Genomic DNA, 72089 nt, shown 5'->3' with positions numbered 1-72089 from the left:
TTGCATCATGAGGCGGAGGCGGGCGACGGCTAGGGCAGCGGCGACCCTCGGTGGATGCTGTCGGCGGTGGCCTCTGGTTGCTGCCGACGGAGGTGCGGACAGGGCCCGATGTAGGCCCAGATGGGCTTGGCGGGTCAAGGTTCCGCGGCTGTCAAGGGCTGCTGTGTAGCCTGCTGGCTCTCGCCCACATCCCAGGGTTGTTTGTTCTGCCGGTTTCGGTGTGACGATGGCGAGGATGGACGGTTGCGTGGGACTTTTTATTTCTTAGTTTTTTTTTGGTTGTGTGTATCTGTACTACTATTAAAGTATTGCATTGTTGCAGAGGCTATGTGTAATTGGTATCTCTCAATATTAATATATTTCCTTTATTAGAAAAAACATGTGGAGAGACTTGGAAGTTGGAACTAACTAATCCTACTGCTAATCTACACTGTCAGGGTGGATCGTGCCAAGTGGCTAGAACCGAAGCAGGTGCGACGACGAGTGGTGCCCGACGGCAGTCAAAACAGGATCTGTGTTCCAGGCTTTGGCCAAAGTGTCCCCACCCTCCCTCTGTCTTCTTTATCTTTTCAGCTTTGCAGCCGCCACCCCCGGCCGGCCGGCCTCTATCTAACGGCAAGCAAAGAACAGGCAAAACTCAGGTCGATGCAGAGCTAGAAATGTCGAGCGAAATGTTGGAAAAGATCATAATTCTGAAGAAAAGCCATGCCAGCTAAATTACCGTATATCTTCTGTCTCCCTAGTTCATCCATAGGGAGGACATGTCCAAAGCCTATTTCGTGTTCTCGATCGATCTACCAAGTAGGCAAGTACGTTATCGGAACACCAGTACGCGTATGTCTTTGTTCGATCGGCACTGTGGATCACGCGTCCCTCTCTGCCATTCCACCCTTTTGTCCCATCCAATCACCTCCCTCTTCTCTCTCTCTGCGTCCCTGCCGGCGGTCTGCATCCACCATTTTTGTTGCTGCAAAAAGCTCCGGCCGGACCCCCAGCCTTGATAAACGCATCGAGTGACCATCATTGACATTACATTGGAATCTGGCCCACTGCGAGTGCCCGTGTCGATCCAGCACGCCCACCAAAGCCCAGAGGGCACTCCTCTGCGTCGCTCTCCTTCGTTCGTACCCATGCCTGTCTCCAGCTTTAGGGTTCTCTCACCGCCTCGCATCCTAGCAGCAAACAAGACGCGGCGAGAGGGCGCCATGCCAATCCGTCGACCTTCTCGAGGCAACAACTTGCACTGGACTTGATTTGACAACATAGCAATTGAACATGGTGATCAACTACTGAAATCTACACAACACACATACGATCGTTGCAATCTGTAAATTATCAGGTTGCAGCAATGCAGGTAGAACAGGAACACCTTTGTTGAATGCAAAGTCGATCGTCAGGCAGAGCAGAGCGCGAGTGCCAACAATAAGTAGCGACACGACGGCAGTGTTTCGTCGCCTACAGTATCCGCTGCGGCGCGCGTACGGACGGACGTACACTCTAGCAGGCCACGCGAGGGCTCGCTCGCATGCGCCATTGCCATGCCCATCTCTGAACCTTTCGAGGAGAAAAACGGCTGTCTGAATCTGAACTGCCGATGCCGAGTGGTCCGTCTGCGATTCCGCATGCAGCATGCACGCAGCGGCAGCACAGACCAGAGACGACCTGCAGCTAGCTGCTGCGATTCATTCGATCATGCACGCAAGGACTATGTCTCTAGCGCGTGGCCAAGATCGCAGGGCGCCGACGCGCCGTGTACAGCTGCACAGTGGCGTCGCAACAAACTCTGCCGGGTTATGCCGTGGCATGGACAGGCTGACCGGTGAACGGTGATCGTGCATGCGTCTGGAAATGCAGTAGGCGGCAATAACCACAGTATAGTGGTGACGGCAGGCATTGAGTGAGGTGAGAGGCAAGGCAATGTTTCGTTTTCCATATGTGGCTGTGTACGTTGGCATGACTGGCGGTTTATTCATGGCGTTAGCTCGAGCCGGTTTATTCATGGCGGCGGAGCACCACTTATTTTTTCAAAGTTTCGTACGAGGCTTTTACACGGGGTTACAAGAGAGGAGAAGAAAAATAAAAACACACACCCCAACAAAAACACAAGAACAGGGAGAAGGAAAGGCCACCCCCCGTAAAACCTAGGGAGACGGTTGATCGATGAGAAGACTCATCACGACCCAAGCGCAGCGATTACAAGGAAGAGCCTGCCAGACACGGCGGAAGGACCAAACGGCGACACTGCACCATCGACGCAATCGAAAGGCAACGCGCATCCGAGACCACATTATGCACCGACAACCCTGTGTCAAGAGTGTGTCCGAAAGGTCACGCGTGTCCGAGACAACACCATGATGCATGTGTGCCACCGGATGGACCCGAAGGGCATGGAGCACCCACACCTTACGCAGGGGTCGTCGCCGGAGTCGAAAGACATAGCACCACCAAGGGAAACCCAAACCCCACTAGGCCTGATATACCCGGAGGATAGGCCTGACAAGAGCACGCACATAGACCACCCGCGCTGAACATGCCACGGAGCTCTGGCAAGAACACGACACCGGAGCCTAGCAACCAGCAAGAAGAAGACACCACCACTGCCACGGTTCACCTCACATTGGAGAAGAGACCGCACCCGTGGTCGCGATCTGCAAAGCCACGTCACCCACTAGCCCCAGAGGCAGAACCGCTTTAGGACAGCCACACCACCGACCAGCGATGGCACGCACTTTGCACACAGGCACACCGCCGTGTTCGCGATCTGCAAAGCCACGTCACCCACTAGCCCCAGAGGCAGAACCGCTTTAGGACAGCCACACCACCGACCAGCGATGGCACGCACTTTGCACACAGGCACACCGCCGCCCAACGGCACGCTGGCCGACGTGAGTGACTAGCACACGCTCACTGCCGCCAAGACGGCCGCGTGCCAAGGACAGGGGGCGCCACCCTGCTACCGAGGCAGGAGACAGAAGCCACCCCAACAAATATGGGGGCGAACCAGCTCGAGGCAGCACCGGCCGCCGCCGACCACTGGTTGCAGCAGCCCGTCGAAGCCCACCACACCCACTACTAGGAAAAGGCCGATAGCCGAAAATCTTATTGCCAGCGCACCAAAAACCGTGCCCGCCGGTGCTAAATACTACCGGCGCGCCATGTTTCGGCCGCGCCGGTGATGACCCAATACCGCCGGCGCAGGAAAACTTTAGTGCGCCGGGGATAAGGGTGAACCAAAACTGAAAATCGAGGTCGCCTTACTGCCGGCGCACCACCATGTAGGTGCGCCGGTGGTAATTTGTAAGGGGGATGTAATTTTCCCTCCCTACCCCCCTCACCGCCTTTTCAGTTTTCGAAAAAATAAAAGAAAATGATAGAAAATTCAAAAAATAAAATCCTTTGAAATATCCTATACTTATGTAATCTATTTTTAGCGAAAAATTGAAAAAATGAATTTCGATATACTATGCAAAACGGCCTCATCTTTCGGTAAAACGGGATTTCTGGTTGCATACGACCTCCAATGAAAAACTTTTTTATATCAAAATCTATCTACGCGAAATTTCCTATCCGAATTCAACCACCTACGATCGTTTGGGCAAAAAATGGATTCGGCAAATTCAAAACAGAAATTGGAGTTTTTTCAGGTTGTAGATTTTGATGAAAAAAATAAAAAAAATAAGCCCCGACGCACCACCATATTGGTGCGCCGACGGCAATCTAGGCTATATATGCCCAAACCAGCCGACGCACTTTCTCTCTCTTCCACTTCCCCCATCTTCTCTTTCACTTCTCCTCCTCCTCTCTTCCTCCTCCGGCCACCTTCTCTTCTCCTCCACTCTTCCTCCTCTTCTACCTTCTTCCCCTCTAATCCATCCCTCCGACAAGCACCTCCTCAAGCTACTCACTGGAGCACCTCCTCAAGTATCTCACTGGCGAGCACCTCCTCAAGCATCTCGCTGGCTAGCACCTCCTCTCACCCCGGGTCCGGCGAGCTTCTCGACGACCACCTCCTCTCACCCCGGCGACCACCTTCTCCCATACCTTCTCCCTCCTCTCTGTAAGAAGATGACCACGGTGGTGGCGATGGCACATCTCCCAAGGCACGACCTAGAACTTGACCGACGACCTAGAACCCGACCGACCTAGATCTAGATCTGCTTTTTTTTTGAATCCTGGAAAACATACCGCCGGCGCACCAGGCTGGTTCGCCGGAGATAAATCGAGTTACCGCCGGCGCACCAAATGGTGCGCCGGCAGTAGTCCTTTTTGGTGCGTCGGCAGTAAGCGTTTTCCTAGTAGTAACCGTCGCCCAGCTCCTGCAGCTCCGCCACGAGTGCCCGCACCGCGCCACTGCGACCCTCGCCATCACAATGCGGCCGACCGGCACCACCGGCCCGTGCCGTCACCACCGAGCGCAGGGAGAGAGCCCCGCCGCTGCAGTCGCTGGCCAGGCTTCGCCCGCCAGCACGCCCTGGCGGCGGCGAGGAGAGGGGAGGGAGGAGGGGGAGCGCGAGCCCAATGGCTAGGTTTCCCCCCGGCTTGCTCGCGGGAGCGACGCGGGAGGACAGCGAGTCACACCACTTTTTTAAAAGCTTTGTCTATGACTATGAATCGAGAAGAATGCTGTCATTTCTGGTTGTCAGTGAGTGTGGATCCTTAAGACAAATGAGGGATAATGGACCAGCTTCTTTCCCAAAGTAAAATGTTTTCCAAGTTCCAACCAAGATCAGACAGATGTTGGGGTGCGGAGTGGAAGCATGAGAACAAGATTGTCCAAAAGGGATCATCATTCTGACACTTCTCTCGTAATTGATGAGGTGATTTAGAAGAAGATGCCCGTAGCAGAGTAGCAAGCGTGAGCTTAATGGTAATTGTGGCGTGTACTTTTTGAAACTGTAGAAGGATAGAAATATGCGGAATATGATGGATATTATATTGAGCCTCTTATAGGGGGTACTAGTCTTGGGAGCCAAGAAAGCTATCCTAGAGATAAGGCACGAGATGATTACAAATCATATACTACCAAATACACTTATACCAAATATATCTCTAACACTCCCCCACAGTCGTAGCGGTAGTGACGTGAACAATGGAAGTGTCACGGACGGTCAGACTGGACCGAAGGTATGAACCAACGGGCTGACAGTCCCCCGCAGTCGTAGCGGGAGCGTCGTGGACGATGTCGCGTCGCGGATGCTTGGACTGTAGAGGAAGCCGAGGTGCTCGTGCGAGGTGGTAGCCATTGTGCCGATGTCGAGGTAGCCGAGAGCGTGGGTGCTACAACCTTGGTCGAGGGAGCCGCGCGAGGAATAGCCGTGGTCGATGTCGTGGCCGAGTGCCGGTGTCGATGTGCCGCAGGCGAGGTGGTGTGCGAGGAGGGTGACGGAGACGCGCCGAGGCAGTCGTGGAGATGGTCGATGCCGAAGTCGATGCAGTCTGAGCCGTCGAGGACGAGGTGCTGCCCTAGTTTTGCCAGAACTAGGCGCACATCGGGGACGAAGGCATACTCCGGTTTTGCCAGAACCGAGTACGCAAGACGAATTCGAGGAAGGCGAGGCGCCGATCCGAGCTTGCCAGGCCCGGGGACGCATCGGGGACGAAGGCACGCGGCGGTGTTGCCAGCACCGTGCATGCCTAGGACGGGACCAGTACAAATGGCGCGCCATGTCGGAGTAGACTTAGCAGAGGAAGACTCAACGACGGTTGTCGGAGTAGAGTAGCAGATGTCGTAGTCGGGGAAGATGCGAGGACGCTGGCGGCGGAGATGTAGTGGACGGAGACGTAGAAGACGGGCGTTGCGGTGGTCGGCGAGCCCAGCGCGACCTGGAGTGGTTGGCGAGCCCAGCGGCGCCTGGGGTGGAGGCGCGGCGACGGTACACGAGGTTGGCGAGGAAGACGTGGCGGCGTGACGAAGACCATGCGCAGACGGAGGCGACCCGCGCCGAAGGGGCGGCGCTGTGGTGGCCTCGGACGTCGATGCGCGGGGGACGGCGAAGGTGACCAGCGACGCCACGACCCAAGGGGCTGGCGTAGCTGCAGGGCGCGAGTCGGTGCAGCGGCGGGAGACCACCAGCGACGTACACGCCTCGGAAGGAGTGTCGGAGGCCGGGAGCGTGGATCAAAGGCGGCGGTGATGCGGCCCGAAGGGGTGACACAGCGGCAACCCGATGCTCGATCGGTGGTAGGCGCGTGCTCGGGGACGTGCTTGGCGTAGACCTGTGCGGGGTCGGTTGATCAGACCGACGGTGACGCTACACGTGCCATGGCATGGACGACGCGCCGCAGATCGGAGTCGTTGGCGACGTTGTCGGTGATGTCCTGGGCGATGACGGTGAAGACGAACCGGCGATGGAGACCGTGCAGGCGAAACAGCCTGCTGCGTCGCACGTAGGGACTCCCCGTGTGCGGCACGTCCGGTTGTGCCGTGCGGTTGATAGCCGGTGCAGGTCGATGCCGTTGTCGGAGTAGAGACGCAAGTGGACGACGGCGATGGGCGACTCAAGCCGATCTATGATCGGTAAACCAAAAAAGAAAACGCCGGTCGAGCGACCGGCGGGCAAAAAAGAAAACCGATCTAAAGATCGGAAAAAAAAAGACACGAGGGCAGCTGATCAACCGATCGGTGAACGAACCCTCATACGGGTTGCGCGACCCCCGGAGTAGATCATGGAGATCGACCTCCCGGGGGCGGCGCGGCGCAGAAATTTTGCGGCGGCTAGGTCAAGGAGCGTGCCGCTCTGATACCATGTAGAAGGATAGAAATATGCGGAATATGATGGATGTTGTGAGCCTCTCGGACGAGTATATATAGGGGTACAAATCTTGGGAGCCAAGAAGGCTATCCTAGAGATAAGGCAGGAGATGATTACAAATCATATACTACCAAATATACATATATACCAAATATATCTCTAACAGAAACGAATATTAGGTTACGCATAGTGGTTACGGATACATGTGGCATAGAGCCTTTGATGTTCATGCTCTAGTGGCCGGCGCCGCGCACCCACCAGATGAGCATTGCGACCGTCGCGGCGTTCGCTCGTCGATCAGAATCCCTTGCCATCGCCGGCGAGGAAAGAAGAAAGCCGCCTGAGTTTACGATGGCGGGCCTTTTGCTCTCTCGAAGATGACGGGCTAGAGTTTTGGGAGGTTTGTTCGGCCAGATTCACGTGGGCCACTTCGGAGCACTGACGGTAATCCCTATATATCGCCCATGCGTGCACTATTAGTGAACGCCCACACGGATGGGCCGGCCCATTTATCGGCGTACAGCCACGGTTTTCTCTTGTCTTTTTTTTTCGTTTTCTTTTGCTGGTTTCGCTGGTTCTTCGGTTCAGTTTATTTTGCTGTTTTCTTTTGGGTTTTCTTCTTCGCTTTCTTTTCTTTTCTATTTTCTTTTTTGCCTGAAAAATGTAAAGATTTTCAAAAATTTAAACATTTTAAAATCCGAATAATTATCAAATGTAAACAAATTTCAATGTTGAATATTTTCAAAATTTGTACGCCTCTATTCATAAAAAGATGCCAAAAATCTATGTAATTCAGATGTATTTAGACATTTCTTATTGTGTACATATATCAAAATTTTAAAAGATCTCCGTCATCCTTTTATAGATGGAGGGTGTACCTTTTTAGGTATGGAAACTTTTTAAAATCTGAACATTTTTAAATTTTATTAATTTTCCAATATGAATATTTTTTTAGTTTAAACATTTTTAAATTTTAACCATGTTTAAAATATGATTTTTTTCTAAAAAATAGAACAATTTGAAATATAAATATTATTTCTAAATTTGATTTTAAAAAAAACATGACCAGAAAAAATATGAAAATAGTACCTGTAATCTGGGTCGCATTGGCGCGACCCATGAAGCCACTCCTTGTGGGCGTGCATCCCTAGCGCATGCGGTTGAGCGCGATATAGGAGCTCCCGGCATTGACGGAAAGTCGAAAGTCTCGGCCTGTCCTGAGCGGGTCCTCCTATATATCACCGCTTGCGGCGTCCCACGCTTGTGTCGCCTGAAGGAGGCAAGCTGTTGCGTCGGCTCATGTGCGCGTCGCCTAGTTCCCTTCTTCCTTCTTCTTTGCTATTTCCTCACATCGCCATACACATAGGTTCTTGACATGCTCGTCAATCCCCCCACTCGACGCCGACGTAACCGCTATCTCACCCTCGACCGGCGTCGCTACCGGGTCGCCTCGCCACCCCACCCTGCCCAAGCCTCCTCCGCCGCCGGTCCACCACCCCTTGGCCAACCATACCTATGAGCCCCCTATTTTGATGCCTGCGAGATGTGGGGTCCCCCGAGATCGGGGCTAGACAAATCCAGGTTAACCTAGAGCTCGAGACTATACAGTGAGAGAATCAATCAACGAAAGTATTAACAGAGCAAAGAACCAAAGTATTATAAGCAGAGGTCACTTATCTGCCATTAGATCAATCAACGAAAGTGAAACTATGTTATTCTAAATAGCAAGATAGAAAAAAGGCATAAAAGGCTAGGAACCTAGGAACCCTAGCCCATAGATTCCAGACTGCCACCTAGGAACCCCAAGTTACTCGTCGATGTCGACCTAGAAATCACCATATGTAACACATGATCTATTGGAGTGACGTCGTCTGAAACAAAAGCATGACAAGCTGAGTACATGGACCCAACAAAAAATCAATACAACATGTTAGCAAAATTGGTATACGAGGCTTTATGTAGAGCTTCTTTTGCGTAAAGCCAGTTTTATTTGTAAAACAAGAGGGAGCATAAGCTCATCTACTTATATCTTTTTAAAAAGGAGATAAGTGAGCGATAGCTCTAGCTCTAGCTCTATAGATAATCATATTAAAATCCACCGAATCTTCATCATCTACCGAATCCCAGGAGGCGCGCGTCGACGTGGAGTGGTAGGGCGACGAGGCGGAGCTTCCAGGCATCACATCAAGGGGGGAGGCAAGGAACGTCAGAGCGATGTGATGGACGAACCTAGGGTTAGGGTTTTTGAGCAGGAGAGAGCCAGATAGAGGAAGGGAGATCAGGAGTGGCGTTCTAGGGTTCGTTGGGGCGGCAGAGGGGGTCTTGTAGGCAACCTGGGGTGACGATGCGAATCGCAACGCGTGGCATTGGTTGGAACTCTGCCACCGAGTTGCTTCCTCATCGTGAGGTTTAGGATGACCGGTTGGAGTTGGTCCAGGCTAAAACATGGAGATGGGTTGGGTTGCTATTGGGCCTTGGCTGGGCTGTGCGAAGAGAGGAGGCAGGAAGAGAGGAGGGAATTCCAACCCAAAACCGAGGAGAGGGCTTTCCTTTTCCTCTCTATTTTTTTTGTGTTTTCAAAAACTACCTTGCTCTTTTGAAATTATTTGAGGTTTCAAACTTTTTAGTACTTCAAATAATATCCATTGCCTTATTAACATTTATAGAAGTGCCATGTAGGTTTAGTTTGAAATCTTGAAACATTTAGAGTATTTGTGTAAGATCGAGATGTCGCCTAGAGGGGGGTGAATAGTCAATTAAAAACTCTTGCGGATTTGTCTTGTAAGAATGCGGAATTAAACTAGCGTTTAGTTTACAAGCACAAACCCTAAATATGCTAAGCTCAACTAAGTGTAACAATAACAACTAGAGCTAAGCAAGATAGGCACAAGATATATGTAGCACAAGTGATAGCAAGATATATGTACTTCAAGCACGATGGCTATCACAAGGAAAGAGAGCTCGGGTATAGAAATAACCGAGGCACGCGGAGACGAGGATGTATTCCCGTGTTCCCTTCCTTTGCAAGAAGGTACGTCACGTTTGGAGGAGTGGAGGTCCACGAAGGATTCCCCGCGCCACGAAGGCTCACCCTATTCTCCGAACCACACCCACGAAGGATAATGGCCATTTCCTTATGGTTAGCTTTTCCTCCGCTCCGGAGATGGCAAGCTCCACACCACTTCACAAGCTCCATGAAGGAGAAGCCCGGGCCTCTTCACAATCTTCTTGAAGAGATCACCGGAGCACCAACCGCCAAGCCAACTAGGAGGTCTCCCTCCAAGAGTAACAAGCTCACGGTCTCTCACTCGAACTAATCGTGGTGGAGAGCTCAACACTATGCAATGATGCAAAGCAAGAACACTAGAGGTGTTCAAATCCTTCACACTCAAATCCCACCCAAACAACAAATGTTAGGATGAGATTGGAGAGGAAGAATAATGGGGAAAGTCAACAAAAGACTCCAAGATCTAGACTCCAAGAACAATGGAATTATTTGCAAATTGAGTGGACGCAACGGGACACAATTGAGGAGATGTTTATTGCAGCCAGGAAGTTGTTCTCCAAGCCTTTTTTCACAGAAGTTATCATTTTAGCCTGCTGGCACATTTGGAAGCAGAGAAATGGAGAAATTTTTGAGAATATAAGACCCTCCTTTGCTTCCTGGAAGAGACAGTTTGTGCATGAAGCCTCTTTGCATGTGCATAGAGTGAGAGACAAGCATACTGACCTTTTTAAATCATGGATTGACAATCTCTTGTAATTTTTTGCTTTTTCTTTTGTAAATAGCCTTTTTGTACAGTTGGCTGAGGTTTAATAAAATGTTGTGGGGGTTTTGCCTCACAGTCTCATGGTCAAAAAAAAAATCTAGATACCAAGAGTTCTCCTCTCTTAGATCCCTCAAGAATAAGCAAGAATCATGGGGGGAGACAAGAGAGAGAGCAAGTTCTTCAAAAGCAACAATGGAGGAGAGAGAATGAAAGATCTAGCCCAGCCCAAGGTGGAAGAAGGGCTATTTATAGCCCAAGAGCAAATATTACCGTTGGGGAAAAAGACATGTGAAAATCGCAGGAAAAATGGGCTAGAAAAGTGGCCCAGCCAGCTGCCAGGCCGGCCGACCGGATTGGGCGCCGAGGAGGCTGGTGGCCCGTCCGGTCGGGCCGGCCCAGCACCCGGGCGGGGTGGCGCACGCGATGTGCGGCAGATAGGGGGGTGCTGTACGCCGACCTGGTCGGCGCGGACCAGGCGCCGCACACCCCCCAGGCGGGTTGTTGGGCCGGCCCAACATATTCCCACTCCTGTTATTTTTGTTTTTTTTGCTTTTTCGTTTTTTCTGGTTAATTTTTCTTTTTACGTTTTTTAAAAGATGATTCTTTTTAGACCCGATTTTTTAAAATTATTTTAGTTTTTTTAGAATTTTAAATATTTTCAAAATTTGAACATTTTTCAGGTTGGAACAATTTTCAAATTAGAACAAATTTTAAATTGGAACAAATTTTAAATTAGAACAAATTTTAAATTGGAAAAAATATTTTTCAAAAAAATTATTATTTTTTATATGTGAACAATTTTCGAATTTGAACAATTTTTATACTTGAACAATTTTTGAATTTGAACAATTTTTATACTTGAACAATTTTCGCATTTGAACAATTTTATACTTGAACAATTTTCGAATTTGAAATTTTCTCGAATTTTTTTAGTTAGAACATTTTACATTCAAAAATATATGTAAATTTAAAATATTAAATATTAAAAACGAAAAAAGAAACAGAAATGAAAAAAACAGAAATGAAAAAGAAACGAAATGGAAAAAAAAAAAAACAACGAGAAAAATGATTCGAGAAAAAAGCGGCCAACCTGCCCAACACCCGAATCGGGCCCGTATCGTCATGTGAGGTGTGCGGCGCGCGTACGCGCCCGACCTGGTCGGTGTATAGGAAATCCGGCGGCGATAGGCGTGGCGGCGCATAGCGCGCGGCTTTTGAAGAGAAACGCGGCCCATCGAGGCGGTGCCCGATCGGGCCGGGGTAGGCAGGCGGCCCGGTTGGGCTTGCACGACTGGCGGATCGTGGTTGGCCCACGGGACCCCGCCCGGCTGACACGAGCGCCCGGGCCGGTCTCCGCCGGGTGGACCGGCGTGTGGGCCGGCAGTCCGGTCGGCCGGCCGGCTGCCCCTCCCCCATTTTTTCTTTTTATTCTTTTCTCCTTTTTCCTTTTTCTTTAATAACAAATGCTCCCGAACTCCGATTCGAATGAAACCAATTTTGTTTGGAAGATAACAACAAATGCTATCCAATAGAAAGTGAAAACACAAGAATCTGTAGGAGGGGATTTTATCATGAATATAAAAGGTAGAACCTTATATCATGAATAACCGATAAAATCACCCAACCTCGAAAAACGCAATAGAAGATGCATGCAGATTCCGTTTTCGATGAACTTGGGCTTGTTGTAAAGCTAGCAACAAGCTCAAGAACCTCACACAGAGAAACACCAAGAAGCAATAGGGATATGCAAAGTATGGAAAGGATTGAGCTCCCTAAGACGATGTGATCAAGTTACCCAACCGAAAGCCCCTCTTAATAGTGCGGCTATCTATCCTATAATCCGGTCTCCCATCAACCACCTTGAGACCGGTAAAAAGGAAAACCTAGCAAGACCATACCTTTGCCTTGCGCATCCCGCTTGATCTTGATGATAGCTCTTCAAACTCCACTCAAGCCGGAATGCCTCAACTTGATCATCGTTGCTTCGTGAAGACTCACAAATGCTCCCCCATACACCATGATGGGAAAGCTCCATTGATGCACATCTTCACATGTGATAGAGTATGGCTAATATTGAGTTCCACATAAGAACTCCATCTTCATTTCTTCTTCTTGATCATATCACATATGTATCTTTAAATCGATGATCTTGATTCCAATACACAAGGTGTATCTTTATCTTCATGACATCCATACTTGAATCCAACACATGGAATATAAGAAGTACCTATGGAATATTCCTTCATATAAACTCAATGAAAACATTAGTCCATAGGGGTTATCATTAATTACCAAAACCACACATAGGGGCAATATACCCTTACAATCTCCCCCATTTTGGTAATTGATGACAACCACAATAAGAGGGTTTATATAATGAATATTAGAGACAAGTACGCAACTTATCCGAGAATAAGTTGTATACAAGAGGTTGTATTTGATATGGTCAAGTAACACAAAGCTACTATCCCATATCAAAACCACCTCTACTCACACAACTACAACTAATGCAAGGGATGTGAGTAGAACCAATATATATAGAGCAAACTCCCCCACAATGTATGCACGTGTGATGAACATGAATTCATTGCATACATTGTCAAGATTAACCTTTGGGACAATTTCCACTATATATATATACAACCATGCAAGACATATAAATATGGAATGCATGAGGCAAAACACTTAAGCACAAACCAAACTTAAGTATAAAACCATTCCCTTAAACCCTCTAAACTTCTCCCCCATTGGCATCGAGTGCCAAAATGGGTGAAAAATTTAGAAAGCCAATATAATGTGAGTTCCTCCCCAAGGTGTGCACTTCTCATAATTTGAGTGGAATCAAATGCACATATCCAATGATGAATACTTGAAGGAAGTCAAACTATATTGAGGATCAAAGATTGCACAAGGATAACATGATGACAGAAGCTTTAACAAATAAAGCAAGCAATCAAAGATCCAATTGGACAACCAAAGATATCATGATAAGAGAGATATAGTGCTCTAAATAAAATAAGGAAGCTCCCCAAGGTTCGTGCATAACTTATAATGTTTGCATTTGAATACAATATGCACAAACATGGAATCCTTACTCCCTCTATATCATTTAGAACATGATCAAGATAAAGAGAATATGCTTATCAAGAACAACTTGAGTCCAACAATACGAGATATGAGTGCATGAAGAAAAACAAGTAAACCAAGCACTCATAAATCTTCTTTACCAACACCACTAAGAAACAAAAGGATAAAAGATGGTCGGCAAAGAACAAGGATATCAAGGTGATGGATTAACGCTCTTATGTATATAAGTTTCTAAAGTGGACAAAATGATCCATAAAGAAACATGCACACACAAGAGGTTAACAAAATAAATAAGACAAGATATCCAAGATGATGTCATAAAATATACCAAAGGATGTTTGCTTAAGAAGCATATATAGCCTATGGCTCAAATTTTCACTTATGGTATATGAATGAGCTTTGAAAGATCGAGATGTCGCCTAGAGGGGGGGGGGGGTGAATAGGCAATTACAAACTCTTGCGGATTTGTCTTGTAAGAATTTCGGAATTAAACTAATGTTTAGTTTACAAGCACAAACCCTAAATATGCTAAGCTCAACTAAGTGTAACAATGGCAACTAGAGCTAAGCAAGATAGGCACAAGATATATGTAGCACAAGTGATAGCAAGATATATGTACTTCAAGCACGATGGCTATCACAAGGAAAGAGAGCTCGGGTATAGAAATAACCGAGGCACGCGGAGACGAGGATGTATTCCCGTGTTCCCTTGCTTTGCAACAAGGTACGTCACGTTTGGAGGAGTGGAGGTTCCACGAAGGATTCCCCGCGCCACGAAGGCTCACCCTATTCTCCGAACCACACCCACGAAGGATAATGGCCCTTTCCTTATGGTTAGCTTTTCCTCCGCTCCGGAGATGGCAAGCTCCACAACCACTTCACAAGCTCCACGAAGGAGAAGCCCGGGCCTCTTCACAATCTTCTTGAAGAGATCACCGGAGCACCAACCGCCAAGCCAACTAGGAGGTTTCCCTCCAAGAGTAACAAGCTCACGGTCTCTCACTCGAACTAATCGTGGTGGAGAGCTCAACACTATGCAATGATGCAAAGCAAGAACACTAGAGGTGTTCAAATCCTTCACTCTCAAATCCCACCCAAACAACAAATGCTAGGATGAGATTGGAGAGGAAGAACAATGGGGAAAGTCAACAAAAGACTCCAAGATCTAGATCCCAAGAGTTCCCCTCACTTAGAGAAGAAATGGATTGGTGGAAGTGTAGATCTAGATCTCCTCTCTTAGATCCCTCAAGAATTAGCAAGAACTATGGGAGGAATCAAAGGGGAGAACAAGTTCTTCCAAGAGCAACAATGGAGGTGAAGAAAGGGGAAGAACTAACTCAGCCCAAGGTGGAAGAAGGGCTATTTATAGCCCAAGAGCAAATATAACCGTTGGGGAAAAGTTGGGCTGAGTCAACCGTCGAGGAAGCCGGTCAACCGGGCCTGGAGCCGGGCCGTCCGGTCCAGGGCCCGGTCAGACCGGGCCACAGACCGGACCAGCCGGTCCAAACCGAGCGGCAGGCCAGATCCCGACTGGGGGTCACTGTGCGTCTTCCAGGAGCTCATCCGGTTGGCGCCGGTTAGCGGCATCGGTCGACCGGACGGCACGCCGAGCCCCGCCGGTCGATCGCTTGACCGGCACAGATCGATTCCGCGCACGGTTGGCGCCGGTTGGCGACCGGTTGACCGGTCGGCACGCCGGCCAGGCCGGTTGGTAGGCCGGCTGACCGGGCGGCAGGCCGGAGCCAGTCCGGCGCACGGGCCGGTCCGACCGGGTCCCAGACCGGGTGAGCAAGAAAACATGTTATACAAAACTGTGATAACTTTTGTGTCCGGACCCCGATTGACATGAAACCAATTTTGTTGGAAAGATAACGACGAATAGAACCCCAACAAATATGAAGACTCCTCACAGAACATTTTAGATGATTTTAGAGAGGGAGTCTCCCACCGTCAAGAAACGGTGAAGACGTCCAAACTCGAAAACGCAATAAAAGATGCATGCGGATTCCGTTTTCGATGAACTTGGGCTTGTTGTAAAGCTAGCAACAAGCTCAAGAACCTCACACAGAGAAACACCAAGAAGCAATAGGGATATGCAAAGTATGCAAAGGATTGAGCTCCCTAAGACGATGTGATCAAGTTACCCAACCGAAAGCCCCTCTTGATAGTGCGGCTATCTATCCTATAATCCGGTCTCCCAACAACCACCTTGAGACCGGTAAAAGGAAAACCTAGCAAGGCCATACCTTTGCCTTGCGCATCCCGCTTGATCTTGATGATAGCTCTTCAAGCTCTTCTCAAACCGGAATGCCTCAACTTGATCATCGTCGCTTCGTGAAGACTCACAAATGCTCCCCCATACACCATGATGGGAAAGCTCTATTGATGCACATCTTCACATGTCCATTATCACCAAATGGATGGCAAGCTTCAAGCATGTGATCCACTTGAGATGCTCATCTTGAACTTGCCCGACTTAACCTTGTATCTTCTCATACTCTCATAAGATAGAGCATGGCTAATATTGAGTTCCACATAAGAACTCCATCTTCATTTCTTCTTCTTAATCATATCACATATATATCTTCAAACCGATGATCTTGATGCCAATACACAAGGTATATCTTTATCTTCATGGCATCCATACTTGAATCCAACATATGGAGTACAAGTAGTACCTATGGAATATTCCTTCATATAAACTCAATGAAAACATTAGTCCATAGGGGTTGTCATTAATTACCAAAACCACACATAGGGGCAATATACCCTTACAAGCTTCAATCAAGAAAATCTCAAAAACATCACAACTAACGATAAGGGAAGTAAAGCTAGTTGGAATGTTTTGAGAGAGGCAACAAGTATCACAAATAGAGATTTATTTCGCAATTTTTTTTAATCAAAATTGCACATAAGAGTTCTTTTGAGGAATTGATATGCAATAAATTGCTAGAGGGCATATTTGGGTAGGTGAATCATAAACATGATTTATATATATTCCCAACATATGCATCTTCTCAAATTGCTCAAATGTACAATAAGAAGTTTTACTTTAAAAAGGATTTTTCAAGAACCGCAATATTTTCGAAATAAATAATTTCATGCCAAGATACAACCTATAAGAGGTTGGATGCTATATGAGAATGCATGAATAAGATACTTGTTACCGAGATAGCAATGTCATGATGTAGTAGATAAGATCTCATCGATCATCCTAGCTTGACTCCAAATATCATATGGTGACAACACCTTCCTTATAGATGAGACAAGCCTCCATTGCATCTCCAATGTACCTAAAACAACATTCAAGTACATCTTGGTCCCCAAACTCATTGGGTCCAACATGGTTAGACTAACCACAATATATAGGACACACTCCATATAAATATGTGCATATTTAGATGAAATTTGAATTTCATGCACATCTTAGCCATTTAGGATTTGATGGAGTATACCCTATATAATGGATCAAAGAAAGAAAGCATGCTATAAATATAAGCACGCATAAAGATTTTAAAGATCCAACAAAGATATACTTTGGTCAAAACACCAAATGAATTGAAGAAGGCATAAAGATGTGACCAAACAAATTTGTTGTCCAAATTATATCAAAGACGCAAATCACAAAAGATTTGTTCAACAAAGTTGAACAAATGAACTAAGAAGAAACCATTGAGCATAAAGGATGAAATAAAGCAAACATGCTCAAAGATTTATCTCATTGAAGCAAATAAAACATGTAAGAAGGAATGAGATAGCAAACTCCCAAAAGGGCAAGGTTCGAACAAATAAACCAAATCCTCTACACTTTTCACAATGGCACAATGTACCGTAAGGAAAAGATTTGTCTTCCAAAACAAACACTTGATATGAATTAAGAGAATTTATCAAAAGATTTTTCAAAGGGACAAGGAAGACACATGGGAGCAACAAAGATTTCTTGGAAATAAAATAAGGCAATAAGAAGCAATCTAAGGTGAAGATGATCCATAAATTCAACCACATACAAGGTTATCAATTGTCAAAGACAATGAGAATATTGGAATTAACTTCCGGTGGTATATTTCAACAAGGATAGAAATGATCAACTTCACAATAAAAGGCATAGGGTAAGTATATAGAATTAAGCACTATGCCCGGATGAAGATTCTTGATAGCTTCAACTAGTCAAACAATCACACACGGCAATGATTGGGATAACTTGAAGCAAACGGTGTCTCAAATAAGATATAGAGATATGTATTTGAGGAAAACCGTACCAAGAATTTCTTACTCAAACAAGAACCATAAGGTGAGCAATAAAAGCTTTTTAATACAAGTAGAGCTTGTTTGAGCAAACATGCCACCTAGGATCAAGGTAATTAAGAGTATCAACTCTATGTGGCATAACCTCAAATGTTCACATTATCTAGGCTTGTGATATATACAAAACATATTACTCCCCCATAATGTGATAAAACATTTCTTCTAGTTAAGAGGCAATTAAAATTCGATTAGAGATGATTAAATGAACATTAGAATTTGAATTTCTCATGAGTATGACACACCACATAGTGACTAGACAATCTTGCAATATCAATACTAAGTGGTGGTACACATGTACACACATTTTAAAGAAAGAGAGATGCACAATGCATATCACTCCGCCAAAATGGGATGTTCCATTAATCACTCAAAGAGAGCCAAATAAGATATCATCAAGATGCATTAGGCTCAAAACAATACACAAGTATATGATGAGTCAAACAAACATACTTGAATACACAAGATAGGTAAGTAAGACTCAACACATACAAACACATATTTGATACAAAACCAAAACATGCAAAGGGGGCAAGTAACTTACAATAAATATGAAGAGTTGAAGTATAAGTTACCGCAAGGAGGAACATTGGATATAAGATATAGATGATGATATATACGACTTGGCTTGGTAAAAATATAATATATGAAGATCCCTTAATTCTTCATGAAGTAGCCAAGTCTCCAATGACCTCCAAATGCACCTATTGATCAAGTTTGAGCTTGTTGGTCCCCAACCAAGTTGGGTCCTAAGAGGTTAGTCACAATAGGTTTGGCAACCCAAATGGTTCTTTTCTTGAGACCACTTTGAGTTCCAACAAACTTGGCAAACACATTACCATCCTTATCCTTACCAAGAGAATAATCATCATCAACAATGATAGGGTTGGATAAGGTACCACTTAAACATGAAGAAGCAAAGTGCCCCTTCTCACGGCGTAAGTAGCAAGTGTTCCCCTTTCTCTTCTTTATTGATTTCTTCTCTTGGGGAACAATATCTTGATTCTTCTTGAGAAGTGGCCTATCTTCAACTTGAGGTCGAGCATGAGCTTGACCTTGACCTTGTGCCCGTTTCCCTTGTTGTTTCTCACTCAAGTGCTTCTTCTTCAATGGGCATGATCTAACATGATGCCCTTCAACCTTGCAATTGAAGCAAACCAACTTGGCCGGATCCTTGACTTTGTCTTGGCCCTTCTTCTTGTTGTCTTGTTCTTGGACTTGTTCTTGTTATTGGAGTTGAATCCAAGTCCACTCTTGTCATTGGGGGATTGTTGCACACTTAGCATTTTGTCAAGTGCGGATTTCCCTTGATGACGCTTTTCCAAGTCTTTCTTCAAAGAAAGGACTTGGGCCTAGAGCTCTTTGATTTCCTCTACATGGTTAGTAGAAATACAAGTGCTGGAGGAAGTAGAAGCTTCATTGTTAGAGCAACAAGGCAAAGCAAGTAATCCAACACAAGATGTGTCACTAGTTTGACTAGATGGATTACAAGGACTAGCACATGGCAATATAGCATTTTGAGTAGAGGTTGTGCTAATGTCCACATGAGGCTCACAAGATGTTACCTTAGTGATACTAGCCTCATGAGCTAACTTTAGCTCATCGTAGGAAGTTAGGAGATCCTCAAGAGAGTGTGAGAGCGTTTTATTGCTTCCTTCCAATTCCCTACAATTGCTAGTTAGCCATTCAAGTTGAGCCCTTAGCTCAACATTCTCCTTTAAGATAGATGCTTCACAAGAAGTAGAGTTAGTAGCACAAGCATCAACAATAGTTTTCTCATTTTCATGCATATAGGATTCAATTTTCTGTGTAAGCATAAAATTAGTATGCTTCTCATCTTTTAGCTCATGCTTGAGGAGAGTGAATCTCATTTTCCCATTTTTAACATGGGACTCCAACACCACTATGGTTTCCCTGTATTTATTCAAGGTTTCCATAGAGTGTTCGAGATTAGCACGAGCTTCTTTATTACCATGAAGAGAAGCATATACCATTGCCATATCATGCAACAAGGTATTATATTCTTCATCATTATCATCATCATCACTCTCATCGTTAGAGGATGTGTTAGGAGTCAAAGTAGGAGATATCTTTGATCCTTTTGCCATAAGGCACATGTGCATACCGGAGAATGAAGATGAATATATTCTTGAATCCTCATTTGAAATCGTGTCTTGATCCGTAGAGTGTTCGGTTTCCTCTACATTGTTAGTCAACAACCAACTAGAGGGAATATAAGCATTTTGATTATGGGAACAAGACAAGGTAAGCATATCATCATGAGATCTATGTAAGCAATTTACACATGATATGCAAGGACTATCAACACAAGCATGTAGATTATTTTCAATGCTAGATGTGTTTAAGTCCAAAGAGGAAGCATTGCAATGGGATAAAGATGAAGAATCATCACTATTGAGCACAATATCAACATTACAATTTTCCTCACCACTCACCATATCATTACCTCGTGTCTTGCTACACGTTGGTGAAGTGGAAGAAGATGAGAACTCATCACGGCCGGAGGTGGAAGCAACTTGGAGCTCTTCATGATGTGAAGGGGAAGAGAGCTCCTCGGAGTCACCACCGACCAAATGAGAAGTGGATCCACCAAACATTTCCTTAAGCTTGATCCACATCTCATGAGACGATTTTCGCTTTATATATATCAAGAACCTATGAAAATCTGGTCTCAAGGAGAATACAAACTCATTAGATACTTGAGTTTCAAGATGTAAGTTTTTCTCATCCTCTAAAGATAGATTTTGAGGATCCATCGGAGGAGAAAAACCTACATCTAGAAGTTGCTCTATATTTGGACACGAGGTCCGAAGGTTATAAAGCAAGCAATTTCTCCACAAAAGATAATTTGTGCCATTAAAGATAATTGTGTCACTGTGCACTAAATTACTAGCCGATATCTTTACTCTCAAGGAAGTGAAGCCTTAAACAAGGAGAGAACTTGCTCTGATACCAATTGTAAGATCGAGATGTCGCCTAGAGAGGGGGGGGGGGTGAATAGGCAATTAAAAACTCTTGCGGATTTGTCTTGTAAGAATGTGGAATTAAACTAGCGTTTAGTTTACAAGCACAAACCCTCAATATGCTAAGCTCAACTAAGTGTAACAATAACAACTAGAGCTAAGCAAGATAGGCACACGATGTATGTAGCACAAGTGATAGCAAGATATATGTACTTCAAGCACGATGGCTATCACAAGGAAAGAGAGCTCGGGTATAGAAATAACCGAGGCACGCGGAGACGAGGATGTATTCCCGTGTTCCCTTCCTTTGCAAGAAGGTACGTCACGTTTGGAGGAGTGGAGGTCCACGAAGGATTCCCCGCGCCACGAAGGCTCACCCTATGCTTCGAACCACACCCACGAAGGATAATGGTCCTTTCCTTATGGTTAGCTTTTCCTCCGCTCCGGAGATGGCAAGCTCCACAACCACTTCACAAGCTCCACGAAGGAGAAACTCGGGCCTCTTCACAATCTTTTTGAAGAGATCACCGGAGCACCAACCGCCAAGCCAACTAGGAGGTCTCCCTCCAAGAGTAACAAGCTCACGGTCTCTCACTCGAACTAATCGTGGTGGAGAGCTCAACACTATGCAATGATGCAAATTAAGAACACTAGAGGTGTTCAAATCCTTCACACTCAAATCCCATCTAAATAACAAATGTTAGGATGAAATTGGAGAGGAAGAACAATGGAGGAAGTCAACAAAAGACTCCAAAATCTAGCCCATATATACTAAACTTAAGTTACGAGGGCTAGCCGAGGCGGACCTATGGTGCCGCAACGGGCGGCGTATATGATTTGTCTTTTGAGCCGGCCACAATGGGATGCCGATATCCCAAGGCCCAACTGACGTTACCGTGCATGAAAGAAGGCCCATTCGTTAAGGTCGCCAACCCTAGCGAAATGTTTCGTCCCCACGGAAATCTCATCGGCGGCGGCGCTCGTGAAGCCCGGGGGGTACGCCGACGAGGACGAGCGGGCTGGAAGAAGCTCGTTCTCCGCAGCAGCAGAGGCACGCGCCACACCGCCACACACACAGGGGGAGGCTGTAGCGTCGGCGAGGGATGCACGCAATAATGCTGGTGCTGCAGCAGCAAGCAGGTGGCGGACGCAGATTGCAGATCCGCCCAGTCTACCCTACCTCCCGCCATGTGAGGCGAGGCGTGGGCGCCACGAGGGTGGCACGTGAGCGAGCGCAGATGCTGTCCGTCCGCTTCTCCGGCCCTTGATGATGGTAGCCAATGCCATGAAGATTCTGGTACCCGCCCCGCCCGATGGTGAACCATTTTTCCTCTCAGCTCACATGGAACCCCTCGGCAAATTGGTGCTAGATCGTACGCAAGTACTACTTCGGTTGATTGCGTTGCCGTAGATCGTAGCTCATGTCTCAAGTACCGCTGCTACCTGCACTGCAACCGCAATGGTGGTTGCTGTCAATAATGTTCCTTTGAAGCCTTGTTACGGAAGCGATAGGGGTGCTTGATCTACACGGAGGGTTTTTTCCACCAGCCAGGTTCAGATCAGTTGTTCTGCTTCCTCCAAGAGTTTGTTAGCCTTTCCAACGAGATCGGACAGAGGGAATAGGACCAGACCACATGGTTATGCTCAATGAACATTACTAGCAGCGTCGTACGGCAGATCTCGTTCGTAGGGAAATGCCAAATTAACATTATTCTATGTGCCACTTATGCGAGGCCAAGTGTGTGTGTGTCACATGGACATGGGGATCGGATTCATCATTTTGCCTTTCCTCGGTCTCTGGATTAGTCCAATGTTAAGCCAACAAGTGGTTGCCTTGCTGCAGTAACATGTTTTCGGTTTCTCTAGAAGCTACAGACAGCCCAGGTAAACATTGGAAGTACAAACTGCAGACGCTGGTCAGAGAAGATAGAAATGCCATCTGGTTACTGAGAGTAAACAAAAATATTTAAGGCCTCCATTAGTCCTGACGACTGTTTTCTCTTGTCCTGGTCAACATTCAAGCCCCTTGATGACCCCAGATTTATTGCCAATAGAACGGCACTGTTTCTAGATTTACTTTTCGGAAAGCACAGTTACATGCAATTTATTGGTCTCAAGGACTGCTTTTATCGCCATATTAAGACCGAAATCTCAAAAACTCTTCTCAGTTTCTCCTGCGCTGCTTGTGCTTGGCTTGTGTACCGTCTCTCCGCTTTTCCTTTGTGCTTTTTTTTCACAGCCTTTCTCGGCATGTACTGGTACTGTACGCACTTAACGCTGCAAAGACTCCGGTGAGTGCTGACCAGCTGACCCATAGCCCATAGGTGGAGGTGGCGAGACCGTGAGATGGGATCTTGCTGCTTGCGTCGCCACCAGTCACTGTCGTCTCCGACAGCCTCCACTGCGGTATGCTACTCTTCTCCCCTAGTTCCCTTCCCTTCCTCCCCCACTCCAAGATTGGATCTTCACCTAGCAGTTAGCACAGCTCTTGCTTCTCCTGGCCACAACCTGGCTGCTCCTCTCGATCTCTTCTCCGTTTCTTTGATTCCAAGATTCTACATTCTCGTGTATGTTGGTTGCCCGCTGCCTCCTACTAGTGGGTGTTCTGTGGGTTCATTGGTAGTTGGATGTGCAAGAACAAAGGGTGGTAAATCTCGTCGGTTCTTGCTCTGGTTCAGAGACCATTGCTTGGTCTGCTAGTAGTGCTTGTGAAGGGGACACCTTTCCTAGTCTGATGTACTAGCATTTGCTCCAAGTATACTAGGTGTGTGTGAAGTATTCTTTTTATTCTTTTTCCTGATTTTATCCTCTTCCATATTTGGGTATTTCCACATATTTTCATAGCTATGCCACTTATACCTACAGTAACATTTTTTTCTTCATTTTCTGCAGCTTAGTTCGCTTTCCTCACTCTCTTTCTTAACATTGTCTTCTTTTTTGTGTAATGCAGGGGCACTAGTAACCTGTCTCTGTGTGCTCTGAAACTGGTTCAGGATTTCATCCATTCTGCTGCGCTTAGCAGGAAACTTTTGGATGGGAGGTGAATATTTCTAGTACTACCAATCTTGACCCATCTTTTCCTTTCATAGATTCCATTCATGCAGTTTCTGAAAAAAAAAGACGTGAATCCTATTTTCAACTGCTGATCGATCTACCATCGTGCACTACTATAGGTGAGCTGCTTACAAATTGGGAAATTATGTGTGCTCTTCGGGCTCCTAGCTCTTCGCTTTGCCCGGAAGCATGATGTACTTCACAGCTGCTTTAATGCATACGTCTCTGAATCAGTGGAATCATCTTGTGCCGTCAAGCATGCTATACCGCAGGTCTGCTGGTCAACTCTGAGCGCCGAAGAAGTTGAGACATATCGTGCTATCTCTGGTGATTTACCTTGCTCCTCTCTGCAAATGGCGACTCTAGTCCGTCATGATTCCAATTCCACACGCTACTCATGGTTGTGGGTTAGCCATATCAGCCCAAAAAACTCTAAGTGGCTTCAGGAGAATCTTACTGGTATGCATTTTCAGCACGGATTCTTTTTTTAATGCTTGTTAATTTAATACGAAAAATGTGTGGTAGTATCAAAATTAGTATATATGAGATTTTTGTTGAGCCTTGCAGTAAACTTTATAACAAATTCCTTAAATATAGTATGATCTCATATGTGGCAAATGGAAGTCCAGCAATACAAATTACACATTTTCCTGTCTTTATTGGGATAGAAAGGTGATCGCAAGGCCACAGAGCTGACAAATTTTGATGCTCCGACTTGAAGCAATTTCTTAATCCAACAAAGAAGCTGAGCTCAAACTATTGTTTTTGTCTGTAATAGCACATTGTAAATCACACACTTTACCATATTGCTTGTAGTATGATTATTCAACACTACATATAGCTGCAACATCTGTTTAATACTAGCATGAACCTATAGCTGTTCCACTTCACCTCATTGTCAGCATTTTCCACATTCTTAATTTGCTTCTCCCTTGGCCCCGTAATATAAGATGCTATTACAACCAACTACAACTTATGTTGGTTGTAATAACATCTTATATTATGGGATAGAGGTAGTGCTGTCTAATTTAGGAACAAAAGAATTTACAGGTACTTATTGCCATTATTTATTTTAAAATGGACTTAATGTGTTGTTTGGTTAGGTTTTTGGGGTTTAGTATGGGTTATTATGTATAAGATATTTGCTTCCCTCCTTTGCATTTTCTTGTACTCCCTCCGATCCAGAATAAGTGTCGGGGATTTAGTACAAAGTTCATATTTTCAATACTTTCTTTACGAACTTAATTCATCACTAATCATTTTGTATCTACATTGTTGACACATCATGTGTAAGCTTACTGGTTACAATATTGGTAGAATTAACAAAAATAAAATTGTAATATTGCATGGCATGTCGCTAATTTAATTTCTTCTCGTGAAACAGACATGGATATGATGGTCAAAGCGATGATCAAACTTATCAATGAAGATGCTGATTCTTTTGCAAGGAGAGCGGAAATGTACTATAAGAAACGCCCTGAGCTCATGAAACATGTGGAGGAGTTTTACAGGGCATATCGTGCTTTAGCAGAAAGGTATGATCAAGCTACTGGCGCACTCCGGCAGGCCCATAGGACAATTTCAGAAGAGTTTCCAAATCAGATGCCATCAATGTCTGACGAGTCGCCTTCCTCAAGCCAAGAAGTGGAGCCACGAACACCAGAAATGCAGATACCCTTACGGGCACCATTCGATCCTGATGATCTGCACAAGGATGCACTTGGTGTGTCTCCACAGCTATATACCCTCAAGAGGCATGGTACACACACTGATGAGATAAGTTCTTTGTCAAGTCGCAAAGGTCTCAAAGAGTTCAATGATTTGTTTTCTAGCTCTGACAGTAGCCATCGTGTCAGTTTTTCTGATGGGAAGGTACGAAAAGGCCTCACTTTTGAAAGCCCAGATGCTAAAGGGAAACAAGATGCAAGTGATGATATCATGAATTTGCAAGATGAAATTTCCAAATTATTAGCAGAGAGCCAGAGTCTGAAGCAACAAATTTCATCAGAGTCTCAGCGGGCAGACAATGCTGAGAGTGAAAGCCAAAGCCTTAAGGACATCATCTCATGTTTGACTTCTGAGAAAGATGCAGCCCTTCTACAGTACAGTGAATCGACCAAAAGATTGTCTGGTTTAGAGATCGAGCTCTCTAAGGCACACAACGAACTGAAGAAACTCTCCGATTATATGGCCATGGAAGTTGAAAATTTAAACAGCGCTGAATCACGTAACAGCACAATGCAATTTGAGCTTGAGACTCTGGGCCAGAAGATCATGGTGCAGGAGCAAGAACTTACACAAAATAGGCAGAAGATGGAAACATTCCACTTTAGTCTACAGGATGAAAGCGCCAGGCGAAAACAGGCTGAAGATGCTCTATGCACAACAGTGAAGGACTGCACTAGATCTCAGGAAGAGGCAAGTAGGTTGACTCTAGAAATGGAGGCAGCAAATGATAGGTTGAGCGAGTTCAAGCAGATGAAACTTAATCTGGAGGACACAGTCAGCGAGCTGAAGAATGAAGTTGTGAGACTGTCTGAACAAAATCGTGTTTCTGAGCTTTTGATAGAAGAACTTCGTAGTGACAAAGATTGTATGGTGGATTCGAAGAGCAAATTTGAGAGTGAGATCCATGCTCTTAGGAGCACTGTCTCACAAATAAATACTGAAAAAGATGTGGCTCTGCTTCAGCATCAGCAATGTGTCGAGCAGGTGTCTGATCTGGAATCCAGGCTCTTGAAGGCAGAATCAGAGCGGGAGAAGATTGAACTGAAGGTACAAATTCTGGTGCAAGAACTTGAGCAGAAGAAAGAAGAAGTTGGTGCCATACATGCTCGGCTGCAGGATGAACACTTCAATTACATGCAAAAGGAAGCAGCTCTTCTTGCAATGGAAGACCTGCATTCTCAGTCTCAAGAAGAAGTTAAAAGGCTGGCACAAGACCTTGAACACTCGAACATGAGATTGAGTGACCTAGAAAATAAGAACTTTAAATTGCAGGACATGTCGCAAGATTTCGAGAGGGTGATTTTGGAGCTAAATTTTAAGAACAACGCAGCCTTTCTTGAACAGCAGAAGTCCTTGGAGAGAATATCATGTTTGGAAGCTCAACTTTTGGCAACACATTCGGCAATGGAGAAGATTGTAAATAAATCTCAGATGCTGGATCAAGAACTTGTACAGACGAAGAAACAAGTAGATGTCCTTCAAAGTAGTTTGCACCAGGAAGAACAGAAATACATGCTTTCTGAAAAGACTCTTCTCACAGTGGAGCACCTACATTTGCAGTCCCAGGAAGAAGCAAAGACACTAGCACAAGATCTTGGAAGCTTAAGCAAGAAACTTAGAGAGGCTGAAAATGATAAGTTGGATCTGCAGAACATTTCGCGGGAACTCAAGAACACCATTTCAGATATGAATTCTGAGAAAAATGCAATGCTACTCCAACAGCAGCAGTCCTTGCAGAGAGTTTCTGATTTAGAAGCATATATTTTTGATGTACAGTCAGATCTGGAGAAAAATAAGGAGAAAGTCCAGTTGCTAGAGCAAGAACTGGAAAACATGAAAGAAGTGGTGAATGGTCTCCATAAAAAATTGGAGGAGGAAGGTCATATACGGATGCATGCTGAAGCAGAACTTACCGTGGCGAAAAACCTGCATTCCCAATCTGAGGAAGAAGTGGGTCATCTTGTCATGGATCTTCAGAAGTTAAATGATGAGTTAAGTGAAGTGCAGGACAGCAATCTTATTGTGGAAGATTTATTATGTGAACTTATGAACACCATCTCTGTTTTGAATACCGAAAAAGATGCAGCACTTGTTCAACTACAGCTGTCCTTAGAAAGAGTAACCGATTTGAAGTCAGAAGTCTCAGAGACACGGTTGGAGGTGGAGAAGACTGAGCAGAAGTTGCAGATGCTGGAGCAAGAATTTGCTCAGAAGAATTTCATGGTGGATATTCTGCAGTCAAGTTTGCAAGATGAGAGCAAGAAACGTGTGGAGGCTGAGACATTGCTCATATCAAATGAGAATCAGTATGTCCAGTCACAGGAAGAAGTAAATAGATTGTCCCTGGAGATTGAGACGCTGGAGAGGAAGCTGAATGAAGTGGAGAACCTATCTTTCGAGCTTAAGAACACCATCTTGCTTCTGGATTCCGAGAAAGCCACAACTCTTCTTCAGTACAAGCAGTCATTAGTAAAAACATCCGATCTGGAATCTAAGCTTTCAGGGGTGCAGATTGAACTAGAGAACGCTGAACAACAAGTGCAAATGCTTGATAAAGAACTCGAGCAGAAGAGAGAAGAGGTTGATAACTTGGCGACTAGCCTGAAAGAGGAAGCCCAAAAGCATACAGAGGCTGAAACAGCTCTTCTGACAATAACTAATCTATACTCTAATTCTCAGGAAGAAACGAACAGGTTAGTCCTTGAGATTAACATGCTGAACAGAAAGTTGAATGAAGTGGAAAACGTGTCTTCGGATCTTAAGAACACCATCCTGCTTCTGGATTCCGAGAAAGCCACAACTCTTCTTCAGCACAACCAGTCCTTGGTGAGAGTATCTGATCTGGAATCTGAACTCTCTGGGGTGCAGACTGAACTAGAGAATTCTGAGAAAAAAGTGCAAATGCTTGATAAAGAACTCGAGCAGAAGAGAGAAGAGGTTGATAGCTTGGCGACTAGCCTGAAAGATGAAGCCCAAAAGCATACGGAGGGTGAAACTGCTCTTCTGACGATAACTAATCTATACTCTAACTCTCAGGAAGAAGTGAACAGGTTAGGCCTTGAGATTAACATGCTGAATAGGAAGTTGAATGAAGTTGAAAATGTGTCTTCAGAGCTTAAGAACACCGTCTTGCTGCTTAGTTCTGAGAAGGACACATGTCTTCTTGAGCACAAGCAGTCCTTGGTAAGAGCATCTGATCTGGAATCTAAACTCTGTGGAGTGCAGACTGAACTAGAGAATTCTGAACGAAAAGTGCAAATGCTTGATAAAGAACTCAAACAGAAGAAAGAAGAGGTGGATAACTTGCTGACTAACCTAAAAGATGAAGCACAGAAGCACATTAAAGGTGAAGCCTCTCTTCTCGAGATGACAAATCTGCATTCTCGGTCTCAGGAAGAAGTCAATAGGTTGGTTTTGAAGATCGAGAGGCTGAATGGAAAATTGAATGAGATGGAGAACACTAAGGTGGACCTTGAGAACACGATATCCAAGCATGCAGAGGGCAACCGTATCCTTGGTGAACAAAATCTTTCTTCTGAATTAAATATCAGAGGCCTTAACGATGAATTGGATATGTTAAAGGAAATGAAAAGGAATCTTGAGAACGAAGTGGGCCTCCACATTGGTGAGAAGGAAATGCTTCAAAGTCAATTGGCCCATCAGAAAGAAGACACAGAAATTCTGGTGAAGCAGTACTGTTCACTGGAACATGAGATGGATGCAGTAAACAGAAGAGCAGCAACACTCCAGCAGTTACTTGATAAAAAAGTATTTGACATGGAGAAGCTGTCAGTCGAGTATTTGACCTTGAAGAAATCATTTTCAAATGCAATTGTTGAGACGGAAGCCCTCAAGGAGATCGTAAAAGAACTGGAAGCTTCAGAAAGCTCTCTGAAATATGATATTTCCTTGTGCAGTTCTGAGAAGGATACTCTGGCACTAGAACTGCATACCTTTAATAAAAAGTATGCTGATATTTCGGAGCAAAAGTCCATGTTGGAGACTTCATTGTCTAACAGGAATTCTGAGCTTGATGAATTGGTAATGAAGTTAAAAGATTCAGAAGAATTGTCTCAGTCTTATCTTGCCAATAACTCTGCTATTCTTGTTGAACAGGGCAATATTCTTTCCCAGGTATTACTTAATTATATACCATCACTTTCACTATGTGACTCAAACCTTCATGAGTCATAAGCTCCCTTGTTAATACATAGTATATATATTCGAGTGCTAGCTCAGTGGCAAGGCTTGCGAGTGTGCAGCCAGCCACCCGGGTTTGAGTCCCAAGGGGGACCGAATTAAACGGGGTGTTTTCTAACGCGTATAAATCCACTGCTAGAGAGGTCTCATCTATCTAACAACGTTTTTTCGAAATGTCTATCTAACAACGTATAGCCAAGGGAGGGAATCTTCCCCCATTGGTCAGCGTTACATAGTATATATATTTCTGCTCATGTCTGTTTGAACAGTCCCATACATAATTGACTCAAATCTTCTTTGCTGTCAGCTGGAGGGCACAACACTGGCTTTGAAATCTCTAGAGCATGAGCATGCTGAACTGGGCGGCAAGCACTCATCCCTGGTATCGGAGAAAGATCTCTTATATAGTCAACTTAGGAATCTACAAGATCAGGTGGAAATTAAAAATGAACAGCATGAAGCTTTCCTCAGGTTACACCAAATGCAGATAAATGACTTTGAAGCGACAGTTTCTTCTATGCATGAGAAAATCTGTCATATGGATCACATGCTTGACCAAGAGCAGCAAGAATGTACATATGCTTCTATCAGTGCATTGGTCCTTCATAAAAGTTTGGCCGATACAAAAGATAAAAACGTTGCCCTTTTTGATGAATGCCAGAAGTTCATAAAGTCTACTCATTCTGCAGATATACTAATAGCACAGCTTGAGGAGGAAGCAAAAAATGAAGAAGAAGAGAAGAAAGCATTGTTGGAACACAGTAAGAAATTAATGCATGGGATCTCACAGCAAATTAAGATCCTTGATATTTGCAAGGACTTGGGACGCCCTGGTGTGGTTCATGATGAAGTTATGCTGCAGGCTTTGTCTCGTGAAACTTTAAACCATGTAAAGCATACAGAGGAGAGCGAACATAGAAATGTCTGCATGGAGGCTGAGCTATCTGTTCTTGAAACAATCCTTGCACAAATAGTAAGTGATTTCAGAGATTTGCACCTGCAGAAGTGTAAACTTGAGAAAGAAGTGGAGACAGGAGCTGCCGAATTGCTCTTTTTGCGAAACAAAAATCACAACCTTATTGAGTTGAATGAACATCTGGGGCAAAGGTTGCAGCAAAGCAGTGAAATTGAGGAGACATTGAAGATTGAACTCACTAGTGGCATGACACAGTTGATGGAGAAGGATGATAAGCTACGCAAGGCAGATGAGACGAATCAATTCTTGCAGGAGACAAACCAGGAATTGTGCAAAGCTCTCAGGGATCTTGAGGCTTCTGTTGAAGATGCAAAATTGGTAAAAGGTGAACTTGAGAAGAAAATCACAACGCTAACTGAACAAGGTGCTGTAAGAGATGATGATTTTCTTCTTCTTTGTGAAGCTAAAGTAGTGTTGCAAGGAGAGGTTGACATCCATAAGCAGAAGGAAGAAAGTTTGATGTCTACACTTGAGATGGCGAAAAAAGAGGCTGACCAACATGAAAGAGAAATTGTTTCACTCGTGAGTGATATGATAACTTGTTCTGTGAATGTCATGATCTATGAGGAACATTTACTTGAGCTAATGATGGAATGCGAGGCTCTTGAGATAGGAATGATTACTGAAAAGGGAATGCTAATGGAAGAAATCTCCTCAAGGGATGCTTATGTTGATGAGCTGCACAGAAGGATTGCCAGCATGGGAGGAGAAAATGAAGAACTTAAGGTGGAGATGAGCGCATATGTGCCACTTGTAGCATCTCTGTCTGCTCAGATAACCATACTGGAAGAAGGAACTCATTTACTTTCAGAACTTAACAAAGAAGGAAAATCGGTAAGCACTTCATCCCTCCATGAAACTGTAGCATTTTCCATTATCCGTTTATATGTGATATGCTATTCTTACGATAAAAATATATCACCGTAGTGACAGTATATTTTGCCTCCTTCACTACGGTGATCTTACGATAAAAACTTTTAGATGACAGAACGATACTTGTGAACGATACATGCCTGGAAAGTTTTTACCTCCTTCACAAGTATCGTTCTGTCATCTAAACTAGATAGTTCTAATATCTCACATGCATAGCAGAAGCATTTTCATTATCTTCGACTTATCTTATATTTTGCTTCTTCAGGAATTTGTGCAAGATGACAAACGTGGTTCAGAGTTTCCAGGCAAACCATCAGGAGTTTTGGAGTTGCAAAGCTTAATTGCAAGAGTCGAAGCACTCCGAGTTGTAATATTAGATGTCAAGGATCGCAGAGATAAGGAGTTCAATGAATCTGCTGCTAAATTGGAATTGGCGAATCTAGAAATTCAAGATCTTAAAACAAGAAAAGACTCATGCATTGGACACAAGGAACAATACATGGAGAACGATAGGCAAAACTATGACGCTGATAACTCAAAAGGGAAGCAAGCACAGATCATGAAAGATATTGAGCTTGATCAGGTATCTACTTGCCCACCATATGGCACTGGAACCACCGTGTACCCTCTTGGTGGCGATGCAAATGCAGAACTTGATGATGAGATGCTTCAGCTATGGGAGACTGCTGAGAAGGATTGCAAGAACCAAACAGCCAAATCTTCATCGTCTGAACATGATATTCAAGCTGTGGAGGAGGTGAAGAGTCAATACCCTTCCTTTCAACTAGCGAGAGGAGATGACAGACTCGATATATCAACAGCATCCCTGGAACCTCAGCAACTATGGACCAAAAATGTCCTTGAGAAGCTCGCTACTGATGCTCAGGGGCTGTTAATCATCCAAGCAAGCATTGAGGAGGTGAAGCAGAAAATCGAAGGAACATCGCATGGAAAATCTCCCTCGAGCTCAGAGTACAGCAGCATCAGAGCTCAGCTGCAGGAGATCGAGGGTTCTGTCTTGGAACAGATAGGTTTCAATAACAGTTTGACAAAGAAGGCTGAGAATTATCCTGAATTTGAGGCAAGTGCTGAGCTAGAAGGCTATTCCAGTAGAAGGAAAATCTCTGAGCAGGTGCAGAAAGGATCAGAGAAAGTTGCGAGGTTAGACCTTGAACTTCAGAAGATACAGTATGTCTTGCTGAAGCTCGAGGAAGAGCACGAGTACACAAGGGTCAAAGTCTCCGAGAAGCGTTCACGACTGCTCTTGAGGGATTACGTGTATGCTAGAAAGGACAAAGTTGATGTCGGGCAGAAGAAGAAGAGCAGGGTGCCCTTCTGCGGTTGTGTGCGTCCCAGGACAATAACTGATGAGCCTTAACCATTTTGTTCTGTAGGCAGCAGGAGAAAGAAGCTCTAGAAGTCATCCCAACAGCCTCATGTTCTTACTACTTTTCGGTGACATAAAGTAATGTTTTTAGGATCTCTTCTGTAATGAGTTCGGATGATAATGTTAACAAGGAGCTCATGCATTCAGAGTTTTTGTGCTTGTTCAGAAATGAGGCAATGCTTAACGAGTTAATCTTACTGCTATATGTCTGTGACAAAGGAGATAATTCTCGCTTTGTTTTTATTGCATATAGATACACACTTTGATCATTCATGTTGGAGTTTGGCACCCCATATTGCTTCTCTGAGACCAGAACACCGAGTTGGTTCTGAGTGTGTTAACTTGTCTGTTCTTGTTTTTTCATTCTGCGGATGTATTCTGATATATGGCTCCTGAATATTTTGAGCAGTTGATGTTTTGTCAATCACCTGACACCTGATGTGTGCGGACTCCCCATTCTGTCATGCAACCATCCAAGATGCAAGATGAATGTTTGAGAAGGTTAGCCTTGTACTATCACCTGTTCAGAGTATCAACTCCATTGCAGCTTCACAGACTTAGATTTTGCTTTAACACACACCAAAAAGGGTGATATATTTCATGTGAATTCGATTCACAATGTAGTACAATAGCTCGAGATGTTTATACTGAACTCGGCTTCGCCTGTTGACAGCTTAGGTTAGACTCAATGCTTTGACTGAATCAGACTATGTTCTCGTGAACTGCCGCCGCATTGCCCGGCTTGTGCGAGTGCAGCACGAAGTCGCATTCCGACACCGCCTCGCCTACAGTCGGGAAGATCCACTCGTGGCCGATGAGCTCCAGCACCTTGGAGCTGTCCAGCTTCTTCATGACCTCGGTCCCCGGGTTCGCCAAAACGACCTGAATCCCTCTCCTGTCCAGGTTCTTCTTGAGCTCATCCAGCATGCTTGTCCCGCTAGTGTCGATGCCACCGACCGCTGCCGAGAGAAAAAAAAACATGACAGTTTTAGATGATGCTTCGGATGATCAAATGTGCATTGTTTCAGCACAAGGCAAAATAAGTTGCAACTTACCACCCATGTCTAGGACGACATACTGCACGCCGGTCTCGCCCTTGGCGCCGGTCCGCTCCTCTTCGTCGTCGATCCACCGTGAGATCCTCTCCCGGAGGTAGCTGGAGTTGGCGAAGTAGATCGGGGAGTCCACCCGCAGCACGAGCACGCCGGGAACCGTCCGTGCCGTCGTGTACTGGTCCATCCTCCGGTATATGGTGGTGTCCGGCACGTTGCCGAGCACCGTTGTCCTTGGCCGTGCCACGAACAGCAGCACCCGCAGCACCGAGATCGCCACTGCCACCACTAATCCCATCTCCACACTGCCGAAGACGACGCCCAAGTATGCCCCGGCGCAGACGCAGAAGTCCACCTTGTCGACATGCCATAGGTGCACGGCGCCCGGGAAGTCGATCAGCCCAAGCATCGCCGACATGATGATCGCCGAGAGCACCACCAGCGGGGTGTAGTAGAAGAGCGGCGTGAGGAAGAGGAGCGTGATCATCACCGCCAGAGACATGATCACGTTGGACATGGCTGTCTTGCAGCCGGCGTTGTAGTTGACGGCGGATCGGGAGAAGGGTCCCGTGGTGAGGTAGCAGGAGGTGAAGGACCCCAGGATGTTCATCGTCCCGATGGCGATCATCTCCTTGTTGCCATCGATGTGGTAGTTCTTGAACATGGCAAAGCTCCTCCCCACGGCGATCCCTTCCTGCAATGTGTCCCTGGCGGTGTGAGTAATTCTGTCTCGCCGGTGTAACTTCCATACAGTAGTACTACAGAGACAGATTGGGCTTACAGCGAGGGCGATGATGCCGGTGATGATCCCGGTCTTGACTGCGAGCATCATGTATGGGGGCGTGAAGTCGAGGTTTGTGACGGAGAGTGGATTCAGGCCCTTCTTGAGGTAACCGATCTGCAATGTTTTCCCGTGAAAATGGAGTCAGTCATTCAGTCCAGTGGGTGATCCTCAACTGTCCTGAATTCCTGGTAGAAATGTGGCAAAATATATCGGTTTCTGCTCGTGCTCACCACTTGAATGCCATGGTTTTCAGCTTTAGTGAAGTACACCAGGAGGCTTCCAAGGATGACCGATGTCAATGGCGCCGCAGCGGATATCCAGAATAACCTTGGCTGCCTCTTGCTCTGTTAAAAATGAAGTGAGGTTAATTGCATGAACATTGAACGTTTCAAACATTTGTACGGTAGTATAATAACTTGAACTCATGTGTTAGAACAGTCAGAGATGGTCTGTTAATGAGATAATTCTAGTTTCCACTTGGATCAAGAGCCCCAAAGTTCAGACCAAGACATACTACTAGAACAGTATTTAGACAACCATTCATAGCACTTTGATCAGAATACAGAACGGGATTAAGACACAAAACTTGGCTTCATTAACCAATAAACACTGGCAGGTCTTCAAGAACAATTTCTGATTGAGACAAATTGTACAGTGACTACTACTATATGTAAGTATTCTATTTAATTCCCTAAAAAGAGGTATTCTATCCAAGGAAAGCTTCCTAGCGCATCCAATTTCGATTAGTTAACACCATAATACAAGCGGTTAGTGGACATTGGCATTTTGCAATTATTCTCCCAACTTTTTCCCTCCCCATGATATATGTGTCAGAACTCAGAACAGACAGAAATAGATCACGAGCCTCAATGGCTCAAGTCAAAGTTCAGACAAAGAACTACTACTAGAACAATATTCAGAGTATTGGATCAGAATTCAGATTGGATCATATTTTTTTCTTGTGCATATTTATAACTGCTGACTCCACCAGTGTATAAGACAAAAGAAGTCTTTGAATAATTCACCAATATACAAACTTCTTCAAGAACAATTTCCGATTAGGACAAACTGAACACCGTCTAATTACTACTACAGTATATGCAAGTATTTTATCCAAGCTAGGACGTTTTCCTCGCGCATCTAATTTGGATTAGTTAACACTATAATACAAGAGGTTAGTGGACATTGGCCTTTTGCAATTATTCTCCAACTTTTTCCCTGCCCATGATATATGGTCCGACGCATGCATTTCGCCATCAGCAAGAAACTGATGCATGCGCAAAACAAGCAAGCCAGTCAGCAGGTCAAGTACGTGTTGTGGTGACAGACAATGACATGGTGCAATCTACGCCTGTCTGGCTCAAATCAAGCCCTAGGATTATGCTCCTCCATCTTGAAGAGACAAAAAGGTTTTTCCTTTTCAGACGCAAAAAGGTAGCCAGTCCATCGCATGTACATATGCATACATGTAGAGATGAAATAACCAAATTGAATTTGTGGGAAAGGTCGCAGTCTCGGAACATTCGGAGACGACGGGGAGGAAGATGACAGGCAGATTAGATCATGGCATCAGTCATCAGATATGAGATATGCCTGTGTAGTGTAAGCTATCCAAAGGCTCCCAATGGATGGATTCCTTTGTCCCAGCTCGCCAATGGGTTCACGAGCCAGCGTGTCCTCATGTAGGAGCTAGCTACCTCTCCAAAACTCACATGGCGAATTGTCTTTCTTGCACCTCCATCGAGCAGGCCTGTGACTGATGTAACCACTGGACTACATACAGTCTATGGAGTAGCATCCTGGACCATCTTTGGTTATATGTTCACTTCAATCATCACAAAATTTTGTTTTGCTTTCTACCACAGATGTTGTACCCCTCTCATCCGTAATACTTGTCGCTAAATTGTATGTATCTAGACATATTGTAGCGTACATATTCACTCGTTTCAGCGACAAATACTATAGATCTGAGGGAGTGCGCATCTTTTGGATTACAAGACGTATCCAAGATGGAGTTAACCTCTCTCGTACATCGCCATTATCACCATCGAAGCAACACTGTGTCACGGATCAAGGTGTGTAGCTTTTGATTGTGGTGTCACGATCTTGGTACGAAGTGGGGTATTACGTCATGGTCAATTATAAACATACTACAGTGATGGGAGTTAGAGAGGCAAGAAAGGACCCAATGATTGGTGAAGGATGGATCGATTCTCTTGTGGTCCTGGTTTATGTACCCATTTTAGTATGATTGCACCGTCATTCACCAGAGATTCTCGCGCCACTTAGTAATTCTAGCTAATACTAACATGTTCTAATTTTGATACTTTGTGCTGCATGCCGTCTGCTGGTCGATTAAATATGCTTATATACTCCTAACACTTGGGAGGCGAATTGGGATTTTGTAGAGGAGAAAAGAGCATAATAATAATTGCTAATAATAAAAAGGACGGTACGGAATATATAAAGTGAGAAAAATATAGGAGAAAACTTACGAAGTAGCGGGTGATGAGGAGGAAGAAGAGGAAGCCGCTGCCGAGCACGGCGCTCTCCCATCGCCACTGCACAAATCCATCCAACCAACACGTCAGGAACACGGGAAATGTTAGGCGAGACAAGCATGAAATCGGTAGGAACGATATCTAGTCGCGGTTAAGTCGATCAGACCAGCCAGTAACCTGTCACGTGACCGCCGATCGACCGATATCTGTAATCTATCAGAGATGCATTTCATTTGTAGATGCAGTACAGACATGTCCGGCCAAAGAGACAAGTGGAGTGGTGTCCTATCCTGTCTTTCCCGGTACATGCACGTAAACCTTTGCCGGCGTAGCTACAGTGGCTATAGCTAAGCTTGTGCCGACGAGCCTCGGGAAAGTGTCACGCGCGTGTGCACGGTGCCATCATATTGCCCATCCGTTCTTGGCCTAATAAGTTCCCGCCGACTTTCTATACATAATAAGGGTACACCAAAATTCTTACCACTTTGATGTTTGATCATAACATGCAAGAAAAATGTTAATTTTTTTATGCCATATGTACCGGAGGGAGCTATTTCTGGGTCAAGCTAGAACTAGTAACTTACTCCCTACTCACAATTTGCAATTATAATGTATAGGACGGAGCATGTGCAATTAATGTACAACCGGAAAAAATGCAATTGCATGCCTATTTACAATTCTCATGTGCATGAATTAAGATGCAAATCAATTAAATGGTCATACAGACTAGGGGTAGGCAAACATGATTTCACGGTTTGGCCGGTTTTTGGCTTAGTTCATTTTTTACACTAAACTGGAAGCGAAGATTAGATTTGTGAAGGGAAATGAAATACGCTCACCAAAGGGTTTAAAAAGGCTTCCACCGGTTTCAATTTTGCACACCCATAATACAAACTACTCCCTCCGTTCTTAAATAAGTGGACATTTAGCCTAAAATTTTATCCACGAAAGAGTATACTTCTATCTTCTTACTGCATTTTAAAGTAGCAAAAATTGCTTCTCTATCATCGCACGAAAGTCAAGCCCAATAATATTCAGCACATGTTATCTTCAATTTCTACATGCTCTGAGCTTATTGGAGATGAAAGAATTAAAGAGGAGAGAAATGTTGATTACATCTTCTCAATATCAAGTATCTTGGAAAATCCACAAGTATACTTATTTTGTGAACGGAGGGAGTACCTTAATTCTCGATCGATCTAGAACCAACAGAAGGAAATGTACATGCGGCCTACTGCTATATATATGTGTACCATCTACCGTGTCATGCTTGTTTAGGTGATGAAAACGAACCTGGTGCGTCTGGGAGAAGACGGAGCGCATGACGGAGACGAGGTCGGTGGAGGTGGTGAAATGCTCGAGGCCGAGCATGCCCTTGAGCTGCTGCAGGCAGACCACCGTGGCCGCGCCGCCCATGAACCCCACGATCGCCGCGTGCGACAAGAAGTCGACGATGAAACCCAGCCTGCACGTACAAACACGCATCCCATAAGTCCGTAAGTAGCAGTTGCACCTAAACCTGCTAATTAAAAGTCTCAAAGCAAAGCTTGCTCGAGGCTAGCTCGACGTGAATCAGCGGAGCTAGCCTTTTTGCACATAGTTAGGCGTAGCAGAGCAGTTACCTGCGGCCGGTTAATTACTAGTTTAGGTGTTTAGGCGCAAACTTTTGACAAGTTTAAAAAGGTAACGGTGCTTTTGGTAGTATACTAGCTCTTCTCACCAACTACATATTAACCCACACGACAGAGAGAGATAGTAGAGTAGAGTGCTTTAATTAGACCGGTGAGATTTTCCTAATTATGATGAGTGGGGGAAAGAGAGATGCATTTGGGGAGTAGAGAGTTAGCTCGGCTGGTGCATGTTAGTGTACCTGAGGAGACCGAGCGATGCCTGGAAGACGCCGGCGAAGAAGGTGGCGGTGAAGGCGAGGTGGAGGTAGAGCGCGGGGTTGTCCGTTGGGGACACCTCGGCGCCGAGCATGGAGCTGATGAGCAGCGACGCGACGGCGACCGTGCCCACGGCCAGGTCCCTGGAGCTCCCCATCATGGCGTACACCAGCGGCGGCACGAAGCTGGAGTCTGCAGTCACACAGAAACACAGTGGGTCACGCATGGATGGATGACATGGCAATGGCGAGTGAGGAACTGAGGATGCTGAAGCAGTACGTACATAGTCCGAGGATTGGCGGGAGGTTGGCGAGCTTGGCGTAGCTGATGCCCTGCGGGATGGCGAGGCTGGCAATGGTGATGCCGGAGATGAGGTCGGACTTGAAGGTGCCGAGCGTGTAGGCGGGCGCCCACTCCAGGAGCGGGAAGAAGTACCGGAGCGCAGCCGCCGCGCGCCGCCCGGCGCCGCGCTCCCGCACCACGGCCCGGAACGGGTCGTCCGGGAAGAAGGTCTCCTTGAGGTTGGCCCGGAACGTGTCCAGGAACGGGCGCGGCTGCGGCAGCGGCACCCTCAGGTGGGCCCTCTCATCGCCAGCGTTCTTCCCACCGGCCGCCGCCGACTCCGCCGCGCTGCCGCCCATGGCCGCCGCGTGTTGCTAGCTCAGCTGAGCTTACTGTGTGTGCTGCTGGCTGGCTAGCTAGCTCCGTCTGGAGTTTGTACTACAGCCCCGTGTAACGTTGGTGTGTATATATACAGAGTTGAGGGGTCGGGTTAGGTGTCTGCTCCGGTGTGGGTGTGGGCTCGGTCGGCCTAGCGTTTCAGGCAAATTGCCATGTGCACGTGGGCCCGTGAGCTGGTAGGGTCCACTTGGAAGATACGCACTGGAGCTCTACCTGACACGTGAGCGTTCCGACGTGGAAGTGGAAGTGGGAGTGGGATTGGCGCATTTTTTTTAAATAATACACTTTTTTTTGTTTATTTCAGAAATAATACTCGGTTTTGAGATATTTCAGAAATAATACACCGTCGGGTTCGTTGAACCCGAAATTTAAAACTCGGGGTAGAGGAACCCGAAATTTCAAAATCGGGGTAGAGGAACCCGACTTATTCTTTTGGCGGGAGGGCGAAAAAGGAAAAAGAAAAGAAAAGAAAGAATCGGGTTTTAGAAACCCGATATTAGTGAATCGGGTTAGGCGACCCCGAGATTCCCACATATTTCGGATTACTCTACCCCGATTTTTGAAATTTCGGGTTCCTCTACCCTAATTCTGAAATTTCGGGTTCCTCTACCCCAATTCCTTCTTTTTCGCGCGGAAACAGGATTAGTCGGGTTCCTCTACCCAGATTTTTGAAATTTCGGGTTCCTCTACCCCGAGTTTCAAATTTCGGGTTTCCTGAACCCGACAGTGTATTATTTCTGAAATATCTCAAAACCGAGTATTATTTCTGAAATAAACAAAAAAATGTGTATTATTTAAAAAAATTTCGCGTGGGATTGCGGGAAGCTTCAGAGCTGCCACATCACGATTATATATGCTCGTGCGGGTTGGCGCGGTGGTCGTCGAGGCACGATCGATCGACCCGGCCGGTGGGTTCGCCGTCGAACGATCGGCGTCGGCGTCGGCACGCGGTCGGCACGTACGGGCCGGGTTAATTCGGCTCCTGTCGCGGCTGCGGAAAACCCCGAAATCATTTGCTCGATCAGTCAGCCAAATTAAACCTAGCCGACGGCAGCATCTTGCCGAAACACGTACGCACGCATCGATCGGCGCATGTGCTAAATATATGCCGTATATGTGCAAGAATTAAGCTAGCTGCATGCAGTTTTGAGTGCCATCTCTCGTTCAGGTGCCGCTCGACCGGACATTTTAGTTCCTAAACTCGCTAATCATCTTTTCTGGCTCAGCATCTCGTGTGTGTCGTTGTGCAGTCTGACGTGTGCACATGTAGATCGACAGCGTGCGTCGCCACTTTGTGCTGCCGAAAAAATTAGACAGAAGAGGTATGTATGCCACTCACATAAGATCGATACGTAAAAACAATTGTGTCGTGCGATGACGTCACCGGTACTGGTTCGGAAATGGGAATGCAACATATGCCATGGAGCGAGCCGGCGGTTGATCCCGCACGTGTTCTTTTCTAGGTACTCCCTCCGTTCTAATTTGTAAGTCACAAATTTTGAATATCTTGGTCCAAGGTACTATTGATTGAGTCTCATTTTCTCTCTCTCATTGGTGCATGTAGCCCCTTTCTCTCCCACATTGGTGCATGCATTCTCTTTCTTTCCCTCATTGGTGCATGCAACTCATTTCTCTCCCACATTAAATAAAATTATGCCTAAAAGGTGGGGGTTATGGGACAAATAATTTTTAAGAATATAACTTAAAAACTAGTAGGTACAGTTCTTACCCCAGAGCAGGAAATAAAACTAATTACAGCAATGATTGGGCAAAGTATCTTCCCGGTCGAGACACGAGCAAGTTAGCAAACGCCACCGTCGTCGTCGATCGTCAGGGAAATGCGATCGACTAAGCTAGTGCTTATTAGAGGCATAGGCACGCGCGTACGTGGACTACACGTGGTCGGCTGCTGAGGCTACACGCTTACTCTTTCAGTGGCTGCTATCCCATTATCCTCGTCTGCTCTGTTACTACGGCAATGCCCAAGTAAAGTACGGCGTAAATTGTCATTTAAAAATTCGCAAAAAAGATTTGGTTTATCACTGGATGTGGAGAATCCTATTAGTGGCTACAGTTGCGCTGCACTTGGAGTTGCCTTCTTGACTTCTCACGAACCACACATACCCCACGTCCTGATCAAATCTGCATCTTCTGAAAAATAAAACTGAATCTGCACGCAGGCCCATGGTTCACGGCATGTATAATGGTAAAGAACGCTCGTCTTCCTTAACCGTCCACATTATTTAAAGAAGACACTAAATATTAGGAATGCAATGCTTTATTTTTTATTATCATTTTTATCAATTAATGAAAACTAATTAGTTTTGGTAATTAATTGGGCTGATAAGGGAAGACACATGAAAAAAAAATGGAGAAAATAATCTTCTCTTATTTCTAAAGAATCATCCTTTAGTTAAGGGAAGAGAAAGCACACAGCATTTTGGCTCCTAGAAGCATATGCTCTTGATTTTTATAACAACTTTTAAACATAAATTAAAATATTGAAAAAATTCGCAAAAATGGCACATGTACATCTTAATGTTCTATGTGCTTGTAAAGTTGTTTCAAATCAACATTTTCTGTGTCATATGTAAAAAAAAGACAAATTTAAGTGCTAAAAAAAGCTATTCAGTAGCATATTTAATTATCCTTTTTTACACAGATCACAAAAATTGTTGATTTTCCACGAAACTTGGCGTATGCTTATAGAATGCCGACATGTACGGGTGAACATTTTGTTCAGATTTTTCTGGACATTGTAAAATGTTTTGTTCCAATAGCCGGAGCAAATACACCCTAGATCAAATTTGGATTTCCAGACGACAGCCTTCTTAGTTTCCTCAACAGTCAATTGTGAAACTGGTGTAGTCATTTTAGGTCGGGTATACTATTTTTTCGATGATAGCAGGCCGATTGTAACTTCCGGCGCAAATACTTAGCAGGTCCTAGTAAATAAAACACATACGTAAGTTTTTCGTAAAATCTTGGAAAAAACACGCACATATATATCAAGTTGAAACATATCCATGTAAATTTTATAAAATAATATGACCATTTACTAAGTTTACACAAATGAGATATGCGGGTGGGCGGTCAAGAAACATGCACGTTGTCAACTAAGAGGATGCGTGAGGGAAGGATACACATGTTGCTGAGTCGATCTGGTCGACACTTGTAGCATACCACCTTGACCGCGTCACGGAGAGATGAGAGCTCTTCGCTGACCCTAGGATGTTTGTAGCACATCAACTTGTGCAACACATAGTCATAAACAACATAATTTATAAACAACGTCACATAATCATACATAATTGCATATGTTCATAATTTATAAACACAACATATAGTCATAAACAACAACATACATAATTTATAAACATCACCATGTGATAAAATGCCAACACATTGTAAACAATAAGACATAGTCATAAACAACAACACATATTCATACATTCTAAGAGCATCTTCAACAGGCGCGCCAAATCAGCCGCACACTATATTAACCACTATATTAACTATTAAGGGGGAAAAAACGTTCCTCTAGCAAGCGCTGTAAACCGCGCGACGTGTAAATTTTTTTTTGGGCGCGGGACGTTTTGCACTATCCTATGCGCTATACTTTGGGCTCCGGCTGCAGCGTGTGCCATTTCTCCACCCGCGCGCGAAGAAAACCCGCCAAGGAACTCCCCCCTCCCACGCGTCGTCGCCCCACCGCTAAATCCTCGCCTCCTCGCGGCGTCGGCGCAATTCCGGCGATGGACGTGTCCTCCGGCACCCCTCCCTACTCCATTCCACCTACCGCAGACGCCGCCTCCGTCGTGGTGCTGCCGAATGCGCCAAACCCTAGCGGTGCTGCCTCCGTCTTGTTGAATGCATAGTAGTGTGTGATTGTTGTTTTCCGCCGGTGTTGCGCGCTGTATTTTGGAGCGCCCGGTGGAGGAGCATTTTTACGTCCGTGCTCGCGCTGTAGTTTAGGGCTTCTGGTGGAGGAAAACACTGCGTAGCGCGCGGTATAGTTTTACAACGCAGTCACAGCAATGTTTACAACATCGAAATATGACACGCCTGTTGTAGATGCTCTAAGTTAACGAACTGACAAAAAGAAGTTGTCATCACGCCGTTGAAGAGCCTTTGCTCCACTCGCCTAGAGAATAAATGTCCACCGACTCGAATACAGGAAAAGAAAATGGATACTCATTGCGTCCGACGCTAGCGATGGAAGACGTATTGAATTGATGTACTAGCTAACACAACAAGTTTAAACTTTTTGAACAAGGAGTGCCCCGAAAGGCCAGGAAGCTTCTCATTAAATCCAAACAGTGGAGGTACAAAATATTACAAAAGACCCATAAGATCTAAATACACATATAGGTCCCTAGCATTTGCAGAAAAGACCTCACTGAGAGATGATGAAACGTAATCAGGTCCTTCTTTTTCCCCACCGTCGAGCCAGAGGTCTGCTACGCCGCTGTCATGCGAAGAGGCGGGGACGGAACCACTTGCCTCTATGCAGCCGTAGTATGCGACTGCAAACCTCAGGAAGGGCCTCGCAAAGGTGGTTGATTCGCCGGAATCCATAGCCGGCAAATGGATAGGCCATGGAGTGGCCTTGGATGTCGGACGGCAACCAAGTGCCGCCGAAGAGCTGCTCAAGAAAATTGCTTCCCACACAGAGACTCCATAGCACCTTTGAGGCAGAAGTCGATGAAGACCTCCGGGAGAGGCTCGCCGTCGCCTTTCTTCTTACCACCATGGCAAGGAAGAAGACGCCCTAGCCTAGCAACCTCCAGGCACCAGTTGCACCGACAGAGATGACCGGGTCCTGTCCCTCGATCCAAAACCGGCATGCCATGCTTCAGCTCCTTGATACGTCCATTTTGCATCACTATTTAATATCATAATTTACTGTTATTCATTGATATATTTCATATATAGAGATGATACTTATGTTATTTCATCTATTTTTCATGTTTCATGATTATTGGAAAATCGCGCACCGGAGTCAGGATTCTGCTGAAAAAGCACCGTCAGAATGCAATATTTCGGAAGATCAGCAATTGACGGGAATTATACTGAAAATCCTATTTTTCCAGAAGACGGAGGGAGCCAAAAGGAGGAGCCGAGGAGGGCCGCCATGGGCCCCCCTCATAGGCCGGCGTGGGCCCTGCCCTGGCCGCGCCGCCTTGTGGGGAGGGGGCCCACGACCCCCTCTGGCCTCCTCTCCTTCGCGTACTTCTTCGTCTCGAAAACCTAAGCTACGGGGGATAGTCGCGAAGAGACACAACCGCCTCTGCAGGGCGGAAAACACCAGAGAGAAAAGAGCTCTCCGGCGGGCAGGAATCCGCCGGGGAATTCCCTCCCGGAGGGGGAAATCGACGCCATCGTCACCGTCATCGAGCTGGACATCATCTCCATCATCATCACCATCATCTCCATCATCATCACCGCCATCTCCACCGCTGCACCTCGTCACCGCTGTAACAATTAGGGTTGGATCTTGATTGTTTGATAGGGGAAACTCTCCCGGTATTGATTTCTACTTGTTATTGATGCTATTGAGTGAAACCATTGAACCAAGGTTTATGTTCAGATTGTTATTCATCATCACATCACCTCTGATCATGTTCCATATGATGTCTCGTGAGTAGTTCGTTTAGTTCTTGAGGACATGGGTGAAGTCTAAATGTTAGTAGTGAATTATGTTGGGTAATATTCAATGTTATGATATTTAAGTTGTGGTGTTATTCTTCTAGTGATGTCATGTGAACGTCGACTACATGATACTTCACCTTTACACTACAAGAAAAGTTGCCATGGCCGACGAAGTTGAAGTCGCGCCGTGGTTGCTGGTGTACCATGGCCGACGATTTTGGGTCCCTCCGTGGTGCATGTCAAAACTTTTTTTTTTCTCGTTTTTGAGGCCACCTAGCCCGACGAAAGCGGCCAAAACGTCGCATATGGTGGCCCGGGACGTGGTGCATCTCGAAATCTCGGGTTCGCCGGCCGAGTCAACGCAAATCCGCACCGCCGAGGGATGTAGGGCCCAGATGGCAGCCTCTCTGGCAATGTTTTTTTTCTCGATCGCGCCATCTCGTTCAACGTTCTCCGATCGAGCCGTTTACGATGCAGGATCATGGGTCCCGCATGTCATCCTCTATGAACCAAAATTCTTTCTATTCTTGGATTTTTTTGACCCCCTGATTTCTGGCTACTTCCTTTTTCTTTTGATCCCTTGCCGCCTTGGAAACGTTGAGACCGCTGCTGCTAAATGGGACCCGCATGTCATCCTCTATGTGCAATCAACTTTCTTTTCTTGGAGTTTTTTTTGGCACCTCATATTTGGTCACTTGCCTTTTTTTTCGATCCCCTGCCGCCTCTCAAACGGTGATACCGCCGCTTTGTTAATTGGGACCCGCATGTCCTCCTATATGTACTATAAAAATTTCTTTTATTGTTTTTTTTTTGGCAACTCATATTTGGTCAATTGCCTTTTTCTTTCGATCCCCTGCCGCCTCTCAAACGGTGATACCGCTGCTGCTAAATGGGACCCGCATGTCATCCTCTATGTACTATAAAACTTTCTTTTCTTGGATTTTTTTTTGGCACCTCATATTTGGTCACTTGCCTTTTTTTTCGATCCCCGCCGCCTCTCAAACGGTGATTCCTCCGCTGCTAAATGGGACCCGCATGTCATCCTCTATGGACTATAAAACTTTCTTTTCTTGAATTATTTTTGGCTCGATATTTGGTCACTTGGCTTTTTATTTCGATCCCCTGCCGCCTCTCAAACAAAGTGAGACCGCTGCGGCTAAATGGGACCCGCATGTCATCCTCTATGAGCAATCAACTTTCTTTTCTTGGAGTTTTTTTGGCACCTCATATTTGGGCACTTGCCTTTTTCTTTCGATCTCATGCCACGTTTGAAACGTTGAGGAACCCTGCAGCTCATGGGACCCGCATGTCATCCTCTATGTCCTATAAAAGTTGATTTTCTTGGTTTTTTTCACCCTCTGATTTTTGGCAATTTCTTTTTCTTTTGAACCCTGCCGCCTCTCAAACGGTGATACCGCTTCTGCTTAATGGGACCCGCATGCCATCCTCTATGTACTATAAAACTTTCTTTTCTTGAATTATTTTTGGCTCCTCATATTTGGTCACTTGCCTTTTTCTTTCGATCTCATGCCACGTTTGAAACGTTGAGGAACTCTTGGCTCATGGGACCCGCATGTCATCCTCTATGTGCTATAAAAGTTTCCTTTGTTGGATTTTTTCACCCTCTGATTTTTGGCTTGCCTTTTTCTTTTGATCCCCTGCCCCCTTTGAAACGTTGAGTAAGCTGTTGGCTCGAGGGACCCGCATGTCATCCTCTATGTCCATCAACTTTCTTTTCTTGGATTTTTTTTCACCCCCTAATTACTAGCTACTTTCTTTTTCTTTTGATCTCAAGCCGCGTTACAAACATTGAGACCGCTTTGCTAAATGGGACCCACATGTCATCCTCTATGTACAATAAAGTTTCTTTTCTTGGATTATCTTTTGCGCCCGATATTTTGTCACTTGCCTTTTTCTTTCGATCTCATGCCGCCTTTGAAACGTTGAGTAAGCTGTGGCTCATGGGTCCCGCATGTCATCCTCTACGAACAATAAAAGTTTCCTTTCTTGGAGTTATTTTTTACCCCTAATTTCTGGCTATTTGCCTTTTTCTTTTGATCTCCTGCCCCTTTGAAACGATGAGGACGGCTTGTTGGCGGGTCGGTCCCACATGTCATCCTCTATGAACAATAAATGTTTCCTTTGATGGATTTATTTTGAACCCCTAATTAATTTCTGGATATTTCCCCTGCCGCCTTGGAATCGTTGAGGATGCTGCTGCCTCATGGGTCCCGCATGTCATCCTCTCAGAACGGTAAATGTTTATTTTCTTGGATTTTGTTGACCAAACGATTTTTGGCTTATTTTTTCTTTCGATCACCTGCAGCCTTTAAAACGTTGAGGACGCCGCTGGCTCACGGGTCCCACATGTCGACCTCTATGAACAATAAACGCCGAGGATGCAAATGCCTCATGGGTCCCGCATGTCATCCTCTCAGAACGAAAATGTTTCTTTTCTTGGATTTTTTACCAACAGATTTTTGGTTTATTTTTTCTTTCCATCCCCTGCCGCCTTTAAAACGTTGACGACGCTGTTGGCTCATGGGTCCCCGATGTTAGCCTCCCGTACAAGAAACATATGATATCTTGATTATTTTGCACAATAAACAATGTATTGCGCTCGAGCTATTTCAAACGGATAATTAAATCTTTATTTTTACATAAACAAACTTATATGTTGAATCTCCTTGTTTTTTTGTCTTTGCGAAGCATAGGACTTTCCTGTTTTTTTAGAAAATTCGGAACTTTCCTGTTTTGGAGTGGGCTGAAATTGTACGAGTCAAAAGGCCAAGCAGGATAGTTCGAAGGCCCAGATGTCCAGATGCGGCCCAATTGAAATCTTTCTTCTTGGATTTTTTCACCCCCGATTTCGGCTACTTCATTTTTCTTTTGGTTCTCGTGCCGCCTTGGAAACGTTGAGACCGGCTGCAAAATGGGTCCCGCATGTCATCCTCTCAGTACCATAAAATTTCTTTTCTTGGATTATTTTTGGCTCCTGATATTTGGTCACTTGCCTTTTTCTTTCGATCCCGTGCAGCCTCTCAAACGGAGATACCGCTCGCTAATTGGGACCCGTATGTCATCCTCTATGTACAATCAAGTTTCTTTTCTTGAATTATTTTTGGCTCCCGATATTTGGTCACTTGCCTTTTTCTTTCGATCTCATGCCACGTTTGAAACGTTGAGGAACCTCCGGCTCATGGGACCCGCATGTCATCCTCTATGTACTATAAAAGTTCATTTTCTTTGTTTTTTTCACCCTCTGATTTTTGGCTATTTCCTTTTTCTTTTGATCCCCCGCCGCCTTGGAAACGTTGAGTAAGTTGCTAGCTCATGGGACCCGCATGTCATCCTCTATGTCCATCAACTTTATTTTCTTGGATTTTTTGACCCCCTAATTTATGGCTACTTTCTTTTTCTTTTGATCTCAAGCCGCATTTGAAACGTTGGGACCGCTGCTGCAAAATGGGACCCGCATGTCATCCTCTATGTAAATAAAGTTTCTTTTCTTGGATTATCTTGGGCTCCTGATATTTTTTCACTTGCCTTTTTCTTTCGATCTCATGCCGCCTTTGAAACGTTAAGTAAGTCTGGCTCATGGGTCCCGCATGTCATCCTCTACGAACAATAAAAGTTTCCTTTCTTGGAGTTATTTTTTACCCCTAATTTCTGGCTATTTGCCTTTTTCTTTTGATCTCCTGCCCCCTTTGAAACGATGAGGACGCTGTTGGCAGGTCGGTCCCACATGTCATCCTCTATGAACAATAAAACTTTCCATTGATGGATTTATTTTGAACCCCTAATTAATTTCTGGCTATTTCCTTTTTTTTCTTTGATCCCCTGCCGCCTTGGAAACGTTGAGGATGCTGCTGCCTCATCGGTCCCGCATGTCATCCTCTCGTAACGATAAATGTTTTATTTTATTGGATTTTTTACCAACTGATATTTGGTTTATTTTTATTTTCGATCCTCTCGCCGCCTTTGAAACGTTGGACGACGCTGGCTCATGGGTCCCTCGATGTCACCTCTCCCGTACAAGAAACAAGTGATATCTTGATTATTTTGCAGACAATAAACAGTGTATTTCGCTCTGAGCTATTGCAAACGGATAAATTAAATCTTTATTTTTACAACTTATATCTTGAATCTCCTTTTTTTTGTTTTGGCGAAGCATAGGACTTTCCTGTTTTTTTTTTTTTGAGAAAAATCCGAACTTTCATGTTCTGGAGTGGGCTGAAATTGTACGAGTCAAAAGGCCCAGAAGGATAGTTCGAAGGCCCAGATGTCCAGATGCAGCCCAATTGAAATCTTTCTTTTCTTGGATTTTTTTCACCCCCTGATTTCTGGCTACTTCATTTTTCTTTTAATCTCAAGCCGCATTTGAAACGTTGGGACCACTGCCGCACAATGGGACCCGCATGTCATCCTCTATATACAATCAAGTTTCTTTTCTTGGATTATTTTTGGCTCCTGATATTTGGTCACTTGCCTTTTTCTTTCGATCTCATGCCACGTTTGAAACGTTGAGGAACCTTCATGCACATGGGACCCGAATGTCATCCTCTATGTACTACAAAAGTTTATTTTCTAGGGTTTTTTTTTCACTCTGATTTTTGGCTATTTCCTTTTCTTTTGATCCCCGCCGCCTTGGAAACGTTGAGTAAGCTGCTAACTCGTGGGACCCGCATGTCATCCTCTATGTACAATCAATTTTCTTTTCTTGGAGTTTTTTTACCCCTAATTTCGGCTACTTTCTTTTTCTTTTGATCTCAAGCCGCATTTGAAACGTTGGGACAGCATGTCATCCTCTATGTACAATAAAAGTTTCTTTTCTTGGATTATTTTTCACCCTCTGATTTTTGGTCACTTGCCTTTTTCTTTCGATCTCATGCCGCCCTTGAAAACGTTGAGGAACCTGCTGGCCCATGGGACCCGCATGTCATCCTCTATGTACTACAAAAGTTTCTTTTATTGGATTTTTTCACCCTACGATCTTTGGCTATTTCCATTTTCTTTTGATCCCCTGCCGCCTTGGAAACGTTGAGTAAGCTGGCCGATCGATGGGACCCGCATGTCATCCTCTATGTACAATCAAGTCTCTTTTCTTGGATTTTTTTACCCTCTTATTTTTGGTCACTTGCCTTTTTCTTTCGATCTCATGCAGCCTTCAAACGTTGAGGAAGTTTGGCTCATGGGACCCACATGTCATCCTCTATACTATAAAAGTTTCTTTTCTTGGATTTTTTTTCACCCTCTTATTTTTGGCTATTTCCTTTTTCTTTTGATCCCCTGCCGCCTTGGAAACGTTGATTAAGCTGCTGACACAAGGGCCCCACATGTCATCCTCTATATACAATCAACTTGCAAGATCTTGGAGCGAAAGAGCTTGTATAAGTGGGACCCATATGTCATCCTCTATGTACAATAAAAGTTTCTTTTCTTGGATTATTTTTTGCTCCTGATATTTGGTCAGTTTCTTTTTTCTTTTGATCTCATGCCGCCTCGAAACGTTGAGTAAGGTGTGGCTCATGGGACCCGCATGTCATCCTCTATGTACAATAAAGTTTCTTTTCTTAGATTTTTTTACCCCCGATTTTTGCTAACTTGCCTTTTTCTTTGCGATCATATGCCGCCGTTGCCATTGAGGTCGCCGCTGGCTCATGGGTCCCACATGTCAGCCTCTATGAACAACAAACCTTTCCTTTGTTGGATTTATTTTTTACCCCTAATTTCTGCTATTTGCCTTTTTTTCTTTTTGATCCTCATGCCTTTGAAACGATGAGGACGTCTTGGCAGGTCGGTCCCACATGTCATCCTCTATGAAGAATAAAAGTTTCCTTTTTGGATTTATTTTTGACCCCTAATTTCTGGCTATTTGCCTTTTTCTTCTGATCCCTGCCGACTTCGAAATGATGAGGATGCAGCTGGCAGATCGGTCCCACATGTCAGCCTCTATGAACTATAAATGTTTCCTTTGTAGGATTTATTTTTTACCCCTATTTTCGGGCTACTTGCCTTTTTCTTTGAAACGTTGAGGACGCCACTGTCTCATGGGTCCCACATGGCATCCTCTCGAACGATAAACCTTCATTTCTTGTTAACGACAGGTTTATCGCATTATTTTCATGAGACTAATACAAGCTCTTTCGCTCCAAGATCTTGCAAGTTAATAGAATAAAACATGGAATTATTAGGATATGTTTTAAATTTCAAATCCACTTTATGAATTTTTGAAAATACCGTGATCTTTGTGGGTATGGAGCGATCAAGGATTTTCATATTGGCCATGAGCAGTTTCAAAAATTGCAACCCAATAATTCAAAATAAATACAAACAACTTTTATGTAGAATCTCCGTGTTTTTGTTTTTTGCCAATCATAGGATCTGTGGTTCTTTAGAAAAGGGCCAACATTGCATGAGCAGAAAGGCCCATTTGTAGTTATTGGGCTTCGACAAATGAGCAAGTAGGCCTATAGCAAATACCTTGTAGATGGCCGTTGGAACCCAAAAGTATTTGTTGCCTAGACTTAGATGCCAAACTCAGCCTTATTGACATGAACCTTGCTATGCACACGACAATTTCAGTCCGATCCGTGTACGAAACACAAGATCCAACCCTTCGTGTGAGGAAGCAGGTGGCAGCACACCTCCAGATGCTCAATCGTACATACGCATATCATATAGGAGTTGTCGTATGTACATCAGTTCCGTATTGACATGTTTTTTTCTTTGGTTCACATGTGGGGTCCGCACAGTCACCTAGGTCGCACATCTACTTCCTTGCTCGTAGTTGATGCATGTTCGGTTTGGGGATGGGGTGGAACCGAACACACCCCCGTGCCCATTTGAGAATCTTGGTAAAATCCTAGGTTTGTTGAGCAAGATTTAAACAAGTTTAACATGTGAAAATGATATGGTAATTAAGTCTGGATCTTTCTCTTAGTAACTCTAAAATGAAGCTTTTGGGAGGTTCTTGAATTTACCATGTTTGAAACCCAAAACCACCGTACTTCTGTTCATGCTTGACTTCATAAGACAGAGTTTAGGGTTAGGGGTAGATACATGATTTTTCTGGTTTGAATATGTCTAGACCATGTTTATCAATTTGAATGCTTACTATATGACATAAGAAGGCTATGTGCTTTGGTTTTTCATTCTTTCGATTTTTTTCTGAAATTTTATGGCCATTTGAATCTTGGTCAAATCCTAGGTTCGACCAAGATTTAAACAAGTTTAAAACATGACAATGAAAAGGTAATTAATCATGGATCCTTCTTAATTAACCAGCCAGTCTAATTAAAATGAAGCTTTTTGGGAGGTTTTTGAAATTTCCATGTTTGAAACCCAAAACCACACTTCTCTGCTTCATGCTTGACTTCATATATAATTAAGACAAAGTTTAGGGTTAGGGGGTACATGATTTGTCTGGTTTGAATATGTCTAGACCTTGTTTATGAAATTGAATGCTTACTATATGACATAAGAAGACTATGTGCTTTGGTTTTTTATTTTATTTATTTTTTATTTTATGCCCATTTGAATACTGGTCAAATCCTCGGTTTGACCAAGATTTAAACAAGTTTAAAACATGAAAATGAAAAGGTAAGCCTGGATCCTTCTTAACTAGTCACTCTAAAATGAAGCTTTAATTTTGGGAGGTTTTTGAAATTTCCATGTTTGAAACCAAAAACCACTTCTCTTCATGCTTGACTTCATAAGACAGAGTTTATGGTTTTAGAGGGGTAGATACATGATTTGTCTTATTTGAATATGTCTAGCTAGACCTTGTTTATCAACTTTTGAATGCTTACTATATATATGTATGTGACATAAGAAAACTATGTGCTTTGATTTTTCATTTTACTGTTTTTTTTTTGGAATTTTTTGATGCACATTTGAATCTTGGTCAAATCCTAGGTTTGACCAAGATTTAAACAAGTATAGAACATGAAAATGAAAAGGGAAGCCTGTATCCTTCTTAATTAGTCACCCTAAAATGAAGTTTTTGGGAGGTTTTTGAAATTTCCATGTTTGAAACCCAAAACCACTTATCTTCATGCTTGACTTCGTCATAAGACAGAGTTTAGGTTAGGGGTAGATACATGATTTGTCTAGCTAGTTTGAATATGTCCAGACCTTGTTTATCAACTTTAATGCTTACTATATGACATATAAGAAGACTATGTGCGCTTTGGTTTTTCATTTTTCTGTTTTTTTATTTTATGCCCATTTGAATCTTGGTTAAATCCTAGATTGACTTCATAAGACAGAGTTTAGGGTTAGGGGTAGATATACACATGATTTTTCTGGTTTGAATATGTCTAGACCTTGTTTATCAACTTGAGTGTTTACTATATGACATAATTAAGAAGGCTATGTGCTTTGGTTTTTCATTCTTTAGATTTTTTGTCTGAATTTTTATGCCCATTTGAATCTTGGTCAAATCCTAGGTTTGACCAAGATTTAAATAAGTTTAAAACATGGAAATGAAAAGGTAAGCATCGATCCTTCTTTGTCGCTCTAAAATGAAGCTGAATTTTGGGAGGTTTTTGAAATTTCCATGTTTGAAACCCAAAACCACTTCTCTTCATGCTTGACTTCATAAGACGAAGTTTAGGGTCGATAGGGGGTAGATACATGATTTGTCTGGTTTGGATATATCTAGACCTTGTTTATCAACTTGAATGCTTACGATATGACATAAGAACATTATGTGCTTTTATTTTTTTATTTTTTTGTGCCCATTTGAATCTTGGTCAAATCCTAGGTTTGACCAAGATTTAAACAAGTATAGAACATGAAAATGAAAAGGGAAGCGTGTATCCTTCTTAGTCACCCTAAAATGAAGTTTTGGGAGGTTTTTGAAATTTCCATGTTTGAAACCCAAAACCACTTCTCTTCATGCTTGACTTCTTAAGACATAGTTTAGGGGTTAGCGGGTAGATACATGATTTGTATGGTTTGAATATGTCTAGACCTTGTTTATCAACTTTAATGCTTACTATATGACATAAGAAGACTATGTGCTTTGGTTTTTCATTTTTCTGTTTTATTTTTTGAATTTTCTGCCAATTTTGTTTGACCAAGATTTAGACAAGTTTTACACGTGAAAACGAATAAGTAAGCCTGGATCCTTCTTAGTCACTCCAAAATGTACCAATTGATAGGTGCGTTAACTTTGCTTCATGGAAAAAATAATGTCATGTAAATGAGTTAACTTGGATTTCCTACCCTTGAAACCATAGGAAACTTTGTTCTAATGCACTATAATAATCAACCGAGCTTTTACACCAGCAGGTCTGTCACTTACGTGTGGTGCCCATGCGTGAGGTCCCACACTCACTACAAGAAAAGTTGCCATGGCCGACGAAGTTGAAGTCGCGCCGTGGTTGCTGGTGTACCATGGCCGACGATTTTGGGTCCCTCCGTGGTGCATGTCAAAACTTTTTTTTTCTCGTTTTTGAGGCCACCTAGCCCGACGAAAGCGGCCAAAACGTCGCGTATGGTGGCCCGGGACGTGGTGCATCTCGAAATCTCGGGTTCGCCGGCCGAGTCAACGCAAATCCGCACCGCCGAGGGATGTAGGGCCCAGATGGCAGCCTCTCTGGCATTGTTTTTTTTCTCGATCGCGCCATCTCGTTCAACGTTCTCCGATCGAGCCATTTACGATGCAGGATCATGGGTCCCGCATGTCATCCTCTATGAACCAAAATTCTTTCTATTCTTGGATTTTTTGACCCCCTGATTTCTGGCTACTTCCTTTTCCTTTTGATCCCTTGCCGCCTTGGAAACGTTGAGACCGCTGCTGCTAAATGGGACCCGCATGTCATCCTCTATGTGCAATCAACTTTCTTTTCTTGGAGTTTTTTTTTGGCACCTCATATTTGGTCACTTGCCTTTTTTTTTCGATCCCCTGCCGCCTCTCAAACGGTGATACCGCTGCTGCTAAATGGGACCCGCATGTCATCCTCTATGTACGATAAAACTTTCTTTTCTTGGATTTTTTTTGGCACCTCATATTTGGTCACTTGCCTTTTTCTTTTGATCCCCTGCCGCCTCTCAAACGGTGATACCGCTGCTGCTAAATGGGACCTGCATGTCATCCTCTATGTGCAATCAACTTTCTTTTCTTGGAGTTTTTTTTGGCACCTCATATTTGGTCACTTACCTTTTTCTTTCGATCCCCTGCCGCCTCTCAAACGGTGATACCGCTGCTGCTAAATGGGACCCGCATGTCATCCTCTATGTACTATAAAACTTTCTTTTCTTGAATTATTTTTGGCTCCTCATATTTTTTCACTTGCCTTTTTCTTTCGATCCCCTGCCGCCTCTCAAACGGTGATACCGCTGCTACTAAATGGGACCCGCATGTCATCCTCTATGAGCAATCAACTTTCTTTTCTTGGAGTTTTTTTTGGCACCTCATATTTTTTCACTTGCCTTTTTCTTTCGATCTCATGCCACGTTTGAAACGTTGAGGAACCTGCAGGCTCATGGGACCCGCATGTCATCCTCTATGTACTATAAAAGTTCATTTTCTTGGTTTTTTTCACCCTCTGATTTTTGGCAATTTCTTTTTTCTTTTGATCCCCTGCCGCCTCTCAAACGGTGATACCGCCTTGCTAAATGGGTCCCGCTTGTCATCCTCTATGTACTATAAAACTTTCTTTTCTTGGATTATTTTTGGCACCTCATATTCGTTCACTTGCCTTTTTCTTTCGATCCCCTGCCGCCTCTCAAACAGTGAGACCGCTGCAGCTAAATGGGACCCGCATGTCATCCTCTATGAGCAATCAACTTTCTTTTCTTGGAGTTTTTTTTCACCCCCTAATTACTAGCTACTTTCTTTTTCTTTTGATCTCAAGCCACATTACAAACATTGAGACCGCTGCTACAAAATGGGACCCACATGTCATCCTCTATGTACAATAAAGTTTCTTTTCTTGGATTATCTTTTGCTCCTGATATTTTGTCACTTGCCTTTTTCTTTCGATCTCATGCCGCCTTTGAAACATTGAGTAAGCTGCTGGCTCATGGGTCCCGCATGTCATCCTCTACGAACAATAAAAGTTTCCTTTCTTGGAGTTATTTTTTACCCCTAATTTCTGGCTATTTGCCTTTTTCTTTTGATCTCCTGCCCCCTCTGAAACGATGAGGACGCTGTTGACAGGTCGGTTCCACATGTCATCCTCTATGAACAATAAATGTTTCCTTTGATGGATTTATTTTGAACCCCTAATTAATTTCTGGATATTTCCCCTGCCGCCTTGGAATCGTTGAGGATGCTGCTGCCTCATGGGTCCCGCATGTCATCCTCTCAGAACGGTAAATGTTTATTTTCTTGGATTTTGTTGACCAAACGATTTTTGGCTTATTTTTTCTTTCAATCACCTGCAGCCTTTAAAACGTTGAGGACGCCGCTGGCTTACGGGTCCCACATGTCAACCTCTATGAACAATAAACGCCGAGGATGCCGTTGCCTCATGGGTCCCGCATGTCATCCTCTCGAGAACGAAAATGTTTCTTTTCTTGGATTTTTTACCAACAGATTTTTGGTTTATTTTTCTTTCCATCCCCTGCCGCCTTTAAAACGTTGACGACGCCGTTGGCTCATGGGTCCCCGATGTCACTTCCCGTACAAGAAACATATGATATCTTGATTATTTTGCGTACAATAAACAATGTATTGCGCTCTGAACTATTTCAAACGGATAATTAAATATTTATTTTTACATAAACAAACTTATATGTTGAATCTCCTTGTTTTTTTGTCTTTGCGAAGCATAGGACTTTCCTGTTTTTAGAAAATTCTGAACTTTCTGTTTTGGAGTGGGCTGAAATTGTACGAGTCAAAAGGCCAAGCAGATAGTTCGAAAGCCAGTATGTCCAGATGCAGCCCAATTGAAATCTTTCTTCTTGGATTTTTTCACCCCCACGATTTCTGGCTACTTCATTTTTCTTTTGGTTCTGTGCCGCCTTGGAAACGTTGAGACCGCTCTTGCAAAATGGGACCCGCATGTCATCCTCTACGTACAATAAAATTTCTTTTCTTGGATTATTTTTGGCTCCTGATATTTGGTCACTTGCCTTTTTCTTTAGATCCCGTGCAGCCTCTCAAACGGTGATACCACTGCTGCTAATTGGGACCCGCATGTCATCCTCTATGTACAATCAAGTTTCTTTTCTTGAATTATTTTTGGCTCCCGATATTTGGTCACTTGCCTTTTTCTTTCGATCTCATGCCACGTTTGAAACGTTGAGGAACCCGGTGCTAAATGGGACCCGCATGTCATCCTCTATGTACTATAAAACTTTCTTTTCTTGGATTATTTTTGGCTCCCGATATTTGGTCACTCGCGTTTTTTCTTTCGATCTCATGCCACGTTTGAAACTTTGAGGAACCTGCCGCTCATGGGACCCGCATGTCATCCTCTATGTGCTATAAAAGTTTATTTTCTATTGTTTTTTTTCACTCTCTGATTTTTGTCTATTTCCTTTTTCTTTTGATGCCCTGCCGCCTTGGAAACGTTGAGTAAGCTGCTTACACATGGGACCCGCATGTCATCCTCTATGTACAATCAAGTTTCGTTTCTTGAATTATTTTTGGCTCCGGATATTTCGTCACTTGCCTTTTTCTTTCGATATCATGCCACGTTTGTAACATTGAGGAACCTCGCGGCTCATGGGACCCGCATGTCATCCTCTATGTACTATAAAAGTTTGTTTTCTTGGATTTTTTCACCCTCTCGATTTTTGGCTATTTGCCTTTTACTTTTGATCCCTGGCCCCTTTGAAACGTTGAGTAAGTCTGCTGGCACATGGGACCCGCATGTCAACCTCTATGTCCATCAACTTTCTTTTCTTGGATTTTTTTGACCCCTAATTTCTAGCTACTTTCTTTTTCTTTTGATCTCAAGCCGCATTTCAAACATTGAGACCGCTGCAAAATGGGACCCGCATGTCATACTCTATGTACAATAAATCTTGGATTATTTTTGGCACCTCATATTTGATCAATTGCGTTTTTTTCTTTCGATCTCATGCCGCCTTTGAAACGTTGAGTAAGCTGCTGGCTCATGGGTCCCCCATGTCATCCTCTACGAACAATAAAAGTTTCCTTTCTTGGAGTTATTTTTGACCCCTAATTTCTGGCTATTTGCCTTTTTCTTTTGATCCCCGCCCCTTTGAAACGATGAGGACGCTGTTGGCGAGTCGGTCCCACATGTCATCCTCTATGAACAATAAAAGTTTCCTTTGGTGGATTTATTTTTTACCCCTAATTAGGTTCGCTATTTCCTTTTTTTTCTTTTGATCCCCTCGCCGCCTTGGAAACGTTATGATGTCAGCTGCTTCATGGGTCCCGCATGTCATCCTCTCGAACGATAAATGTTTTATTTTCTTGGATTTTTTACCAACTGATTTTTAGTTTTTTATTTTATTTTCGATCGCTTTGCCGCCTTTGAAACGTTGACGACGCTGCTGGCTCATGGGTCCCCGATGTCAGCCTCCCCGTACAAGAAACATGTGATATCTTGATTATTTTCCAGACAATAAACAGTGTATTTCGCTCTGAGCTATTGCAAACGGATAAATTAAATCTTCATTTTTACATAAACAAACTTATATGTTGAGTGTCCTTGTTTTTTGTTTTTGCGAAGCATAGGACTTTCCTGTTTTTTTTTTGAGAAAAAACCGAACTTTCCTGTTTTGGAGTGGGCTGAAATTGTACGAGTCAAAAGGCCCAGCAGGATAGTTCGAAGGCCCAGATGTCCAGATGCAGCCCAATTGAAATCTTTCTTTTCTTGGATTTTTTCACCCCGATTTCTCGCTACTTCATTTTTCTTTTGGTCTGTGCAAAATGGGTCCCACATGTCATCCTCTATGTACAAGAATTTCTTTTCTTGGATTATTTTCGGGTCCTGATATTTGGTCACCTGCCTTTTTCTTTCGATCTCATGCCGCCTTTGAAACGTTAAGGAAGCTGCTGGCGCTTGGGTCCCGCATGTCATCCTCTATGAACAATAAAAGTTTCCTTTCTTGGAGTTATTTTTGACCCCTAATTTCTGGCTACTTCCTTTTTCTTTTGATCCCCTGCCGCCTTTGAAACGTTGAAAACTTTCTTTTCTTTGATTATTTTTGGCACCTCATATTTGGTCACTTGCCTTTTTCTTTCGATCCCCTGCCGCCTCTCAAACGGTGATACATTACATGCAAAATGGGACCCGCATGTCATCCTCTATGTACTATAAAACTTTCTTTTCTTGGATTTTTTGGCTCCGATATTTGATCACTTGCCTTTTTCTTTCGATCCCATGCCGCCTTTGAAACGTTGAGGAAGCTGCTGGCTCATGGGTCCCGCATGTCATCCTCTATGAACAATAAAAGTTTCCATTGTTGGAGTTATTTTTTACACCTAATTTCTGGCTACTTCCTTTTTCTTTTGATCCCCTGCCGCCTTTGAACGTTGAAGAATCTGCTCGCTAATGGGTCCCACATGTCAGCCTCTATGGACGATAAACCTTTCTTTTCTTGGAGTTATTTTGACCCCTAATTTACGGCTATTTTGCCTTTTTTTGGATCCCGTGCTGCCTTGGAAACGTTGAGGATGCTGCTGCCACATGGGTCCCGCATGTCATCCTCTCAGAACGATAAATGTTTCTTTTCTTCGATTTTTTTACCAACTGATTTTTGATTTATTTTTTCTTTCGATCCCCTGCCGCCTTTAAAACTTTGACGACGCTGCTGGCTCATGGGTCCCGATGTCAGCCTCCCCGTACAAGAAACATGTGATATCTTGATTATTTTGCAGACAATAAAAAGTGTATTTCGCTCTGAGCTATTGCAAACGGATAAATTAAATCTTTATTTTTACATAAAGGAACTAATATGAATCTCCTTGTTTTTGTTTTGTTTTTGCGAAGCATAGGACTTTCTTGTTTTGGAGTGGGCTGAAATTGTACGAGTCAAAAGACGTCCAGCAGGTTAGAAGGCCCAGATGACCAGGCAGCCCCAATTTATATCTTCCTTATCTTGGATTATTTTTTGATCAAAAGGCCCAGCAGGGGTACATCCTTTTTTCTTTTGGTCCTGTGTGCCGCCTTGGAAACGTTGAGGACGCTGCTGCCTCATGGGACCCGCATGTCATCCTCTATGAACTATGAACTCTAAAAGTTTCTTTTTTCTTGGATTTTTTTTCACCCCTCTGATTTTTGGCTATTTCCTTTTTCTTTTGTTCCCCTGCCGCCTTGGGACCCGTATGTCATCCTCTATGTACAAAAAACTTTCTTTTCTTGGAGTTTTATTCCCCCTAATTTCGGGCTACTTTCGTTTTCTTTTGATCTCAAGCCGCATTTGAAATGTTGAGACCGCTGCTGCAAAATGGGACCCACATGTCATCCTCTATGTAAAATAAAAGTTTTTTTCTTGGATTATTTTTCACGCTCTGATTTTTGGCTATTTCCTTTTTCTTTCGATCCCCTGTTGCTTGGAAACGTTGAGGATGCTGCTGCCTCATGGGTCCCACATGTCATCCACTATGAACAATAAAAGTTTCTTTTCTTCGATTTTTTTCACCCTCTGCTTTTTGGCTATTTCCTTTTCATTTGATCCCCTGCCGCCTTGGAAACGTTGAGGATGCTGCAGCGTCATGGGATCCGCATGTCATACTCTATGTACAATAAAAGTTTCTTTTCTAGGTTTTTGGCTCCTGATATTTGGTCACTTGCCTTTTTCTTTCAATCTCATGCCGACTCTCAAAGGTACAATAAAAGTTTCTTTTCTTGGATTATTTTTGGCTCCTGATATTTGGTCACTTGCCTTTTTCTTTCGATCTCATGCCGTCTTTGAAACGTTCAGACTGCTGCTACAACATGGGACCCTATGTCATCCTCTATGTACAATGAAAGTTTCTTTTCATGGATTATTTTTTGCTCCTGATATTTGGTCACTTTCCTTTTTCTTTCGATCTCATGCCGCCTCGGCCCTCTGAAACGACGAGTAAGTTGTTGGCTCATGGGACCCGCATGTCATCCTCTATGTACAATAAAGTTTTTTTTGGATTTTTTACCCCCTGATTTTTGGTCACTTGCCTTTTTCTTTCGATCCTGTGCCGCCTTTGAAATTGTGGACGCTGCTGGCTCATGGGTCCCACATGCCAGCCTCTATGAACAGTAATATTTCTTTTCTTGGATTTTTTTTTACCCCTGATTTCTGGCTATTTGCCTTTTTCTTTGGATCCCCGACCGCCTTTGAAACGATGCGGACGCTGCTGGCGCATAGCTCTCACATGTCAGCCTCTAAGAACAATAAACATTTCTTTTCTTGGATTTATTGTTGACCCCTAATTAATGGCTACTTCGCTTTTTTTTCGATCCCCAGCCGCCTTAGACACGTTGAGGACGCCTGTGGCTCATGGGTCCCATATGACAGCCTCTATGAAAAGTAAAACATTTACTTTCTTGGATTTATTTTTGACACCTAATTAATGACTACTTGGTTCTTTTCTTTTGATCCCGTGACGCCTTTGAAACGTTGAGGGCCCTGCTGGCTCATGGGTCCAACATGTCAGCCTCTATGAACAATAAGAGTTTCTATTGTTGCATTTATTTTTGACCCCTAATTTCTGGCTATTTGCCTTTTTTCCATTGCCTGCCACCTTAGAAACGTTGAGGCGCTGCTGGCTGGGTCCCACATGTCAGCCTCTTTGTACGATAAAAGTTTCCTTTGCTGGATTTATTTTTGACCCCTAATTTCTGGCTATTTGCCTTTTTCTTTCGAACTCCACCGCCTTTGAAACGTTGATGACGCTGCTGCAAACTGGGTACAATATGTCAGCCTCTTTGTGCGATAAACCTTTCCTTTCTTGGATTTTTTGGACACCTGATTTCGAGCTACTTGCCTTTTTCTTTCGATCTCCTGCCCCCTTTGAGAAACGTCGAGAACGATGCTGGTTCGTGGGTCCCACATGTCATCCTCTCTGAATGATAAATGTTGAGGCCGCGGCTGCAAGATACGTCCCACATGTCAGCCTGACTGTTGAATAAATGTTTCCTTTCTCGAATTTATATTTGACCCCTGATTTCTGGCTACTTTGCCGTTTCTTTCGATCCCCTGCATGTCTACTACTCCACCGAAAAACAGACCGGCATGTATTCATCACAATACTGGTAGCTAATTTAGGAAAAATGTGTTCATCACGGGATTCAAACAAAGATCTTCATCTCTGCTAAATTTTGATTTCACCAAAAACCGAACAGCGTGTGTTCATGACTTTAAGTTCACAAACACTATGGTTTCTCTATAAAATAAGGTCACCATCCGTTCCTTTATTGAAGGCATTTGCGAAAAGTGTCTTTGGCTAATGGGCACCAGTGCTCCTGCTGTTTTAAAAAAAATCAAATATCATACATATTTGTTTCAAAAAAAATCTGAAAATGAATGTAGACATAATAAATAAAGTAACCTACAAGCGTGTAAAATTTTAATATGACATTCTTTATATTGTAGACTACACAAAAAAGACAAAATCTGTTGAAATTTGGAGATTTGAAATATGCATACCCAGATCCACACGTTTGTTACTTTTGTGTAGCCCAGAATTTTTTGTATTTGAAACTGAAATTTTGCACGTTTATGGGACAATTCATTAGCTACTCCATGATTTTTTTCTAATTTTTTGAACAAATAAATATATTTTTTATTTTTTCTAAAATAAGCAGAGCACCGGTGCCCAAGAGCACCAAATCTCTTAATAGGCATTTGCGCCTAATAGCGTGAGCTTAGCTAATTTTTGAAGAAAAAAAGATGTCCATTGTGGTATTCAGGACAAAGATCTTCATGTCTGATACTGCACCAAACAACAAACCAGCATGTATTCATCACAATACGGGTAGCTAATTTGTGAAAAATATGTTCAGCACGGGATTCAAACAAAGATCTTCATCTCTGCAAAATTTTGATTTCAGCAAAAACCGAACAGCGAATGTTCATGAGGTTAAGTTCACGAACACTATGTTTTCTCTATAAAATAAGGTCACCATCTGTCTCTTATTTCTCAAGGAAAAACAGGTGGAAGTGTTGGGACGAACCACATGGGTGCTTCGGCTCTATGTTCAATCTTCTCTTTTTTGTACTGCAATCTTGAGCCTATGGCAGGACCTCCATTGACGTGCATTCTGCACCAATTTGACCTTGGACGTATCCATGTATCACGGGCGCGATTGTGGGTAGCAAAGACACGGTCAGGTTTGAACAATTGGAAATCTGGTTCTGCAGCCTCTGCGTCGATTGGCGGGGGTAGCATGAAAATTGGGTGATTGAGTCCAAGAAATAAAGAACGCCCCTTCAAATTGTTCAATCTTTCCCACCTTGCCTCTTCTACAGGGTCCAAGGTATGGGCAGATCTCAAGAAAACGTAGCACCGTACCAAAGGATAAGACCTCAGCTTATTACCCATATGTAATATTGAAGGACCGAGGATGGGCCGATAACCTTTAACCTGAATCCACGCGAGATCAGATTCACCAGTAATGGACTCTGCTCTCATTGGTGCTAGGAACCAAGTGCGCTGGTCAGAAAATCCAAGAAATACATCTTCATCTTCATAATTATGATTATCACCATCATCATCTAATTCTTCATCATCTAATTCTTCATCATCGAATTCGTCTTCTTCTAATTCTTCTTCTTCTAATTCTTCTTCATCAGCATCATTATCTTCATCGGCACCTCCATCGCCTTGAGCCACATTTGCTTCATCATCTTCCATGACAGCATCTCCCTCGATTTGAGCGAAAATTGCAGCCACTTCTGCTTCTTCATCTTCAATGACAGGGGCGTCAATGAGACGCGGGGCTGCATGTGTCCCTGCAATGCACAAAGATCAACCACAATGCAGCAAGTAGGAACTACACTGAAAATTATCTCTTCTCTTCTATCTTCTATTTTCTACTACTATAAGGCACCAGTTTTTAACAAGACATGTAGCAGCAATTCCAACAGTTGGTGTCCAAAATCTAACGGTTGGGATTAGAGGTATTCGCGTGAAAAAAATACCACACCAGTGTCCACTGTTTCTAGAACCGTCATGTTTCCATTGTGAAGAAAAATCAGAGCAGTCTCACACCGATATCACACGTCCCACTTGATAGTGATTAAGAAAGGTTCCAAATTTTTGTTCATATTTATAAACTGTATGCTCACACTTATTTTGATGGTATAACCAAATTATTAGTTGTATTGAAAGTTTGAACAACATTTAGAACGCAACTTTTATACATCAGTATTGCGAATCGTAATTGGTCCAACATGTGCAGCATGCCATTTACTAGTTAAGACATAAAACAAAGACTCACCACAGGTATATGGTTCCCAAACCAGAACATCTCCATACGGATATGTAACTGCGTATACACGATGTAGGTGTGAACTTGTACCATATCCAGGAATGCCCATGGCATCGACATAGCTGTTTCTATCAAAGAATTCAGGGTTTCTCAGGATATTCCACTCCTTTTCTAGGGCGCTTGTAGGATAGCGATCAATTCGTCAAATACAACGATGACCTCGTAATGCCATGGCCATGCTAGAGCATCTTTGTACGGCCTCATGACGATCCGTACTTTGAGCAGTTCCAAACTTTTATCTATTTTGTATTTGAACAGAATGGTGGGCTGCCATGCCACCATTCACTAGTAGGGCCCAAAGAAATTCCTGCATCTTGCGAGAGATGGAAGAGGTATAATAGTATCTCGATATGTATATGTTGCGGATCGTCAAGTGCCCGTCCTGCTGGACAAATGCCACCCGATCGCCGTTACAACCCACCCAAAGTGCATGGGTCCATGTCCATCCGGTTCCTCCTTGGTATGGATAAATGCTGGAACTGTCGGCTTGTCTAATGGCATCGACAACGCGTGAATGCCCCTGCAAATAGGATTTGTTTCAAAATTGTCTATGCATGCAAGGTATTCGACAGAATGAAGAGCGGATTGTGCAGAACTGAAGCACGTATGTAATGGATAAATAAAGCAATTCCGAAGAGTACATGTGCATAGTGAAGGCAGCAAACCTTACAAGACTCCCAAATCAGGTGATGATGTTGAGTCTAAATTCATGCATGATGTTTGGCAATAAGAAAAGTTGATTGAAAAACACAAGCTGAAACGAGATGAGTAAATAAATAAATACTCTTACAGTATTGTCGCGGTCGTCTGGCCATGTCTCGGGGTCATGATGGAGCAGGCTCGGTAAACCGAACGGAACCTTATGCGCTCCGCGGATGGCATGCCGCATGCCGATCATGCCTCGAGCGAGGCGACCAGTGCTGAGGATATCCGCCCGCTCGGCTATGTTCTCCACCAGTGGGTAGTGGAGGTTGCCCCACCCCATGGACTGGTGGTAGCAATCAGGAATCTCCTCAACCTTACGCTTCTGCTTCATTGGAGTCGGTAATCTAATGCAAGGGAGAGAGGGGTGAACGGGAGAAAGAGACAGAAGAGGTTTTTTTTTGGAGAAGATGCAGTAGTAGTACTACGATACTAGGAGGTGGAGATGCGGGGCATGTTTCCGGGGGAGAGGAACCACTATTTCCCTTTAAAAAAATAACAGCACTTGCGCATTAGAACTTGGGGCGGGGATATAGCGGTAAGAGGTATTGACCAACTTTCCCTCACCTTGACCCCACGTGGTTGTGAACCCGAGATAATTCTTTTTGATGAACCCGATATACTTATTATAGTACTAAAATAGTACAAGCATATACCTTGTACTCCTATATACTAGTAACATTACTATTTTAAGGACTTTTGTTCCATGAGCAACAACTTCCCCCACTCCGCTCATCCGAAATCCTAGCCCCTCCAACTTCAAGGACCAATCAACATAGCTATGGCCTTCTAATTTGGCTCAAGTCGCCGCACACATAGTCCTCCCGCCGACAAGGAATAGGAGCATCAGCCCTTTCGTCGCTTATTGTTATACCATATATATTTCAAATTTCCATATCAAAAAATAGTTCAAATCTGAATTTTAACATCTCAAGCTAAACCCTCGCTTGCTCTTAAACATAAGCATACCATAGTTCTACTTTTGTCTTCACCGAACAACAGAACACAATGTGTTCATCACAACATAGCCAACCGGAGTACCTAGTAATGTAACTAGAGAAGTGAACCTATAGTTGATCAAGCCTTCAACTTTAACACAATAATACCCCCACATTATGTGTTGAGGAGCCACACCAATATATTTAAGAGTACCATCATGTAGACCACAAATGCATCAATGAAGAGAGGGGTATACTTATAGACCACCTCTTTACAAAACAGTTGTAATTAGTAGACCACAATTGCCTCGTTCATTAGCTATGAAATTACATACTATCAGTAGCTACAATGGCTGCAGGCCCTGTTTCAGAATTAAACATCACACTTGTTCCAATCCGGGGCGTTGGCGAAGTTTGGGATGAACCAAAGCGGTGTCTTTACCAGGTACCTATCTTTTTTTGTTTTGCATGTTTTCTCCAAGGCGTTGGTTTGGAAACCAACGGCGCAATCTTCACGATTCAGACTGAATCGGCATATTTCAGGCAGCTGCGAATTGCGAAGCCATGCTTCATTCGGCAAGGTGTACACACAATTTCTTCTCGTCAGACATCCTGGGACAACATCTGCACCGCCTAATGGCAGCATAATCGGATAGTTCACTCCAAGGAAAAGAGAATATTCTCCAAGGTCATCAATCTTTTCCCATGGAATACCTTCATTTAACTTACTAGTGTCCTTCGTGAACACCAGGCAACCAAACCCAGAAGCATAGTTGCCAACAGTGCGACCATGATGAACATGACGATCAGAAGTAGTATGGCAAACTTTACAGGAATATTCCCTTTCATCAGCAATGCCCAGTGTATGGATCAGAAGAAGTCTAGAACCATCTATAGATCTTGCTAACCACCACATGCCATAATCGACCTCGTGATCATGGCCAAGAGCATCATCAAGTGCACACCGCCATTCAAACACAATGGGCGGTGGCTCTACGATCAGTGGAGGACCTGCTTGAAAACGAAATTACTGTTAAGAAGGGTATGTTTGGTTTGCACAAATCTGAAAACGTAAGAATTGGGAAAACGCATTAGGATTCAGAAGGGATGATATAATGGCATTTCCATTCAATAATACAGCATATTGGTGTATTTGAGTACATCACATGGGAAACCAAAGGATTCATTTCAAGAAGTTCAAGTAGAGGTCAAAATCCAACATAATTCAATCTGAGAATAAAACTCCTAATTATACAATCCTCAAATTTTTCTATGGTAATCATCTCGAATAAAAAGTCTAAATACCAATGAAATTTCATCCGAAGCAAATATGCCCCAAGCCTCCAAGTCAGATCAGTCAGTTCGAAAATTAATAAGTTTGTGCATTAAAATTATCTTTACACCCATCAATAATGAAGCTCATCATACACTACGTCCGGAGGAAAATTACCAACTTGCCGAGGATTCCATGCGTGAACAAGTGCCGGTATGAGTTGTGGCAAACACAAGCCCATTGTGGAGAATTGCATCGCTGTAATTGTAAAAGATGTGGGACTTGGGCTCTGTAAGAACTGTCCATCCGTAATCTTCGCCGCAAAGGAGGGCAACTCGATGTCAAAAACAGCAACAAGAGAGAAATTTTTGTACCCCCAAATTTGTGGGAACTTGGCAAATATATATCTTGTGAAATATAATAGCACGAAGGTTGTGGTGGTATATATTTGGAATGTGGGTGGTTTCAAACGGCACAGGGAGAGGAATTTCACGGCGAGTGTAGACGTTGACAAGTTTCCATTTGCAAGCAGGAAAGCCAGTGTCAACCATGGCAACCCAATCTCCATTGGCACCTACCCACTGCTTACTCGTACCGTCTGGCATCACAGCATCGGAGGAGAACCTGTCCAGTGGCGTCAGCTTGCAATCCCGTGCTACCTTCGTCGGGTGAGAATGAAGAACACATGGCAAGCCAAACGGGAGAGAAAAAGATAGAGTTGCACTATCATTTGCAGAGTCGAAAAATAGTTTGGACGAACCGACGAGGCTCGCGGCGGTGATGACGTTGCATCTTGTTACGAGTTCTTCAAGGGGACCTTCGGAAAAGACCTTCTGAAACAGTTCAGAGTCATCATTTTCCTTGTTCGATGCCGCCATCGTAGGGCAGGGGGTGGGTCTATGAGGTTTGGGTTCAACTGATTGGAGTTTAATTTGGGTTCGATGGCGGCAGGTGGCGGGGAAGATGAAGAACGGAGGCTCTCAAACTGGGCGGTGGAATTGATTCTAAAGCTGCATGGCGGCGGCACTGGCGCGTGCTATGGAAGGTGGTCGATTGGTGCGGGCGGGGGCGGAGGTAGACGATGGAGGTGAACCGAAATAGGGCAGGTGGGGGCGGGGCGCTTGACTTCGCTCCTCTACACTCTACAGCATCTCCTCCTGTTTCTTGGAAAGTGTATAGACCCATAATAAAAAGTCACTGTTCCCTCTGAAAAGGTGAAGAACAAGTCACTGGTCTAACGTGCAAATTTGGACATCCCAAGCTATGTGTTGTCATGTCAATTCAATGTCCATGGCAGTATTTTGAATTTTGCGTGACCAAAAGAAGTACGCCTTGGCCTTTCACAATCGGGGTTTCTTTAGAGCAAGAACAATAGAAGAGCCAACAGCTGGCAAAAGTACCACGTAGGCGGGCTATAAGCGCCCACTATTGTCCTACTTCCTCTTGGCGTGATACTCCCTCCGTCCACAAATAAGTGGACGTGCGGGATTTTCAAGGTAAATTAGTAAAAGGAAAGAAAAAATGCATTGGAGCACTCGTATCTTAAGAAACACATGTACTCAACAACGGTTGTAGATTTTCTCGGCGCAAGACTTTTCCCCAGCAGTTGTGGCTTTCAGTTATTCGTGGTTGTGGGGAGGAGCTCCGCCGCATCGGTAGAAAGCAAAGAGGGATGGCGGCTCTCGATAGTGCGGTGTACTCGTAAATCACGTGCGACCCATGCCCTAATAATTCACAATGCATTGATGAGGGCTATCACTTCATCATCCAATAAAATGTACTTAGTAACTATGGTAATAATATTGTCTTCTCGCAAAAAAATGGTAAAAATATTGTCTCTTAAGCCATGTACTAGTACAGTGCAAGATGCTTTAGAGAAATAAACCTATATTTTATTGCTACTCCGTAATACACATGGTTATTTATTCTAGGCAAATGCCTACCGAAAGATGTAGGAATAGGGAAATGTAGGATTGCAATGTCATGTCCACTCCAATCCTATAGGAATTCATAGAATCCAAACTTTGTTTGATTCCACCATAGGAAAAGTAAAGCATTCTTAAAAAGAGGCATGAGTAGATGTTTAATTTTCTATGGAATCTGTGCAAAGAAATCCTTAGGAAAAATTCCTATCGGAAACAATCCTACAAATCAAACAGCCAAGGATTCAATTGTACCAATTTCCTATGCAAATCCTTGGTGTTCACCCAATCCTCTCGAATACTCATCCAAAAAATGCACTAATACTTTGATGGGGAGTTTTTGTCTTCTAGGCAAGAATAGAGGGTTTGCGGGGATCACTTGAGAAGTGTATTAACCAAAGAAGGCATAAGTAATACACCAACACACACTAACATGCCCTTAATGGATGTATCTCCATAAACTCCCTCTGTTCTTTATTACTACTACTAGTTTATGTACTTCTTAACTAATATGGGATAATCATGAAATATATTTTCTAACATTCAGCCAAAATATAGTGTTTCGACTTTTTAAAATACTGAAAAACTAGTAATTAAAAATATTTGAGCTATCAAATCTAGGAAGTTTGAAAATATTTTGTATTCCGTCTGAAAGTTGTGTTACTTGGTGTAAGATTCACACAAAAATGATGAAAATATCAAACCTTCAAAAAAATTGTAGTAATTCAAACGTTATGTGCGTTTCATAATTTTGCAAAATCGATTCTATTTGCAATTAAAACTATAGTAGTTGGTGGTCCCCGATCATCTGATTTGCTCTTAAACAGCTCAATCCTAAATTTGAACCTCCTGCAACGAACACGATAGTTGGTGGTTTGTGCGGAAAAAAATTACAGTTAAAAAAAGTGTTTTACGCAACGAAGGCAGCAATAAGGGGTAGTTTGTGCAATTTCCTCGTGTAAACAACATGTAGCGTCGAAGTAATAGTACTAGGAGTACAGAAATCTTGTGTAATTTCTAGTTCTACATATTACTAGTGTCCACTGTTTGAGAGTTGAAGGTGAATGGGTCTAATTTTCAATCGAATGAGAATTAGCAAATTGATTTTTATGACAAAAGCATACAAAGGGAGTAAAACAACATACCCGCATTCGCCGCTGCTACCAGCATGCGATGCCTCCACGAGTGCATTGACGGCTGCTGCAAATCCTCGGAAGGCATCTAGGTTTTGCAGATCGTCGATTGCCGCAGTCCTGGCTAAGCTTAACCAGCATAGCTGCCGCCAAGATATCTCGGATTTGGACCACAGGCAGAAGCTGATTGGGGTCGAAGGATTGCCTGATTCGGAATTTGAAGTACCAAGCCCTCGGCTCCGATGATGGAAGTTTGGAACTCGGCCCGACCAGAACCTCCCAAATCTGTGTGTGGCATTGGATGCCCATCGGCATCCCCAATGCTGCCGACGCCGTGATGTGGTCGGTCGCACTTTGGTCCCCACTAAAGGCTGGGGCTGCAGCACGTCGCCGCCGCCCCCGACGTCCCCACGACGGCAACGCCATGGACCGAGGCGCTGAGTTTGTTGGCGAACCCGAAGCCCTGGATGGCAAGTGCTTCTTCACAATGGAAGCATCCTCACCTGGTGAGGTTCGCCCCCGGCGCATGCCTATGCTCCGACCAGCCCACTTTGCCGCTGCTGCCTGGGCTGCCGCCGATACCCGCCACCGCCGCTTCATGGGACCCCCTCCCTCCTCTCCCTCTCCTAGATCAAAGGGCGCCAGGAGTCTAGCCACAGCAAGACACAGAGCCGCCTGCTTCATCGCACACCAATGGCACACAGACATTTGCGAGCTTTTAGCGCACACCCCTCCGAGGCTGAGTCGTGGAGCCTGGGTGCACGGGGCTATGGCTGGAGGAGTCACCATGGGACGAGGGGTGTCGAGTGCTCGGGTAAGTACGGGAAAGGCGAAGTTTTGCATAACCTTATATGATCACATCAATGCTTCTCAAGGAGCCAAATACTGTATGAGAAACCGGAAAAGTTTGAACGTTTGAAAACTTTGCCGGCATAATGCATCCTTCCAATGCACGCCTACTAAGGTAGAAAGCCAACTCAATTGCTACTTTGTTGGCAAAATGTACCATGGCTCAATCTTAGGTCACACACCCATGAAGCCAAGTTAACA

The 72089-nt window shown here is 44.1% G+C and overlaps 2 protein-coding genes across 3 annotated transcripts; one reads left to right on the top strand and one right to left on the bottom strand.

The window, feature by feature from the left end:
* The first annotated feature begins 23151 nt into the window (after positions 1–23151).
* LOC127296812 (uncharacterized) lies at positions 23152–33315 on the top strand. 2 transcript variants are annotated; one of them, XM_051327039.2, is made up of 6 exons: positions 23152–23300; positions 23845–23934; positions 24068–24407; positions 25333–29810; positions 30184–31686; positions 31991–33315. In XM_051327039.2, exons 3-6 carry the CDS (start codon positions 24302–24304, stop codon positions 33101–33103), a joined length of 7200 nt encoding a protein of 2399 aa, XP_051182999.1. In that variant the 5' UTR covers positions 23152–23300; positions 23845–23934; positions 24068–24301; the 3' UTR covers positions 33104–33315. The 2 variants fall into 2 exon arrangements, with proteins under 2 accessions (XP_051182999.1, XP_051183000.1); XM_051327040.2 differs by lacking the exon at positions 23152–23300 and adding an exon at positions 23341–23658.
* Positions 33316–33674: 359 nt separating this feature from the next.
* Positions 33675–40062, bottom strand: LOC127296814 (sulfate transporter 3.1). The gene is made up of 8 exons (XM_051327041.2): positions 39619–40062; positions 39320–39527; positions 38743–38914; positions 37444–37509; positions 35179–35292; positions 34946–35062; positions 34168–34858; positions 33675–34071 (listed from the first exon to the last, which is right to left on the bottom strand). Exons 1-8 carry the CDS (start codon positions 39974–39976, stop codon positions 33815–33817), a joined length of 1983 nt encoding a protein of 660 aa, XP_051183001.1. The 5' UTR covers positions 39977–40062; the 3' UTR covers positions 33675–33814.
* Positions 40063–72089: the final 32027 nt, after the last annotated feature.

The sequence above is a fragment of the Lolium perenne genome, chromosome 4 (assembly GCF_019359855.2).
Source record: "Lolium perenne isolate Kyuss_39 chromosome 4, Kyuss_2.0, whole genome shotgun sequence".
Classification (NCBI taxonomy): Eukaryota; Viridiplantae; Streptophyta; class Magnoliopsida; order Poales; family Poaceae; genus Lolium; species Lolium perenne.
Note: the sequence above shows the minus strand (reverse complement) of the source record. Positions and strands in the feature narration are given on the sequence as shown.

What these genes read in the sequence shown, in the direction of transcription:
- LOC127296812 (XM_051327039.2), top strand. Translation starts at nt 24,302, where the DNA reads ATGGCGACTCTAGTCCGTCATGATTCCAATTCCACACGCTACTCATGG. An exon ending in GCTTCAGGAGAATCTTACTG is followed by an intron (nt 24,408 to 25,332) that starts GTATGCATTTTC and finishes CTCGTGAAACAG; the next exon opens with ACATGGATATGATGGTCAAA. An exon ending in TTAACAAAGAAGGAAAATCG is followed by an intron (nt 31,687 to 31,990) that starts GTAAGCACTTCA and finishes TTGCTTCTTCAG; the next exon opens with GAATTTGTGCAAGATGACAA.
- LOC127296814 (XM_051327041.2), bottom strand. Translation starts at nt 39,976, where the DNA reads ATGGGCGGCAGCGCGGCGGAGTCGGCGGCGGCCGGTGGGAAGAACGCT. An exon ending in TCCTCATCACCCGCTACTTC is followed by an intron (nt 35,293 to 37,443) that starts GTAAGTTTTCTC and finishes CATTTTTAACAG; the next exon opens with AGCAAGAGGCAGCCAAGGTT. An exon ending in CCGGCATCATCGCCCTCGCT is followed by an intron (nt 34,859 to 34,945) that starts GTAAGCCCAATC and finishes GACACATTGCAG; the next exon opens with GAAGGGATCGCCGTGGGGAG.